Source organism: Ovis canadensis, chromosome 17 (genome assembly GCF_042477335.2).
Source record: "Ovis canadensis isolate MfBH-ARS-UI-01 breed Bighorn chromosome 17, ARS-UI_OviCan_v2, whole genome shotgun sequence".
NCBI lineage: Eukaryota > Metazoa > Chordata > Mammalia > Artiodactyla > Bovidae > Ovis > Ovis canadensis.
Genome location: NC_091261.1, coordinates 4,058,398 through 4,128,241, shown reverse-complemented (window position 1 = coordinate 4,128,241; position 69,844 = coordinate 4,058,398).

Sequence of the window (69,844 nt, the reverse complement as noted above, 5' to 3'; positions counted from 1 at the left end):
TTAGCCTCGAGAAGCCTCAGCCGAAATGGGCCTCATCTCGCCTCGAGGGCAAAACCTCCTGGATTTTCTCGAGTTGCGGCAGGTGCTCTCGACTTACGACGGAGACCTCAGGGACCTGCTCTGGTGGCCTCAGGAAAGGCCAGTCCCCATGCGAGTTCCTCGGGGGCCTCTCGGGATTCCTCTCCCGTCGATGCCGGGGCCTAAGACCTTGTGTGGAGTCGGGGCCGGAACCTGAGGATTCCTCTCCAGTGCTGACATCGATCTTGGGGTACTTCTGGAGTCTCCCCAGGGGAGTCAGTCCTCATCTCGAATGCGGGCATGCACTTGCGCTTTCCTCCAGAGCGGTAGCAGCAGTGTAACGCTTCTGCCGCGTGGATCAAAGGATCTATGGTTTTCCCTCGAGTCTTTCCCACGAGGCTTTCCCACGAGGCTTTCCCACAGGGCTGTCCCACGTGCACACGTGGTGGGAGTCGATCCTCGGCTTGAACGTCAAGGCAGTGCAGGGAAAACAGGTTCCTCTGGAATGGACTGACACATCTGGGGGACTCTTGGAATGGTGGCACGACCCTGGAGTTCCTCTCGCCTTTCCTGTGGAGAGCGCCTCCTCTTGAGATGCGACGGAAACGCCGGGAATTCTTTCCCTACGAAACAGGGAAAGGATCCCTCATCTCGAGCTAGGAGGCGGAAACGGGGCTCCCCTGGATGTGTGCGGGACCCACGTGCTTCCTCTCGAGTGGAGACGGGTATGTCGGGGAACTTCTTGAGTTGAAGCAAGGGTGTGAAGGACCCTTTGGAAGTTCCAATGGTTAGACGTGATTAGCCTCGAGAAGCCTCAGCGGAAATGGGCCTCATCTCGCCTGGAGGGCAAAACCTCCTGGATTTTCACGAGTTGCCGCAGGTGCTCTCGACTTACGACGGGGACCTCAGGGACCCGCTCTGGTGGCCTCAGGAAAGGCCAGTCCCCATGCGAGTTCCTCGGGGGCGTCTCGGGATTCCTCTCCCGTCGATGCCGGGACCTAAGACCTTGTGTGGAGTCGGGGCCGGAACCTGAGGATTCCTCTCCAGTGCTGACATGGATCTTGGGGTACTTCTGGAGTCTCCCCAGGGGAGTCAGTCCTCGTCTCGAATGCGGGCATGCACTTGCGCTTTCCTCCAGAGCGGTAGCAGCAGTGTCACGCAGTCCGCCGCGTGGATCAAAGGATCTATGGTTTTCCCTCGAGTCTTTCCCACGAGGCTTTCCCACGAGGCTTTCCCACAGGGCTGTCCCACGTGCACACGTGGTGGGAGTCGATCCTCGGCTTGAACGTCAAGGCAGTGCAGGGAAAACAGGTTCCTCTGGAATGGACTGACACATCTGGGGGACTCTTGGAATGGTGGCATGACCCTGGAGTTCCTCTCGCCTTTCCTGTGGAGAGCGCCTCCTCTTGAGATGCGACGGGAACACCGGGAATTCTTTCCCTACGAAACAGGGAAAGGATCCCTCATCTCGAGCTAGGAGGCGGAAACGGGGCTCCCCTGGATGTGTGCGGGACACCACGTGCTTCCTCTCGAGTGGAGACGGGTATGTCGGGGAACTTCTTGAGTAGCAGCAAGGGTGTGAAGGACCCTTTGGAAGTTCCAGTGGTTAGATGTGATTGGCCTCGAGAAGCCTCAGCGGAAATGGGCCTCATCTTGCCTGGAGGGCAAAACCTCCTGGATTTTCTCAAGTTGCGGCAGGTGCTCTCGACTTACGACGGGGACCTCAGGGTCCCGCTCTGGTGGCCTCAGGAAAGGCCAGTCCCCATGCGAGTTCCTCGGGGGCCTCTCGGGATTCCTCTCCCGTCGATGCCGGGGCCTAAGACCTTGTGTGGAGTCGGGGCCGGAACCTGAGGATTCCTCTCCAGTGCTGACATGGATCTTGGGGTACTTCTGGAGTCTCCCCAGGGGAGTCAGTCCTCGTCTCGAATGCGGGCATGCACTTGCGCTTTCCTCCAGAGCGGTAGCAGCAGTGTCACGCAGTCCGCCGCGTGGATCAAAGGATCTATGGTTTTCCCTCGAGTCTTTCCCACGAGGCTTTCCCACGAGGCTTTCCCACAGGGCTGTCCCACGTGCACACGTGGTGGGAGTGGATCCTCGGCTTGAACGTCAAGGCAGTGCAGGGAAAACAGGTTCCTCTGGAATGGACTGACACATCTGGGGGACTCTTGGAATGGTGTCACGACCCTGGAGTTCCTCTCGCCTTTCCTGTGGAGAGCGCCTCCTCTTGAGATGCGACGGGAACGCCGGGAATTCTTTCCCTACGAAACAGGGAAAGGATCCCTCATCTCGAGCTAGGAGGCGGAAACGGGGCTCCCCTGGATGTGTGCAGGACCCACGTGCTTCGTCTCGAGTGGAGTCGTGTATGTCGGGGAACTTCTTGAGTTGCAGCAAGGGTGTGAAGGACCCTTTGGAAGTTCCAGTGGTTAGACGTGATTAGCCTCGAGAAGCCTCAGCCGAAATGGGCCTCATCTCGCCTCGAGGGCAAAACCTCCTGGATTTTCTCGAGTTGCGGCAGGTGCTCTCGACTTACGACGGAGACCTCAGGGACCTGCTCTGGTGGCCTCAGGAAAGGCCAGTCCCCATGCGAGTTCCTCGGGGGCCTCTCGGGATTCCTCTCCCGTCGATGCCGGGGCCTAAGACCTTGTGTGGAGTCGGGGCCGGAACCTGAGGATTCCTCTCCAGTGCTGACATGGATCTTGGGGTACTTCTGGAGTCTCCCCAGGGGAGTCAGTCCTCATCTCGAATGCGGGCATGCACTTGCGCTTTCCTCCAGAGCGGTAGCAGCAGTGTAACGCTTCTGCCGCGTGGATCAAAGGATCTATGTTTTTCCCTCGAGTCTTTCCCACGAGGCTTTCCCACGAGGCTTTCCCACAGGGCTGTCCCACGTGCACACGTGGTGGGAGTCGATCCTCGGCTTGAACGTCAAGGCAGTGCAGGGAAAACAGGTTCCTCTGGAATGGACTGACACATCTGGGTGACTCTTGGAATGGTGGCACGACCCTGGAGTTCCTCTCGCCTTTCCTGTGGAGAGCGCCTCCTCTTGAGATGCGACGGAAACGCCGGGAATTCTTTCCCTACGAAACAGGGAAAGGATCCCTCATCTCGAGCTAGGAGGCGGAAACGGGGCTCCCCTGGATGTGTGCGGGACCCACGTGCTTCCTCTCGAGTGGAGACGGGTATGTCGGGGAACTTCTTGAGTTGAAGCAAGGGTGTGAAGGACCCTTTGGAAGTTCCAGTGGTTAGACGTGATTAGCCTCGAGAAGCCTCAGCGGAAATGGGCCTCATCTCGCCTGGAGGGCAAAACCTCCTGGATTTTCACGAGTTGCCGCAGGTGCTCTCGACTTACGACGGGGACCTCAGGGACCCGCTCTGGTGGCCTCAGGAAAGGCCAGTCCCCATGCGAGTTCCTCGGGGGTGTCTCGGGATTCCTCTCCCGTCGATGCCGGGACCTAAGACCTTGTGTGGAGTCGGGGCCGGAACTTGAGGATTCCTCTCCAGTGCTGACATGGATCTTGGGTTACTTCTGGAGTCTCCCCAGGGGAGTCAGTCCTCGTCTCGAATGCGGGCATGCACTTGCGCTTTCCTCCAGAGCGGTAGCAGCAGTGTCACGCAGTCCGCCTCGTGGATCAAAGGATCTATGGTTTTCCCTCGAGTCTTTCCCACGAGGCTTTCCCACGAGGCTTTCCCACAGGGCTGTCCCACGTGCACACGTGGTGGGAGTCGAACCTCGGCTTGAACGTCAAGGCAGTGCAGGGAAAACAGGTTCCTCTGGAATGGACTGACACATCTGGGGGACTCTTGGAATGGTGGCATGACCCTGGAGTTCCTCTCGCCTTTCCTGTGGAGAGCGCCTCCTCTTGAGATGCGACGGGAACGCCGGGAATTCTTTCCCTACGAAACAGGGAAAGGATCCCTCATCTCGAGCTAGGAGGCGGAAACGGGGCTCCCCTGGATGTGTGCGGGACACCACGTGCTTCCTCTCGAGTGGAGACGGGTATGTCGGGGAACTTCTTGAGTTGCAGCAAGGGTGTGTAGGACCCTTTGGAAGTTCCAGTGGTTAGATGTGATTGGCCTCGAGAAGCCTCAGCGGAAATGGGCCTCATCTCGCCTGGAGGGCAAAAACTCCTGGATTTTCTCAAGTTGCGGCAGGTGCTCTCGACTTACGACGGGGACCTCAGGGACCCGCTCTGGTGGCCTCAGGAAAGGCCAGTCCCCATGCGAGTTCCTCGGGGGCCTCTCGGGATTCCTCTCCCGTCGATGCCGGGGCCTAAGACCTTGTGTGGAGTCGGGGCCGGAACCTGAGGATTCCTCTCCAGTGCTGACATGGATCTTGGGGTACTTCTGGAGTCTCCCCAGGGGAGTCAGTCCTCGTCTCGAATGCGGGCATGCACTTGCGCTTTCCTCAAGAGCGGTAGCAGCAGTGTCACGCAGTCCGCCGCGTGGATCAAAGGATCTATGGTTTTCCCTCGAGTCTTTCCCACGAGGCTTTCCCACGAGGCTTTCCCACAGGGCTGTCCCACGTGCACACGTGGTGGCAGTCGATCCTCGGCTTGAACGTCAAGGCAGTGCAGGGAAAACAGGTTCCTCTGGAATGGACTGACACATCTGGGGGACTCTTGGAATGGTGGCACGACCCTGGAGTTCCTCTCGCCTTTCCTGTGGAGAGCGCCTCCTCTTGAGATGCGACGGGAACGCCGGGAATTCTTTCCCTACGAAACAGGGAAAGGATCCCTCATCTCGAGCTAGGAGGCGGAAACAGGGCTCCCCTGGATGTGTGCGGGACCCCACGTGCTTCCTCTCGAGTGGAGACGGGTATGTCGGGGAACTCCTTGAGTTGCAGCAAGGGTGTGAAGGACCCTTTGGAAGTTCCAGTGGTTAGACGTGATTGGCCTCGAGAAGCCTCAGCGGAAATGGGCCTCATCTCGCCTGGAGGGCAAAACCTCCTGGATTTTCTCGAGTTGCGGCAGGTGCTCTCGACTTACGACGGGGACCTCAGGGACCCGCTCTGGTGGCCTCAGGAAAGGCCAGTCCCCATGCGAGTTCCTCGGGGGCCTCTCGGGATTCCTCTCCCGTCGATGCCGGGGCCTAAGACCTTGTGTGGAGTCGGGGCCGGAAACTGAGGATTCCTCTCCAGTGCTGACATGGATCTTGGGGTACTTCTGGAGTCTCCCCAGGGGAGTCAGTCCTCGTCTCGAATGCGGGCATGCACTTGCGCTTTCCTCCAGAGCGGTAGCAGCAGTGTCACGCAGTCCGCCGCGTGGATCAAAGGATCTATGGTTTTCCCTCGAGTCTTTCCCACGAGGCTTTCCCACGAGGCTTTCCCACAGGGCTGTCCCACGTGCACACGTGGTGGGAGTGGATCCTCGGCTTGAACGTCAAGGCAGTGCAGGGAAAACTGGTTCCTCTGGAATGGACTGACACATCTGGGGGACTCTTGGAATGGTGTCACGACCCTGGAGTTCCTCTCGCCTTTCCTGTGGAGAGCGCCTCCTCTTGAGATGCGACGGGAACGCCGGGAATTCTTTCCCTACGAAACAGGGAAAGGATCCCTCATCTCGAGCTAGGAGGCGGAAACGGGGCTCCCCTGGATGTGTGTGGGACCCACGTGCTTCCTCTCGAGTGGAGACGGGTATGTCGGGGAACTTCTTGAGTTGCAGCAAGGGTGTGAAGGACCCTTTGGAAGTTCCTGTGGTTAGATGTGATTGGCCTCGAGAAGCCTCAGCGGAAATGGGCCTCATCTCGCCTGGAGGGCAAAACCTCCTGGATTTTCTCAAGTTGCGGCAGGTGCTCTCGACTTACGACGGGGACCTCAGGGACCCGCTCTGGTGGCCTCAGGAAAGGCCAGTCCCCATGCGAGTTCCTCGGGGGCCTCTCGGGATTCCTCTCCCGTCGATGCCGGGGCCTAAGACCTTGTGTGGAGTCGGGGCCGGAACCTGAGGATTCCTCTCCAGTGCTGACATGGATCTTGGGGTACTTCTGGAGTCTCCCCAGGGGAGTCAGTCCTCGTCTCCAATGCGGGCATGCACTTGCGCTTTCCTCCAGAGCGGTAGCAGCAGTGTCACGCAGTCCGCCGCGTGGATCAAAGGATCTATGGTTTTCCCTCGAGTCTTTCCCACGAGGCTTTCCCACGAGGCTTTCCCACAGGGCTGTCCCACGTGCACACGTGGTGGGAGTCGATCCTCGGCTTGAACGTCAAGGCAGTGCAGGGAAAACAGGTTCCTCTGGAATGGACTGACACATCTGGGGGACTCTTGGAATGGTGGCACGACCCTGGAGTTCCTCTCGCCTTTCCTGTGGAGAGCGCCTCCTCTTGAGATGCGACGGAAACGCCGGGAATTCTTTCCCTACGAAACAGGGAAAGGATCCCTCATCTCGAGCTAGGAGGCGGAAACGGGGCTCCCCTGGATGTGTGCGGGACCCCACGTGCTTCCTCTCGAGTGGAGACGGGTATGTCGGGGAACTTCTTGAGTTGCAGCAAGGGTGTGAAGGACCCTTTGGAAGTTCCAGTGGTTAGACGTGATTGGCCTCGAGAAGCCTCAGCGGAAATGGGCCTCATCTCGCCTGGAGGGCAAAACCTCCTGGATTTTCTCGAGTTGCGGCAGGTGCTCTCGACTTACGACGGGGACCTCAGGGAACCGCTCTGGTGGCCTCAGGAAAGGCCAGTCCCCATGCGAGTTCCTCGGGGGCCTCTCGGGATTCCTCTCCCGTCGATGCCGGGGCCTAAGACCTTGTGTGGAGTCGGGGCCGGAACCTGAGGATTCCTCTCCAGTGCTGACATGGATCTTGGGGTACTTCTGGAGTCTCCCCAGGGGAGTCAGTCCTCGTCTCGAATGCGGGCATGCACTTGCGCTTTCCTCCAGAGCGGTAGCAGCAGTGTCACGCAGTCCGCCGCGTGGATCAAAGGATCTATGGTTTTCCCTCGAGTCTTTCCCACGAGGCTTTCCCACGAGGCTTTCCCACAGGGCTGTCCCACGTGCACACGTGGTGGGAGTCGATCCTCGGCTTGAACGTCAAGGCAGTGCAGGGAAAACAGGTTCCTCTGGAATGGACTGACACATCTGGGGGACTCTTGGAATGGTGGCATGACCCTGGAGTTCCTCTCACCTTTCCTGTGGAGAGCGCCTCCTCTTGAGATGCGACGGAACGCCGGGAATTCTTTCTCTACGAAACAGGGAAAGGATCCCTCATCTCGAGCTAGGAGGCGGAAACGGGGCTCCCCTGGATGTGTGCGGGACCCCACGTGCTTCCTCTCGAGTGAAGACGGGTATGTCGGGGAACTTCTTGAGTTGCAGCAAGGGTGTGAAGGACCCTTTGGAAGTTCCAGTGGTTAGATGTGATTGTCCTCGAGAAGCCTCAGCGGAAATGGGCCTCATCTCGCCTGGAGGGCAAAACCTCCTGGATTTTCTCAAGTTGCGGCAGGTGCTCTCGACTTACGACGGGGACCTCAGGGACCCGATCTGGTGGCCTCAGGAAAGGCCAGTCCCCATGCGAGTTCCTCGGGGGCCTCTCGGGATTCCTCTCCCGTCGATGCCGGGGCCTAAGACCTTGTGTGGAGTCGGGGCCGGAACCTGAGGATTCCTCTCCAGTGCTGACATGGATCTTGGGGTACTTCTGGAGTCTCCCCAGGGGAGTCAGTCCTCGTCTCGAATGCGGGCATGCACTTGCGCTTTCCTCCAGAGCGGTAGCAGCAGTGTCACGCAGTCCGCCGCGTGGATCAAAGGATCTATGGTTTTCCCTCGAGTATTTCCCACGAGGCTTTCCCACGAGGCTTTCCCACAGGGCTGTCCCACGTGCACACGTGGTGGGAGTCGATCCTCGGCTTGAACGTCAAGGCAGTGCAGGGAAAACAGGTTCCTCTGGAATGGACTGACACATCTGGGGGACTCTTGGAATGGTGGCACGACCCTGGAGTTCCTCTCGCCTTTCCTGTGGAGAGCGCCTCCTCTTGAGATGCGACGGGAACGCCGGGAATTCTTTCCCTACGAAACAGGGAAAGGATCCCTCATCTCGAGCTAGGAGGCGGAAACGGGGCTCCCCTGGATGTGTGCGGGACCCCACGTGCTTCCTCTCGAGTGGAGACGGGTATGTCGGGGAACTTCTTGAGTTGCAGCAAGGGTGTGAAGGACCCTTTGGAAGTTCCAGTGGTTAGACGTGATTGGCCTCGAGAAGCCTCAGCGGAAATGGGCCTCATCTCGCCTGGAGGGCAAAACCTCCTGGATTTTCTCGAGTTGCGGCAGGTGCTCTCGACTTACGACGGGGACCTCAGGGAACCGCTCTGGTGGCCTCAGGAAAGGCCAGTCCCCATGCGAGTTCCTCGGGGGCCTCTCGGGATTCCTCTCCCGTCGATGCCGGGGCCTAAGACCTTGTGTGGAGTCGGGGCCGGAACCTGAGGATTCCTCTCCAGTGCTGACATGGATCTTGGGGTACTTCTGGAGTCTCCCCAGGGGAGTCAGTCCTCGTCTCGAATGCGGGCATGCACTTGCGCTTTCCTCCAGAGCGGTAGCAGCAGTGTCACGCAGTCCGCCGCGTGGATAAAAGGATCTATGGTTTTCCCTCGAGTCTTTCCCACGAGGCTTTCCCACGAGGCTTTCCCACAGGGCTGTCCCACGTGCACACGTGGTGGGAGTGGATCCTCGGCTTGAACGTCAAGGCAGTGCAGGGAAAACTGGTTCCTCTGGAATGGACTGACACATCTGGGGGACTCTTGGAATGGTGTCACGACCCTGGAGTTCCTCTCGCCTTTCCTGTGGAGAGCGCCTCCTCTTGAGATGCGACGGGAACGCCGGGAATTCTTTCCCTACGAAACAGGGAAAGGATCCCTCATCTCGAGCTAGGAGGCGGAAACGGGGCTCCCCTGGATGTGTGCGGGACCCACGTGCTTCCTCTCGAGTGGAGACGGGTATGTCGGGGAACTTCTTGAGTTGCAGCAAGGGTGTGAAGGACCCTTTGGAAGTTCCAGTGGTTAGATGTGATTGGCCTCGAGAAGCCTCAGCGGAAATGGGCCTCATCTCGCCTGGAGGGCAAAACCTCCTGGATTTTCTCAAGTTGCGGCAGGTGCTCTCGACTTACGACGGGGACCTCAGGGACCCGCTCTGGTGGCCTCAGGAAAGGCCAGTCCCCATGCGAGTTCCTCGGGGGCCTCTCGGGATTCCTCTCCCGTCGATGCCGGGGCCTAAGACCTTGTGTGGAGTCGGGGCCGGAACCTGAGGATTCCTCTCCAGTGCTGACATGGATCTTGGGGTACTTCTGGAGTCTCCCCAGGGGAGTCAGTCCTCGTCTCGAATGCGGGCATGCACTTGCTCTTTCCTCCAGAGCGGTAGCAGCAGTGTCACGCAGTCCGCCGCGTGGATCAAAGGATCTATGGTTTTCCCTCGAGTCTTTCCCACGAGGCTTTCCCACGAGGCTTTCCCACAGGGCTGTCCCACGTGCACACGTGGTGGGAGTCGATCCTCGGCTTGAACGTCAAGGCAGTGAAGGGAAAACAGGTTCCTCTGGAATGGACTGACACATCTGGGGGACTCTTGGAATGGTGGCACGACCCTGGAGTTCCTCTCGCCTTTCCTGTGGAGAGCGCCTCCTCTTGAGATGCGACGGGAACGCCGGGAATTCTTTCCCTACGAAACAGGGAAAGGATCCCTCATCTCGAGCTAGGAGGCGGAAACGGGGCTCCCCTGGATGTGTGCGGGACCCCACGTGCTTCCTCTCGAGTTGAGACGGGTATGTCGGGGAACTTCTTGAGTTGCAGCAAGGGTGTGAAGGACCCTTTGGAAGTTCCAGTGGTTAGACGTGATTGGCCTCGAGAAGCCTCAGCGGAAATGGGCCTCATCTCGCCTGGAGGGCAAAACCTCCTGGATTTTCTCGAGTTGCGGCAGGTGCTCTCGACTTACGACGGGGACCTCAGGGAACCGCTCTGGTGGCCTCAGGAAAGGCCAGTCCCCATGCGAGTTCCTCGGGGGCCTCTCGGGATTCCTCTCCCGTCGATGCCGGGGCCTAAGACCTTGTGTGGAGTCGGGGCCGGAACCTGAGGATTCCTCTCCAGTGCTGACATGGATCTTGGGGTACTTCTGGAGTCTCCCCAGGGGAGTCAGTCCTCGTCTCGAATGCGGGCATGCACTTGCGCTTTCCTCCAGAGCGGTAGCAGCAGTGTCACGCAGTCCGCCGCGTGGATCAAAGGATCTATGGTTTTCCCTCGAGTCTTTCCCACGAGGCTTTCCCACGAGGCTTTCCCACAGGGCTGTCCCACGTGCACACGTGGTGGGAGTCGATCCTCGGCTTGAACGTCAAGGCAGTGCAGGGAAAACAGGTTCCTCTGGAATGGACTGACACATCTGGGGGACTCTTGGAATGGTGGCACGACCCTGGAGTTCCTCTCACCTTTCCTGTGGAGAGCGCCTCCTCTTGAGATGCGACGGGAACGCCGGGAATTCTTTCTCTACGAAACAGGGAAAGGATCCCTCATCTCGAGCTAGGAGGCGGAAACGGGGCTCCCCTGGATGTGTGCGGGACCCCACGTGCTTCCTCTCGAGTGGAGACGGGTATGTCGGGGAACTTCTTGAGTTGCAGCAAGGGTGTGAAGGACCCTTTGGAAGTTCCAGTGGTTAGATGTGATTGGCCTCGAGAAGCCTCAGCGGAAATGGGCCTCATCTCGCCTGGAGGGCAAAACCTCCTGGATTTTCTCAAGTTGCGGCAGGTGCTCTCGACTTACGACGGGGACCTCAGGGACCCGCTCTGGTGGCCTCAGGAAAGGCCAGTCCCCATGCGAGTTCCTCGGGGGCCTCTCGGGATTCCTCTCCCGTCGATGCCGGGGCCTAAGACCTTGTGTGGAGTCGGGGCCGGAACCTGAGGATTCCTCTCCAGTGCTGACATGGATCTTGGGGTACTTCTGGAGTCTCCCCAGGGGAGTCAGTCCTCGTCTCGAATGCGGGCATGCACTTGCGCTTTCCTCCAGAGCGGTAGCAGCAGTGTCACGCAGTCCGCCGCGTGGATCAAAGGATCTATGGTTTTCCCTGGAGTCTTTCCCACGAGGCTTTCCCACGAGGCTTTCCCACAGGGCTGTCCCACGTGCACAGGTGGTGGGAGTCGATCCTCGGCTTGAACGTCAAGGCAGTGCAGGGAAAACAGGTTCCTCTGGAATGGACTGACACATCTGGGGGACTCTTGGAATGGTGGCACGACCCTGGAGTTCCTCTCGCCTTTCCTGTGGAGAGCGCCTCCTCTTGAGATGCGACGGGAACGCCGGGAATTCTTTCCCTACGAAACAGGGAAAGGATCCCTCATCTCGAGCTAGGAGGCGGAAACGGGGCTCCCCTGGATGTGTGCGGGACCCCACGTGCTTCCTCTCGAGTGGAGACGGGTATGTCGGGGAACTTCTTGAGTTGCAGCAAGGGTGTGAAGGACCCTTTGGAAGTTCCAGTGGTTAGACGTGATTGGCCTCGAGAACCCTCAGCGGAAATGGGCCTCATCTCGCCTGGAGGGCAAAACCCCCTGGATTTTCTCGAGTTGCGGCAGGTGCTCTCGACTTACGACGGGGACCTCAGGGACCCGCTCTGGTGGCCTCAGGAAAGGCCAGTCCCCATGCGAGTTCCTCGGGGGCCTCTCGGGATTCCTCTCCCGTCGATGCCGGGGCCTAAGACCTTGTGTGGAGTTGGGGCCGGAACCTGAGGATTCCTCTCCAGTGCTGACATGGATCTTGGGGTACTTCTGGAGTCTCCCCAGGGGAGTCAGTCCTCGTCTCGAATGCGGGCATGCACTTGCGCTTTCCTCCAGAGCGGTAGCAGCAGTGTCACGGAATCCGCCGCGTGGATCAAAGGATCTATGGTTTTCCCTCGAGTCTTTCCCACGAGGCTTTCCCACGAGGCTTTCCACAGGGCTGTCCCACGTGCACACGTGGTGGGAGTCAATCCTCGGCTTGAACGTCAAGGCAGTGCAGGGAAAACAGGTTCCTCTGGAATGGACTGACACATCTGGGGGACTCTTGGAATGGTGGCACGACCCTGGGGTTCCTCTCGCCTTTCCTGTGGAGAGCGCCTCCTCTTGAGATGCGACGGGAACGCCGGGAATTCTTTCCCTACGAAACAGGGAAAGGATCCCTCATCTCGAGCTAGGAGGCGGAAACGGGGCTCCCCTGGATGTGTGCGGGACCCCACGTGCTTCCTCTCGAGTGGAGACGGGTATGTCGGGGAACTTCTTGAGTTGCAGCAAGGGTGTGAAGGACCCTTTGGAAGTTCCAGTGGTTAGACGTGATTGGCCTCGAGAAGCCTCAGCGGAAATGGGCCTCATCTCGCCTGGAGGGCAAAACCTCCTGGATTTTCTCGAGTTGCGGCAGGTGCTCTCGACTTACGACGGGGACCTCAGGGACCCGCTCTGGTGGCCTCAGGAAAGGCCAGTCCCCATGCGAGTTCCTCGGGGGCCTCTCGGGATTCCTCTCCCGTCGATGCCGGGGCCTAAGACCTTGTGTGGAGTCGGGGCCGGAACCTGAGGATTCCTCTCCAGTGCTGACATGGATCTTGGGGTACTTCTGGAGTCTCCCCAGGGGAGTCAGTCCTCGTCTCGAATGCGGGCATGCACTTGCTCTTTCCTCCAGAGCGGTAGCAGCAGTGTCACGCAGTCCGCCGCGTGGATCAAAGGATCTATGGTTTTCCCTCGAGTCTTTCCCACGAGGCTTTCCCACGAGGCTTTCCCACAGGGCTGTCCCACGTGCACACGTGGTGGGAGTCGATCCTCGGCTTGAACGTCAAGGCAGTGCAGGGAAAACAGGTTCCTCTGGAATGGACTGACACATCTGGGGGACTCTTGGAATGGTGGCACGACCCTGGAGTTCCTCTCGCCTTTCCTGTGGAGAGCGCCTCCTCTTGAGATGCGACGGGAACGCCGGGAATTCTTTCCCTACGAAACAGGGAAAGGATCCCTCATCTCGAGCTAGGAGGCGGAAACGGGGCTCCCCTGGATGTGTGCGGGACCCCACGTGCTTCCTCTCGAGTGGAGACGGGTATGTCGGGGAACTTCTTGAGTTGCAGCAAGGGTGTGAAGGACCCTTTGGAAGTTCCAGTGGTTAGACGTGATTGGCCTCGAGAAGCCTCAGCGGAAATGGGCCTCATCTCGCCTGGAGGGCAAAACCTCCTGGATTTTCTCGAGTTGCGGCAGGTGCTCTCGACTTACGACGGGGACCTCAGGGAACCGCTCTGGTGGCCTCAGGAAAGGCCAGTCCCCATGCGAGTTCCTCGGGGGCCTCTCGGGATTCCTCTCCCGTCGATGCCGGGGCCTAAGACCTTGTGTGGAGTCGGGGCCGGAACCTGAGGATTCCTCTCCAGTGCTGACATGGATCTTGGGGTACTTCTGGAGTCTCCCCAGGGGAGTCAGTCCTCGTCTCGAATGCGGGCATGCACTTGCGCTTTCCTCCAGAGCGGTAGCAGCAGTGTCACGCAGTCCGCCGCGTGGATCAAAGGATCTATGGTTTTCCCTCGAGTCTTTCCCACGAGGCTTTCCCACGAGGCTTTCCCACAGGGCTGTCCCACGTGCACACGTGGTGGGAGTCGATCCTCGGCTTGAACGTCAAGGCAGTGCAGGGAAAACAGGTTCCTCTGGAATGGACTGACACATCTGGGGGACTCTTGGAATGGTGGCACGACCCTGGAGTTCCTCTCGACTTTCCTGTGGAGAGCGCCTCCTCTTGAGATGCGACGGGAACGCCGGGAATTCTTTCTCTACGAAACAGGGAAAGGATCCCTCATCTCGAGCTAGGAGGCGGAAACGGGGCTCCCCTGGATGTGTGCGGGACCCCACGTGCTTCCTCTCGAGTGGAGACGGGTATGTCGGGGAACTTCTTGAGTTGCAGCAAGGGTGTGAAGGACCCTTTGGAAGTTCCAGTGGTTAGATGTGATTGGCCTCGAGAAGCCTCAGCGGAAATGGGCCTCATCTCGCCTGGAGGGCAAAACCTCCTGGATTTTCTCAAGTTGCGGCAGGTGCTCTCGACTTACGACGGGGACCTCAGGGACCCGCTCTGGTGGCCTCAGGAAAGGCCAGTCCCCATGCGAGTTCCTCGGGGGCCTCTCGGGATTCCTCTCCCGTCGATGCCGGGGCCTAAGACCTTGTGTGGAGTCGGGGCCGGAACCTGAGGATTCCTCTCCAGTGCTGACATGGATCTTGGGGTACTTCTGGAGTCTCCCCAGGGGAGTCAGTCCTCGTCTCGAATGCGGGCATGCACTTGCGCTTTCCTCCAGAGCGGTAGCAGCAGTGTCACGCAGTCCGCCGCGTGGATCAAAGGATCTATGGTTTTCCCTCGAGTCTTTCCCACGAGGCTTTCCCACGAGGCTTTCCCACAGGGCTGTCCCACGTGCACACGTGGTGGGAGTCGATCCTCGGCTTGAACGTCAAGGCAGTGCAGGGAAAACAGGTTCCTCTGGAATGGACTGACACATCTGGGGGACTCTTGGAATGGTGGCACGACCCTGGAGTTCCTCTCGCCTTTCCTGTGGAGAGCGCCTCCTCTTGAGATGCGACGGGAACGCCGGGAATTCTTTCCCTACGAAACAGGGAAAGGATCCCTCATCTCGAGCTAGGAGGCGGAAACGGGGCTCCCCTGGATGTGTGCGGGACCCCACGTGCTTCCTCTCGAGTGGAGACGGGTATGTCGGGGAACTTCTTGAGTTGCAGCAAGGGTGTGAAGGACCCTTTGGAAGTTCCAGTGGTTAGACGTGATTGGCCTCGAGAAGCCTCAGCGGAAATGGGCCTCATCTCGCCTGGAGGGCAAAACCTCCTGGATTTTCTCGAGTTGCGGCAGGTGCTCTCGACTTACGACGGGGACCTCAGGGAACCGCTCTGGTGGCCTCAGGAAAGGCCAGTCCCCATGCGAGTTCCTCGGGGGCCTCTCGGGATTCCTCTCCCGTCGATGCCGGGGCCTAAGACCTTGTGTGGAGTCGGGGCCGGAAACTGAGGATTCCTCTCCAGTGCTGACATGGATCTTGGGGTACTTCTGGAGTCTCCCCAGGGGAGTCAGTCCTCGTCTCGAATGCGGGCATGCACTTGCGCTTTCCTCCAGAGCGGTAGCAGCAGTGTCACGCAGTCCGCCGCGTGGATCAAAGGATCTATGGTTTTCCCTCGAGTCTTTCCCACGAGGCTTTCCCACGAGGCTTTCCCACAGGGCTGTCCCACGTGCACACGTGGTGGGAGTGGATCCTCGGCTTGAACGTCAAGGCAGTGCAGGGAAAACTGGTTCCTCTGGAATGGACTGACACATCTGGGGGACTCTTGGAATGGTGTCACGACCCTGGAGTTCCTCTCCCCTTTCCTGTGGAGAGCGCCTCCTCTTGAGATGCGACGGGAACGCCGGGAATTCTTTCCCTACGAAACAGGGAAAGGATCCCTCATCTCGAGCTAGGAGGCGGAAACGGGGCTCCCCTGGATGTGTGCGGGACCCACGTGCTTCCTCTCGAGTGGAGACGGGTATGTCGGGGAACTTCTTGAGTTGCAGCAAGGGTGTGAAGGACCCTTTGGAAGTTCCAGTGGTTAGATGTGATTGGCCTCGAGAAGCCTCAGCGGAAATGGGCCTCATCTCGCCTGGAGGGCAAAACCTCCTGGATTTTCTCAAGTTGCGGCAGGTGCTCTCGACTTACGACGGGGACCTCAGGGACCCGCTCTGGTGGCCTCAGGAAAGGCCAGTCCCCATGCGAGTTCCTCGGGGGCCTCTCGGGATTCCTCTCCCGTCGATGCCGGGGCCTAAGACCTTGTGTGGAGTCGGGGCCGGAACCTGAGGATTCCTCTCCAGTGCTGACATGGATCTTGGGGTACTTCTGGAGTCTCCCCAGGGGAGTCAGTCCTCGTCTCGAATGCGGGCATGCACTTGCGCTTTCCTCCAGAGCGGTAGCAGCAGTGTCACGCAGTCCGCCGCGTGGATCAAAGGATCTATGGTTTTCCCTCGAGTCTTTCCCACGAGGCTTTCCCACGAGGCTTTCCCACAGGGCTGTCCCACGTGCACACGTGGTGGGAGTCGATCCTCGGCTTGAACGTCAAGGCAGTGCAGGGAAAACAGGTTCCTCTGGAATGGACTGACACATCTGGGGGACTCTTGGAATGGTGGCATGACCCTGGAGTTCCTCTCATCTTTCCTGTGGAGAGCGCCTCCTCTTGAGATGCGACGGGAACGCCGGGAATTCTTTCTCTACGAAACAGGGAAAGGATCCCTCATCTCGAGCTAGGAGGCGGAAACGGGGCTCCCCTGGATGTGTGCGGGACCCCACGTGCTTCCTCTCGAGTGGAGACGGGTATGTCGGGGAACTTCTTGAGTTGCAGCAAGGGTGTGAAGGACCCTTTGGAAGTTCCAGTGGTTAGATGTGATTGGCCTCGAGAAGCCTCAGCGGAAATGGGCCTCATCTCGCCTGGAGGGCAAAACCTCCTGGATTTTCTCGAGTTGCGGCAGGTGTTCTCGACTTACGACGGGGACCTCAGGGACCCGCTCTGGTGGCCTCAGGAAAGGCCAGTCCCCATGCGAGTTCCTCGGGGGCCTCTCGGGATTCCTCTCCCGTCGATGCCGGGGCCTAAGACCTTGTGTGGAGTCGGGGCCGGAACCTGAGGATTCCTCTCCAGTGCTGACATGGATCTTGGGGTACTTCTGGAGTCTCCCCAGGGGAGTCAGTCCTCTTCTCGAATGCGGGCATGCACTTGCGCTTTCCTCCAGAGCGGTAGCAGCAGTGTCACGCAGTCCGCCGCGTGGATCAAAGGATCTATGGTTTTCCCTCGAGTCTTTCCCACGAGGCTTTCCCACGAGGCTTTCCCACAGGGCTGTCCCACGTGCACACGTGGTGGGAGTCGATCCTCGGCTTGAACGTCAAGGCAGTGCAGGGAAAACAGGTTCCTCTGGAATGGACTGACACATCTGGGGGACTCTTGGAATGGTGGCACGACCCTGGAGTTCCTCTCGCCTTTCCTGTGGAGAGCGCCTCCTCTTGAGATGCGACGGGAACGCCGGGAATTCTTTCCCTACGAAACAGGGAAAGGATCCCTCATCTCGAGCTAGGAGGCGGAAACGGGGCTCCCCTGGATGTGTGCGGGACCCCACGTGCTTCCTCTCGAGTGGAGACGGGTATGTCGGGGAACTTCTTGAGTTGCAGCAAGGGTGTGAAGGACCCTTTGGAAGTTCCAGTGGTTAGACGTGATTGGCCTCGAGAACCCTCAGCGGAAATGGGCCTCATCTCGCCTGGAGGGCAAAACCTCCTGGATTTTCTCGAGTTGCGGCAGGTGCTCTCGACTTACGACGGGGACCTCAGGGACCCGCTCTGGTGGCCTCAGGAAAGGCCAGTCCCCATGCGAGTTCCTCGGGGGCCTCTCGGGATTCCTCTCCCGTCGATGCCGGGGCCTAAGACCTTGTGTGGAGTTGGGGCCGGAACCTGAGGATTCCTCTCCAGTGCTGACATGGATCTTGGGGTACTTCTGGAGTCTCCCCAGGGGAGTCAGTCCTCGTCTCGAATGCGGGCATGCACTTGCGCTTTCCTCCAGAGCGGTAGCAGCAGTGTCACGGAGTCCGCCGCGTGGATCAAAGGATCTATGGTTTTCCCTCGAGTCTTTCCCACGAGGCTTTCCCACGAGGCTTTCCACAGGGCTGTCCCACGTGCACACGTGGTGGGAGTCAATCCTCGGCTTGAACGTCAAGGCAGTGCAGGGAAAACAGGTTCCTCTGGAATGGACTGACACATCTGGGGGACTCTTGGAATGGTGGCACGACCCTGGGGTTCCTCTCGCCTTTCCTGTGGAGAGCGCCTCCTCTTGAGATGCGACGGGAACGCCGGGAATTCTTTCCCTACGAAACAGGGAAAGGATCCCTCATCTCGAGCTAGGAGGCGGAAACGGGGCTCCCCTGGATGTGTGCGGGACCCCACGTGCTTCCTCTCGAGTGGAGACGGGTATGTCGGGGAACTTCTTGAGTTGCAGCAAGGGTGTGAAGGACCCTTTGGAAGTTCCAGTGGTTAGACGTGATTGGCCTCGAGAAGCCTCAGCGGAAATGGGCCTCATCTCGCCTGGAGGGCAAAACCTCCTGGATTTTCTCGAGTTGCGGCAGGTGCTCTCGACTTACGACGGGGACCTCAGGGACCCGCTCTGGTGGCCTCAGGAAAGGCCAGTCCCCATGCGAGTTCCTCGGGGGCCTCTCGGGATTCCTCTCCCGTCGATGCCGGGGCCTAAGACCTTGTGTGGAGTCGGGGCCGGAACCTGAGGATTCCTCTCCAGTGCTGACATGGATCTTGGGGTACTTCTGGAGTCTCCCCAGGGGAGTCAGTCCTCTTCTCGAATGCGGGCATGCACTTGCGCTTTCCTCCAGAGCGGTAGCAGCAGTGTCACGCAGTCCGCCGCGTGGATCAAAGGATCTATGGTTTTCCCTCGAGTCTTTCCCACGAGGCTTTCCCACGAGGCTTTCCCACAGGGCTGTCCCACGTGCACACGTGGTGGGAGTCGATCCTCGGCTTGAACGTCAAGGCAGTGCAGGGAAAACAGGTTCCTCTGGAATGGACTGACACATCTGGGGGACTCTTGGAATGGTGGCACGACCCTGGAGTTCCTCTCGCCTTTCCTGTTGAGAGCGCCTCCTCTTGAGATGCGACGGGAACGCCGGGAATTCTTTCCCTACGAAACAGGGAAAGGATCCCTCATCTCGAGCTAGGAGGCGGAAACGGGGCTCCCCTGGATGTGTGCGGGACCCCACGTGCTTCCTCTCGAGTGGAGACGGGTATGTCGGGGAACTTCTTGAGTTGCAGCAAGGGTGTGAAGGACCCTTTGGAAGTTCCAGTGGTTAGACGTGATTGGCCTCGAGAACCCTCAGCGGAAATGGGCCTCATCTCGCCTGGAGGGCAAAACCTCCTGGATTTTCTCGAGTTGCGGCAGGTGCTCTCGACTTACGATGGGGACCTCAGGGACCCGCTCTGGTGGCCACAGGAAAGGCCAGTCCCCATGCGAGTTCCTCGGGGGCCTCTCGGGATTCCTCTCCCGTCGATGCCGGGGCCTAAGACCTTGTGTGGAGTCGGGGCCGGAACCTGAGGATTCCTCTCCAGTGCTGACATGGATCTTGGGGTACTTCTGGAGTCTCCCCAGGGGAGTCAGTCCTCTTCTCGAATGCGGGCATGCACTTGCGCTTTCCTCCAGAGCGGTAGCAGCAGTGTCACGCAGTCCGCCGCGTGGATCAAAGGATCTATGGTTTTCCCTCGAGTCTTTCCCACGAGGCTTTCCCACGAGGCTTTCCCACAGGGCTGTCCCACGTGCACACGTGGTGGGAGTCGATCCTCGGCTTGAACGTCAAGGCAGTGCAGGGAAAACAGGTTCCTCTGGAATGGACTGACACATCTGGGGGACTCTTGGAATGGTGGCACGACCCTGGAGTTCCTCTCGCCTTTCCTGTGGAGAGCGCCTCCTCTTGAGATGCGACGGGAACGCCGGGAATTCTTTCCCTACGAAACAGGGAAAGGATCCCTCATCTCGAGCTAGGAGGCGGAAACGGGGCTCCCCTGGATGTGTGCGGGACCCCACGTGCTTCCTCTCGAGTGGAGACGGGTATGTCGGGGAACTTCTTGAGTTGCAGCAAGGGTGTGAAGGACCCTTTGGAAGTTCCAGTGGTTAGACGTGATTGGCCTCGAGAAGCCTCAGCGGAAATGGGCCTCATCTCGCCTGGAGGGCAAAACCTCCTGGATTTTCTCGAGTTGCGGCAGGTGCTCTCGACTTACGACGGGGACCTCAGGGACCCGCTCTGGTGGCCTCAGGAAAGGCCAGTCCCCATGCGAGTTCCTCGGGGGCCTCTCGGGATTCCTCTCCCGTCGATGCCGGGGCCTAAGACCTTGTGTGGAGTCGGGGCCGGAACCTGAGGATTCCTCTCCAGTGCTGACATGGATCTTGGGGTACTTCTGGAGTCTCCCCAGGGGAGTCAGTCCTCGTCTCGAATGCGGGCATGCACTTGCGCTTTCCTCCAGAGCGGTAGCAGCAGTGTCACGCAGTCCTCCTCGTGGATCAAAGGATCTATGGTTTTCCCTCGAGTCTTTCCCACGAGGCTTTCCCACGAGGCTTTCCCAGAGGGCTGTCCCACGTGCACACGTGGTGGGAGTCGATCCTCGGCTTGAACGTCAAGGCAGTGCAGGGAAAACAGGTTCCTCTGGAATGGACTGACACATCTGGGGGACTCTTGGAATGGTGTCACGACCCTGGAGTTCCTCTCGCCTTTCCTGTGGAGAGCGCCTCCTCTTGACATTCGACGGGAACGCCGGGAATTCTTTCCCTACGAAACAGGGAAAGGATCCCTCACCTCGAGCTAGGGGGCGGAAACGGAGCTCCCCTGGATGTGTGCGGGACCCCACGTGCTTCCTCTCGAGTGGAGACGGTATGTCGGGGAAATTCTTGAGTTGCAGCAATGGTGTGAAGGACCCTTTCGAAGTTCCAGTGGTTAGATGTGATTGGCCTCGAGAAGCCTCAGCGGAGATGGGCCTCCTCTCGCCTGGAGGTCAAAACCTCCTGGATTCTCTCGAGTTGCGGCAGGTGCTCTCGACTTACGACGGGGACCTCAGGTAACCGCTCTGGTGGCCTCAGGAAAGGCCAGTCCCCATGCGAGTTCCACGGGGGCCTCTCGGGATTCCTCTCCCTTCGATGCCGGGGCCTAAGACCTTGAGTGGAGTCGGGGCCGGAACCTGAGGATTCCTCTCCAGTGCTGACATGGATCTTGGGATACTTCTGGAGTCTCCCCAGGGGAGTCAGTCCTCGTCTCGAATGCAGGCATGCACTTGCGCTTTCCTCCACAGCGGAAGCAGCAGTGTCACGCAGTCCGCCGCGTGGATCAAAGGATCTATGGTTTTCCCTCGAGTCTTTCCCACGAGGCTTTCCCACGAGGCTTTCCCACAGGGCTGTCCCACGTGCACACGTGGTGGGAGTCGATCCTCGGCTTGAACGTCAAGGCAGTGCAGGGAAAACAGGTTCCTCTGGAATGGACTGACACATCTGGGGGACTCTTGGAATGGTGGCACGACCCTGGAGTTCCTCTTGCCTTTCCTGTGGAGAGCGCCTCCTCTTGAGATGCGACGGGAACGCCGGGAATTCTTTCCCTACGAAACAGGGAAAGGATCCCTCATCTCGAGCTAGGAGGCGGAAACGGGGCTCCCCTGGATGTGTGCGGGACCCCACGTGCTTCCTCTCGAGTGGAGACGGGTATGTCGGGGAACTTCTTGAGTTGCAGCAAGGGTGTGAAGGACCCTTTGGAAGTTCCAGTGGTTAGACGTGATTGGCCTCGAGAAGCCTCAGCGGAAATGGGCCTCATCTCGCCTGGAGGGCAAAACCTCCTGGATTTTCTCGAGTTGCGGCAGGTGCTCTCGACTTACGACGGGGACCTCAGGGACCCGCTCTGGTGGCCTCAGGAAAGGCCAGTCCCCATGCGAGTTCCTCGGGGGCCTCTCGGGATTCCTCTCCCGTCGATGCCGGGGCCTAAGACCTTGTGTGGAGTCGGGGCCGGAACCTGAGGATTCCTCTCCAGTGCTGACATGGATCTTGGGGTACTTCTGGAGTCTCCCCAGGGGAGTCAGTCCTCGTCTCGAATGCGGGCATGCCCTTGCGCTTTCCTCCAGAGCGGTAGCAGCAGTGTCACGCAGTCCGCCGCGTGGATCAAAGGATCTATGGTTTTCCCTCGAGTCTTTCCCACGAGGCTTTCCCACAGGGCTGTCCCACGTGCACACGTGGTGGGAGTCGATCCTCGGCTTGAACGTCAAGGCAGTGCAGGGAAAACAGGTTCCTCTGGAATGGACTGACACATCTGGGGGACTCTTGGAATGGTGGCACGACCCTGGAGTTCCTCTCGCCTTTCCTGTGGAGAGCGCCTCCTCTTGAGATGCGACGGGAACGCCGGGAATTCTTTCCCTACGAAACAGGGAAAGGATCCCTCATCTCGAGCTAGGAGGCGGAAACGGGGCTCCCCTGGATGTGTGCGGGACCCCACGTGCTTCCTCTCGAGTGGAGACGGGTATGTCGGGGAACTTCTTGAGTTGCAGCAATGGTGTGAAGGACCCTTTGGAAGTTCCAGTGGTTAGATGTGATTGGCCTCGAGAAGCCTCAGCGGAAATGGGCCTCATCTCGCCTGGAGGGCAAAACCTCCTGGATTTTCTCGAGTTGCGGCAGGTGCTCTCGACTTACGACGGGGACCTCAGGGACCCGCTCTGGTGGCCTCAGGAAAGGCCAGTCCCCATGCGAGTTCCTCGGGGGCGTCTCGGGATTCCTCTCCCGTCGATGCCGGGGCCTAAGACCTTGTGTGGAGTCGGGGCCGGAACCTGAGGATTCCTCTACAGTGCTGACATGGATCTTGGGGTACTTCTGGAGTCTCCCCAGGGGAGTCAGTCCTCGTCTCGAATGCGGGCATGCACTTGCGCTTTCCTCCAGAGCGGTAGCAGCAGTGTCACGCAGTCCGCCCCGTGGATCAAAGGATCTATGGTTTTCCCTCGAGTCTTTCCCACGAGGCTTTCCCACGAGGCTTTCCCACAGGGCTGTCCCACGTGCACACGTGGTGGGAGTCGATCCTCGGCTTGAACGTCAAGGCAGTGCAGGGAAAACAGGTTCCTCTGGAATGGACTGACACATCTGGGGGACTCTGGGAATGGTGTCACGACCCTGGAGTTCCTCTCGCCTTTCCTGTGGAGAGCGCCTCCTCTTGAGATGCGACGGGAACGCCGGGAATTCTTTCCCTACGAAACAGGGAAAGGATCCCTCATCTCGAGCTAGGAGGCGGAAACGGGGCTCCCCTGGATGTGTGCGGGACCCCACGTGCTTCCTCTCGAGTGGAGACGGGTATGTCGGGGAACTTCTTGAGTTGCAGCAAGGGTGTGAAGGACCCTTTGGAAGTTCCAGTGGTTAGACGTGATTGGGCTCGAGAAGCCTCAGCGGAAATGGGCCTCATCTCGCCTGGAGGGCAAAACCTCCTGGATTTTCTCGAGTTGCGGCAGGTGCTCTCGACTTACGACGGGGACCTCAGGGACCCGCTCTGGTGGCCTCAGGAAAGGCCAGTCCCCATGCGAGTTCCTCGGGGGCCTCTCGGGGTTCCTCTCCCGTCGATGCCGGGGCCTAAGACCTTGTGTGGAGTCGGGGCCGGAACCTGAGGATTCCTCTCCAGTGCTGACATGGATCTTGGGGTACTTCTGGAGTCTCCCCAGGGGAGTCAGTCCTCGTCTCGAATGCGGGCATGCACTTGCGCTTTCCTCCAGAGCGGTAGCAGCAGTGTCACGCAGTCCGCCGCGTGGATCAAAGGATCTATGGTTTTCCCTCGAGTCTTTCCCACGAGGCTTTCCCACGAGGCTTTCCCACAGGGCTGTCCCACGTGCACACGTGGTGGGAGTGGATCCTCGGCTTGAACGTCAAGGCAGTTCAGGGAAAACTGGTTCCTCTGGAATGGACTGACACATCTGGGGGACTCTTGGAATGGTGTCACGACCCTGGAGTTCCTCTCGCCTTTCCTGTGTAGAGCGCCTCCTCTTGAGATGCGACGGGAACGCCGGGAATTCTTTCCCTACGAAACAGGGAAAGAATCCCTCATCTCGAGCTAGGAGGCGGAAACGGGGCTCCCCTGGATGTGTGCGGGACCCCACGTGCTTCCTCTCGAGTGGAGACGGGTATGTCGGGGAACTTCTTGAGTTGCAGCAAGGGTGTGAAGGACCCTTTGGAAGTTCCAGTGGTTAGACGTGATTGGCCTCGAGAAGCCTCAGCGGAAATGGGCCTCATCTCGCCTGGAGGGCAAAACCTCCTGGATTTTCTCGAGTTGCGGCAGGTGCTCTCGACTTACGACGGGGACCTCAGGGAACCGCTCTGGTGGCCTCAGGAAAGGCCAGTCCCCATGCGAGTTCCTCGGGGGCCTCTCGGGATTCCTCTCCCGTCGATGCCGGGGCCTAAGACCTTGTGTGGAGTCGGGGCCGGAACCTGAGGATTCCTCTCCAGTGCTGACATGGATCTTGGGGTACTTCTGGAGTCTCCCCAGGGGAGTCAGTCCTCGTCTCGAATGCGGGCATGCACTTGAGCTTTCCTCCAGAGCGGTAGCAGCAGTGTCACGCAGTCCGCCACGTGGATCAAAGGATCTATGGTTTTCCCTCGAGTCTTTCCCACGAGGCTTTCCCACGATGCTTTCCCACAGGGCTGTCCCACGTGCACACGTGGTGGGAGTGGATCCTCGGCTTGAACGTCAAGGCAGTGCAGGGAAAACAGGTTCCTCTGGAATGGACTGACACATCTGGGGGACTCTTGGAATGGTGGCATGACCCTGGAGTTCCTCTCATCTTTCCTGTGGAGAGCGCCTCCTCTTGAGATGCGACGGGAACGCTGGGAATTCTTTCCCTACGAAACAGGGAAAGGATCCCTCATCTCGAGCTAGGAGGCGGAAACGGGGCTCCCCTGGATGTGTGCGGGACCCCACGTGCTTCCTCTCGAGTGGAGACGGGTATGTCGGGGAACTTCTTGAGTTGCAGCAAGGGTGTGAAGGACCCTTTGGAAGTTCCAGTGGTTAGATGTGATTGGCCTCGAGAAGCCTCAGCGGAAATGGGCCTCATCTCGCCTGGAGGGCAAAACCTCCTGGATTTTCTCGAGTTGCGGCAGGTGCTCTCGACTTACGACGGGGACCTCAGGGAACCGCTCTGGTGGCCTCAGGAAAGGCCAGTCCCCATGCGAGTTCCTCGGGGGCCTCTCGGGATTCCTCTCCCGTCGATGCCGGGGCCTAAGACCTTGTGTGGAGTCGGGGCCGGAACCTGAGGATTCCTCTCCAGTGCTGACATTTATCTTGGGGTACTTCTGGAGTCTCCCCAGGGGAGTCAGTCCTCGTCTCGAATGCGGGCATGCACTTGCGCTTTCCTCCAGAGCGGTAGCAGCAGTGTCACGCAGTCCGCCGCGTGGATCAAAGGATCTATGGTTTTCCCTCGAGTCTTTCCCACGAGGCTTTCCCACGAGGCTTTCCCACAGGGCTGTCCCACGTGCACACGTGGTGGGAGTCGATCCTCGGCTTGAACGTCAAGGCAGTACAGGGAAAACAGGTTCCTCTGGAATGGACTGACACATCTGGGGGACTCTTGGAATGGTGGCACGACCCTGGAGTTCCTCTCGCCTTTCCTGTGGAGAGCGCCTCCTCTTGAGATGCGACGGGAACGCTGGGAATTCTTTCCCTACGAAACAGGGAAAGGATCCCTCATCTCGGGCTAGGAGGCGGAAACGGGGCTCCCCTGGATGTGTGCGGGACCCCACGTGCTTCCTCTCGAGTGGAGACGGGTATGTCGGGGAACTTCTTGAGTTGCAGCAAGGGTGTGAAGGACCCTTTGGAAGTTCCAGTGTTTAGACGTGATTGGCCTCGAGAACCCTCAGCGGAAATGGGCCTCATCTCGCCTGGAGGGCAAAACCTCCTGGATTTTCTCGAGTTGCGGCAGGTGCTCTCGACTTACGACGGGGACCTCAGGGACCCGCTCTGGTGGCCTCAGGAAAGGCCAGTCCCCATGCGAGTTCCTCGGGGGCCTCTCGGGATTCCTCTCCCGTCGATGCCGGGGCCTAAGACCTTGTGTGGAGTTGGGGCCGGAACCTGAGGATTCCTCTCCAGTGCTGACTTGGATCTTGGGGTATTTCTGGAGTCTCCCCAGGGGAGTCAGTCCTCGTCTCGAATGCGGGCATGCACTTGCGCTTTCCTCCAGAGCGGTAGCAGCAGTGTCACGCAGTCCGCCGCGTGGATCAAAGGATCTATGGTTTTCCCTCGAGTCTTTCCCACGGGGCTTTCCCACGAGGCTTTCCACAGGGCTGTCCCACGTGCACACGTGGTGGGAGTCGATCCTCGGCTTGAACGTCAAGGCAGTGCAGGGAAAACAGGTTCCTCTGGAATGGACTGACACATCTGGGGGACTCTTGGAATGGTGTCACGACCCTGGAGTTCCTCTCGCCTTTCCTGTGGAGAGCGCCTCCTCTTGAGATGCGACGGGAACGCCGGGAATTCTTTCCCTACGAAACAGGGAAAGGATCCCTCATCTCGAGCTAGGAGGCGGAAACGGGGCTCCCCTGGATGTGTGCGGGACCCCACGTGCTTCCTCTCGAGTGGAGACGGGTATGTCGGGGAACTTCTTGAGTTGCAGCAAGGGTGTGAAGGACCCTTTGGAAGTTCCAGTGGTTAGACGTGATTGGCCTCGAGAACCCTCAGCGGAAATGGGCCTCATCTCGCCTGGAGGGCAAAACCTCCTGGATTTTCTCGAGTTGCGGCAGGTGCTCTCGACTTACGACGGGGACCTCAGGGACCCGCTCTGGTGGCCTCAGGAAAGGCCAGTCCCCATGCGAGTTCCTCGGGGGCCTCTCGGGATTCCTCTCCCGTCGATGCCGGGGCCTAAGACCTTGTGTGGAGTTGGGGCCGGAACCTGAGGATTCCTCTCCAGTGCTGACATGGATCTTGGGGTACTTCTGGAGTCTCCCCAGGGGAGTCAGTCCTCGTCTCGAATGCGGGCATGCACTTGCGCTTTCCTCCAGAGCGGTAGCAGCAGTGTCACGCAGTCCGCCGCGTGGATCAAAGGATCTATGGTTTTCCCTCGAGTCTTTCCCACGAGGCTTTCCCACGAGGCTTTCCACAGGGCTGTCCCACGTGCACACGTGGTGGGAGTCGATCCTCGGCTTGAACGTCAAGGCAGTGCAGGGAAAACAGGTTCCTCTGGAATGGACTGACACATCTGGGGGACTCTTGGAATGGTGGCACGACCCTGGAGTTCCTCTCGCCTTTCCTGTGGAGAGCGCCTCCTCTTGAGATGCGACGGGAACGCCGGGAATTCTTTCCCTACGAAACAGGGAAAGGATCCCTCATCTCGAGCTAGGAGGCGGAAAAGGGGCTCCCCTGGATGTGTGCGGGACCCCACGTGCTTCCTCTCGAGTGGAGACGGTATGTCGGGGAAATTCTTGAGTTGCAGCAATGGTGTGAAGGACCCTTTCGAAGTTCCAGTGGTTAGATGTGATTGGCCTCGAGAAGCCTCAGCGGAGATGGGCCTCCTCTCGCCTGGAGGTCAAAACCTCCTGGATTCTCTCGAGTTGCGGCAGGTGCTCTCGACTTACGACGGGGACCTCAGGTAACCGCTCTGGTGGCCTCAGGAAAGGCCAGTCCCCATGCGAGTTCCACGGGGGCCTCTCGGGATTCCTCTCCCTTCGATGCCGGGGCCTAAGACCTTGAGTGGAGTCGGGGCCGGAACCTGAGGATTCCTCTCCAGTGCTGACATGGATCTTGGGATACTTCTGGAGTCTCCCCAGGGGAGTCAGTCCTCGTCTCGAATGCAGGCATGCACTTGCGCTTTCCTCCACAGCGGAAGCAGCAGTGTCACGCAGTCCGCCGCGTGGATCAAAGGATCTATGGTTTTCCCTCGAGTCTTTCCCACGAGGCTTTCCCACGAGGCTTTCCCACAGGGCTGTCCCACGTGCACACGTGGTGGGAGTCGATCCTCGGCTTGAACGTCAAGGCAGTGCAGGGAAAACAGGTTCCTCTGGAATGGACTGACACATCTGGGGGACTCTTGGAATGGTGGCACGACCCTGGAGTTCCTCTTGCCTTTCCTGTGGAGAGCGCCTCCTCTTGAGATGCGACGGGAACGCCGGGAATTCTTTCCCTACGAAACAGGGAAAGGATCCCTCATCTCGAGCTAGGAGGCGGAAACGGGGCTCCCCTGGATGTGTGCGGGACCCCACGTGCTTCCTCTCGAGTGGAGACGGGTATGTCGGGGAACTTCTTGAGTTGCAGCAAGGGTGTGAAGGACCCTTTGGAAGTTCCAGTGGTTAGACGTGATTGGCCTCGAGAAGCCTCAGCGGAAATGGGCCTCATCTCGCCTGGAGGGCAAAACCTCCTGGATTTTCTCGAGTTGCGGCAGGTGCTCTCGACTTACGACGGGGACCTCAGGGACCCGCTCTGGTGGCCTCAGGAAAGGCCAGTCCCCATGCGAGTTCCTCGGGGGCCTCTCGGGATTCCTCTCCCGTCGATGCCGGGGCCTAAGACCTTGTGTGGAGTCGGGGCCGGAACCTGAGGATTCCTCTCCAGTGCTGACATGGATCTTGGGGTACTTCTGGAGTCTCCCCAGGGGAGTCAGTCCTCGTCTCGAATGCGGGCATGCCCTTGCGCTTTCCTCCAGAGCGGTAGCAGCAGTGTCACGCAGTCCGCCGCGTGGATCAAAGGATCTATGGTTTTCCCTCGAGTCTTTCCCACGAGGCTTTCCCACAGGGCTGTCCCACGTGCACACGTGGTGGGAGTCGATCCTCGGCTTGAACGTCAAGGCAGTGCAGGGAAAACAGGTTCCTCTGGAATGGACTGACACATCTGGGGGACTCTTGGAATGGTGGCACGACCCTGGAGTTCCTCTCGCCTTTCCTGTGGAGAGCGCCTCCTCTTGAGATGCGACGGGAACGCCGGGAATTCTTTCCCTACGAAACAGGGAAAGGATCCCTCATCTCGAGCTAGGAGGCGGAAACGGGGCTCCCCTGGATGTGTGCGGGACCCCACGTGCTTCCTCTCGAGTGGAGACGGGTATGTCGGGGAACTTCTTGAGTTGCAGCAATGGTGTGAAGGACCCTTTGGAAGTTCCAGTGGTTAGATGTGATTGGCCTCGAGAAGCCTCAGCGGAAATGGGCCTCATCTCGCCTGGAGGGCAAAACCTCCTGGATTTTCTCGAGTTGCGGCAGGTGCTCTCGACTTACGACGGGGACCTCAGGGACCCGCTCTGGTGGCCTCAGGAAAGGCCAGTCCCCATGCGAGTTCCTCGGGGGCGTCTCGGGATTCCTCTCCCGTCGATGCCGGGGCCTAAGACCTTGTGTGGAGTCGGGGCCGGAACCTGAGGATTCCTCTACAGTGCTGACATGGATCTTGGGGTACTTCTGGAGTCTCCCCAGGGGAGTCAGTCCTCGTCTCGAATGCGGGCATGCACTTGCGCTTTCCTCCAGAGCGGTAGCAGCAGTGTCACGCAGTCCGCCCCGTGGATCAAAGGATCTATGGTTTTCCCTCGAGTCTTTCCCACGAGGCTTTCCCACGAGGCTTTCCCACAGGGCTGTCCCACGTGCACACGTGGTGGGAGTCGATCCTCGGCTTGAACGTCAAGGCAGTGCAGGGAAAACAGGTTCCTCTGGAATGGACTGACACATCTGGGGGACTCTGGGAATGGTGTCACGACCCTGGAGTTCCTCTCGCCTTTCCTGTGGAGAGCGCCTCCTCTTGAGATGCGACGGGAACGCCGGGAATTCTTTCCCTACGAAACAGGGAAAGGATCCCTCATCTCGAGCTAGGAGGCGGAAACGGGGCTCCCCTGGATGTGTGCGGGACCCCACGTGCTTCCTCTCGAGTGGAGACGGGTATGTCGGGGAACTTCTTGAGTTGCAGCAAGGGTGTGAAGGACCCTTTGGAAGTTCCAGTGGTTAGACGTGATTGGGCTCGAGAAGCCTCAGCGGAAATGGGCCTCATCTCGCCTGGAGGGCAAAACCTCCTGGATTTTCTCGAGTTGCGGCAGGTGCTCTCGACTTACGACGGGGACCTCAGGGACCCGCTCTGGTGGCCTCAGGAAAGGCCAGTCCCCATGCGAGTTCCTCGGGGGCCTCTCGGGGTTCCTCTCCCGTCGATGCCGGGGCCTAAGACCTTGTGTGGAGTCGGGGCCGGAACCTGAGGATTCCTCTCCAGTGCTGACATGGATCTTGGGGTACTTCTGGAGTCTCCCCAGGGGAGTCAGTCCTCGTCTCGAATGCGGGCATGCACTTGCGCTTTCCTCCAGAGCGGTAGCAGCAGTGTCACGCAGTCCGCCGCGTGGATCAAAGGATCTATGGTTTTCCCTCGAGTCTTTCCCACGAGGCTTTCCCACGAGGCTTTCCCACAGGGCTGTCCCACGTGCACACGTGGTGGGAGTGGATCCTCGGCTTGAACGTCAAGGCAGTTCAGGGAAAACTGGTTCCTCTGGAATGGACTGACACATCTGGGGGACTCTTGGAATGGTGTCACGACCCTGGAGTTCCTCTCGCCTTTCCTGTGTAGAGCGCCTCCTCTTGAGATGCGACGGGAACGCCGGGAATTCTTTCCCTACGAAACAGGGAAAGAATCCCTCATCTCGAGCTAGGAGGCGGAAACGGGGCTCCCCTGGATGTGTGCGGGACCCCACGTGCTTCCTCTCGAGTGGAGACGGGTATGTCGGGGAACTTCTTGAGTTGCAGCAAGGGTGTGAAGGACCCTTTGGAAGTTCCAGTGGTTAGACGTGATTGGCCTCGAGAAGCCTCAGCGGAAATGGGCCTCATCTCGCCTGGAGGGCAAAACCTCCTGGATTTTCTCGAGTTGCGGCAGGTGCTCTCGACTTACGACGGGGACCTCAGGGAACCGCTCTGGTGGCCTCAGGAAAGGCCAGTCCCCATGCGAGTTCCTCGGGGGCCTCTCGGGATTCCTCTCCCGTCGATGCCGGGGCCTAAGACCTTGTGTGGAGTCGGGGCCGGAACCTGAGGATTCCTCTCCAGTGCTGACATGGATCTTGGGGTACTTCTGGAGTCTCCCCAGGGGAGTCAGTCCTCGTCTCGAATGCGGGCATGCACTTGAGCTTTCCTCCAGAGCGGTAGCAGCAGTGTCACGCAGTCCGCCACGTGGATCAAAGGATCTATGGTTTTCCCTCGAGTCTTTCCCACGAGGCTTTCCCACGATGCTTTCCCACAGGGCTGTCCCACGTGCACACGTGGTGGGAGTGGATCCTCGGCTTGAACGTCAAGGCAGTGCAGGGAAAACAGGTTCCTCTGGAATGGACTGACACATCTGGGGGACTCTTGGAATGGTGGCATGACCCTGGAGTTCCTCTCATCTTTCCTGTGGAGAGCGCCTCCTCTTGAGATGCGACGGGAACGCTGGGAATTCTTTCCCTACGAAACAGGGAAAGGATCCCTCATCTCGAGCTAGGAGGCGGAAACGGGGCTCCCCTGGATGTGTGCGGGACCCCACGTGCTTCCTCTCGAGTGGAGACGGGTATGTCGGGGAACTTCTTGAGTTGCAGCAAGGGTGTGAAGGACCCTTTGGAAGTTCCAGTGGTTAGATGTGATTGGCCTCGAGAAGCCTCAGCGGAAATGGGCCTCATCTCGCCTGGAGGGCAAAACCTCCTGGATTTTCTCGAGTTGCGGCAGGTGCTCTCGACTTACGACGGGGACCTCAGGGACCCGCTCTGGTGGCCTCAGGAAAGGCCAGTCCCCATGCGAGTTCCTCGGGGGCCTCTCGGGATTCCTCTCCCGTCGATGCCGGGGCCTAAGACCTTGTGTGGAGTCGGGGCCGGAACCTGAGGATTCCTCTCCAGTGCTGACATTTATCTTGGGGTACTTCTGGAGTCTCCCCAGGGGAGTCAGTCCTCGTCTCGAATGCGGGCATGCACTTGCGCTTTCCTCCAGAGCGGTAGCAGCAGTGTCACGCAGTCCGCCGCGTGGATCAAAGGATCTATGGTTTTCCCTCGAGTCTTTCCCACGAGGCTTTCCCACGAGGCTTTCCCACAGGGCTGTCCCACGTGCACACGTGGTGGGAGTCGATCCTCGGCTTGAACGTCAAGGCAGTACAGGGAAAACAGGTTCCTCTGGAATGGACTGACACATCTGGGGGACTCTTGGAATGGTGGCACGACCCTGGAGTTCCTCTCGCCTTTCCTGTGGAGAGCGCCTCCTCTTGAGATGCGACGGGAACGCTGGGAATTCTTTCCCTACGAAACAGGGAAAGGATCCCTCATCTCGGGCTAGGAGGCGGAAACGGGGCTCCCCTGGATGTGTGCGGGACCCCACGTGCTTCCTCTCGAGTGGAGACGGGTATGTCGGGGAACTTCTTGAGTTGCAGCAAGGGTGTGAAGGACCCTTTGGAAGTTCCAGTGTTTAGACGTGATTGGCCTCGAGAACCCTCAGCGGAAATGGGCCTCATCTCGCCTGGAGGGCAAAACCTCCTGGATTTTCTCGAGTTGCGGCAGGTGCTCTCGACTTACGACGGGGACCTCAGGGACCCGCTCTGGTGGCCTCAGGAAAGGCCAGTCCCCATGCGAGTTCCTCGGGGGCCTCTCGGGATTCCTCTCCCGTCGATGCCGGGGCCTAAGACCTTGTGTGGAGTTGGGGCCGGAACCTGAGGATTCCTCTCCAGTGCTGACTTGGATCTTGGGGTATTTCTGGAGTCTCCCCAGGGGAGTCAGTCCTCGTCTCGAATGCGGGCATGCACTTGCGCTTTCCTCCAGAGCGGTAGCAGCAGTGTCACGCAGTCCGCCGCGTGGATCAAAGGATCTATGGTTTTCCCTCGAGTCTTTCCCACGGGGCTTTCCCACGAGGCTTTCCACAGGGCTGTCCCACGTGCACACGTGGTGGGAGTCGATCCTCGGCTTGAACGTCAAGGCAGTGCAGGGAAAACAGGTTCCTCTGGAATGGACTGACACATCTGGGGGACTCTTGGAATGGTGTCACGACCCTGGAGTTCCTCTCGCCTTTCCTGTGGAGAGCGCCTCCTCTTGAGATGCGACGGGAACGCCGGGAATTCTTTCCCTACGAAACAGGGAAAGGATCCCTCATCTCGAGCTAGGAGGCGGAAACGGGGCTCCCCTGGATGTGTGCGGGACCCCACGTGCTTCCTCTCGAGTGGAGACGGGTATGTCGGGGAACTTCTTGAGTTGCAGCAAGGGTGTGAAGGACCCTTTGGAAGTTCCAGTGGTTAGACGTGATTGGCCTCGAGAACCCTCAGCGGAAATGGGCCTCATCTCGCCTGGAGGGCAAAACCTCCTGGATTTTCTCGAGTTGCGGCAGGTGCTCTCGACTTACGACGGGGACCTCAGGGACCCGCTCTGGTGGCCTCAGGAAAGGCCAGTCCCCATGCGAGTTCCTCGGGGGCCTCTCGGGATTCCTCTCCCGTCGATGCCGGGGCCTAAGACCTTGTGTGGAGTTGGGGCCGGAACCTGAGGATTCCTCTCCAGTGCTGACATGGATCTTGGGGTACTTCTGGAGTCTCCCCAGGGGAGTCAGTCCTCGTCTCGAATGCGGGCATGCACTTGCGCTTTCCTCCAGAGCGGTAGCAGCAGTGTCACGCAGTCCGCCGCGTGGATCAAAGGATCTATGGTTTTCCCTCGAGTCTTTCCCACGAGGCTTTCCCACGAGGCTTTCCACAGGGCTGTCCCACGTGCACACGTGGTGGGAGTCGATCCTCGGCTTGAACGTCAAGGCAGTGCAGGGAAAACAGGTTCCTCTGGAATGGACTGACACATCTGGGGGACTCTTGGAATGGTGGCACGACCCTGGAGTTCCTCTCGCCTTTCCTGTGGAGAGCGCCTCCTCTTGAGATGCGACGGGAACGCCGGGAATTCTTTCCCTACGAAACAGGGAAAGGATCCCTCATCTCGAGCTAGGAGGCGGAAAAGGGGCTCCCCTGGATGTGTGCGGGACCCCACGTGCTTCCTCTCGAGTGGAGACGGGTGTGTCGTGGAACTTCTTGAGTTGCAGCAAGGGTGTGAAGGACCCGTTGGAAGTTCCAGTGGTTAGATGTGATTGGCCTCGAGAAGCCTCAGCGGAAATGGGCCTCATCTCGCCTGGAGGGCAAAACCTCCTGGATTTTTTCGAGTTGCGGCAGGTGCTCTCGACTTACGACGGGGACCTCAGGGAACCGCTCTGGTGGCCTCAGGAAAGGCCAGTCCCCATGCGAGTTCCTCGGGGGCCTCTCGGGATTCCTCTCCCGTCGATGCCGGGGCCTAAGACCTTGTGTGGAGTCGGGGCCGGAACCTGAGGATTCCTCTCCAGTGCTGACATGGATCTTGGGGTACTTCTGGAGTCTCCCCAGGGGAGTCAGTCCTCGTCTCGAATGCGGGCATGCACTTGCGCTTTCCTCCATAGCGGTAGCAGCAGTGTCACGCAGTCCGCCGCGTGGATCAAAGGATCTATGGTTTTCCCTCGAGTCTTTCCCACGAGGCTTTCCCACGAGGCTTTCCCACAGGGCTGTCCCACGTGCACACGTGGTGGGAGTGGATCCTCGGCTTGAACGTCAAGGCAGTGAAGGGAAAACAGGTTCCTCTGGAATGGACTGACACATCTGGGGGACTCTTGGAATGGTGTCACGACCCTGGAGTTCCTCTCGCCTTTCCTGTGGAGAGCGCCTCCTCTTGAGATGCGACGGGAACGCCGGGAATTCTTTCCCTACGAAACAGGGAAAGGATCCCTCATCTCGAGCTAGGAGGCGGAAACGGGGCTCCCCTGGATGTGTGCGGGACCCACGTGCTTCGTCTTGAGTGGAGACGTGTATGTCGGGGAACATCTTGAGTTGCAGCAAGGGTGTGAAGGACCCTTTGGAAGTTCCAGTGGTTAGACGTGATTAGCCTCGAAAAGCCTCAGCCGAAATGGGCCTCATCTCACCTCGAGGGCAAAACCTCCTGGATTTTCTCGAGTTGCGGCAGGTGCTCTCGACTTACGACGGAGACCTCAGGGACCTGCTCTGGTGGCCTCAGGAAAGGCCAGTCCCCATGCGAGTTCCTCGGGGGCCTCTCGGGATTCCTCTCCCGTCGATGCCGGGGCCTAAGACCTTGTGTGGAGTCGGGGCCGGAACCTGAGGATTCCTCTCCAGTGCTGACATGGATCTTGGGGTACTTCTGGAGTCTCCCCAGGGGAGTCAGTCCTCATCTCGAATGCGGGCATGCACTTGCGCTTTCCTCCAGAGCGGTAGCAGCAGTGTAACGCTTCTGCCGCGTGGATCAAAGGATCTATGGTTTTCCCTCGAGTCTTTCCCACGAGGCTTTCCCACGAGGCTTTCCCACAGGGCTGTCCCACGTGCACACGTGGTGGGAGTCGATCCTCGGCTTGAACGTCAAGGCAGTGCAGGGAAAACAGGTTCCTCTGGAATGGACTGACACATCTGGGGGACTCTTGGAATTGTGGCATGACCCTGGAGTTCCTCTCGCCTTTCTGTGGAGAGCGCCTCCTCTTGAGATGCGACGGGAACGCCGGGAATTCTTTCCCTACGAAACAGGGAAAGGATCCCTCATCTCGAGCTAGGAGGTGGAAACGGGGCTCCCCTGGATGTGTGCGGGACACCACGTGCTTCCTCTCGAGTGGAGACGGGTATGTCGGGGAACTTCTTGAGTTGCAGCAAGGGTGTGAAGGACCCTTTGGAAGTTCCAGTGGTTAGATGTGATTGGCCTCGAGAAGCCTCAGCGGAAATGGGCCTCATCTCGCCTGGAGGGCAAAACCTCCTGGATTTTCTCAAGTTGCGGCAGGTGCTCTCGACTTACGACGGGGACCTCAGGGACCCGCTCTGGTGGCCTCAGGAAAGGCCAGTCCCCATGCGAGTTCCTCGGGGGCCTCTCGGGATTCCTCTCCCGTCGATGCCGGGGCCTAAGACCTTGTGTGGAGTCGGGGCCGGAACCTGAGGATTCCTCTCCAGTGCTGACATGGATCTTGGGGTACTTCTGGAGTCTCCCCAGGGGAGTCAGTCCTCGTCTCGAATGCGGGCATGCACTTGCGCTTTCCTCCAGAGCGGTAGCAGCAGTGTCACGCAGTCCGCCGCGTGGATCAAAGGATCTATGGTTTTCCCTCGAGTCTTTCCCACGAGGCTTTCCCACGAGGCTTTCCCACAGGGCTGTCCCACGTGCACAGGTGGTGGGAGTCGATCCTCGGCTTGAACGTCAAGGCAGTGCAGGGAAAACTGGTTCCTCTGGAATGGACTGACACATCTGCGGGACTCTTGGAATGGTGTCACGACCCTGGAGTTCCTCTCGCCTTTCCTGTGGAGAGCGCCTCCTCTTGAGATGCGACGGAAACGCCGGGAATTCTTTCCCTACGAAACAGGGAAAGGATCCCTCATCTCGAGCTAGGAGGCGGAAACGGGGCTCCCCTGGATCTGTGCGGGACCCACGTGCTTCCTCTCAAGTGGAGACGGGTATGTCGGGGAACTTCTTGAGTTGCAGCAAGGGTGTGAAGGACCCTTTGGAAGTTCCAGTGGTTAGACGTGATTAGCCTCGAGAAGCCTCAGCCGAAATGGGCATCATCTCGCCTGGAGGGCAAAACCTCCTGGATTTTCTCGAGTTGCGGCAGGTGCTCTCGACTTACGACGGAGACCTCAGGGACCTGCTCTGGTGGCCTCAGGAAAGGCCAGTCCCCATGCGAGTTCCTCGGGGGCCTCTCGGGATTCCTCTCCCGTCGATGCCGGGGCCTAAGACCTTGTGTGGAGTCGGGGCCGGAACCTGAGGATTCCTCTCCAGTGCTGACATGGATCTTGGGGTACTTCTGGAGTCTCCCCAGGGGAGTCAGTCCTCGTCTCGAATGCGGGCATGCATTTGCGCTTTCCTCCAGAGCGGTAGCAGCAGTGTAACGCTTCTGCCGCGTGGATCAACGGATCTATGGTTTTCCCTCGAGTCTTTCCCACGAGGCTTTCCCACGAGGCTTTCCCACAGGGTTGTCCCACGTGCTCACGTGGTGGGAGTCGATCCTCGGCTTGAACGTCAAGGCAGTGCAGGGAAAACAGGTTCCTCTGGAATGGACTGACAAATCTGGAGGACTCTTGGAATGGTGGCACGACCCTGGAGTTCCTCTCGCCTTTCCTGTGGAGAGCGCCTCCTCTTGAGATGCGACGGGAACGCCGGGAATTCTTTCCCTTCGAAACAGGGAAAGGATCCCTCATCTCGAGCTAGGAGGCGGAAACGGGGCTCCCCTGGATGTGTGTGGGACACCACGTGCTTCCTCTCGAGTGGAGACGGGTATGTCGGGGAACTTCTTGAGTTGCAGCAAGGGTGTGAAGGACCCTTTGGAAGTTCCAGTGGTTAGATGTGATTGGCCTCGAGAAGCCTCAGCGGAAATGGGCCTCATCTCGCCTGGAGGGCAAAACCTCCTGGATTTTCTCGAGTTGCGGCAGGTGCTCTCGACTTACGACGGGGACTTCAGGGACCCGCTCTGGTGGCCTCAGGAAAGGCCAGTCCCCATGCGAGTTCCTCGGGGGCCTCTCGGGATTCCTCTCCCGTCGATGCCGGGGCCTAAGACCTTGTGTGGAGTCGGGGCCGGAACCTGAGGATTCCTCTCCAGTGCTGACATGGATCTTGGGGTACTTCTGGAGTCTCCCCAGGGGAGTCAGTCCTCGTCTCGAATGCGGGCATGCACTTGCGCTTTCCTCCAGAGCGGTAGCAGCAGTGTCACGCAGTCCGCCTCGTGGATCAAAGGATCTATGGTTTTCCCTCGAGTCTTTCCCACGAGGGTTTCCCACGAGGCTTTCCCACAGGGCTGTCCCACGTGCACACGTGGTGGGAGTCGATCCTCGGCTTGAACGTCAAGGCAGTGCAGGGAAAACAGGTTCCTCTGGAATGGACTGACACATCTGGGGGACTCTTGGAATGGTGGCACGACCCTGGAGTTCCTCTCGCCTTTCCTGTGGAGAGCGCCTCCTCTTGAGATGCGACGGGAACGCCGGGAATTCTTTCCCTATGAAACAGGGAAAGGATCCCTCATCTCGAGCTAGGAGGCGGAAACGGGGCTCCCCTGGATGTGTGCGGGACCCCACGTGCTTCCTCTCGAGTGGAGACGGGTATGTCGGGGAACTTCTTGAGTTGCAGCAAGGGTGTGAAGGACCCTTTGGAAGTTCCAGTGGTTAGATGTGATTGGCCTCGAGAAGCGTCAGCGGAAATGGGCCTCATCTCGCCTGGAGGGCAAAACCTCCGAGATTTTCTCGAGTTGCGGCAGGTGCTCTCGACTTACGACGAGGACCTCAGGGACCCGCTTTGGTGGCCTCAGGAAAGGCCAGTCCCCATGCGAGTTCCTCTGGGGATTCCTCTCCCGTCGATGCCGGGGCCTAAGACCTTGTGTGGAGTCGGGGCCGGAACCTGAGGATTCCTCTCCAGTGCTGACATGGATCTTGGGGTACTTCTGGAGTCTCCCCAGGGGAGTCAGTCCTCGTCTCGAATGCGGGCATGCACTTGCGCTTTCCTCCAGAGCGGTAGCAGCAGTGTCACGCAGTCCGCCGCGTGGATCAAAGGATCTATGGTTTTCCCTCGAGTCTTTCCCACGAGGCTTTCCCACGAGGCTTTCCCACAGGGCTGTCCCACGTGCATACGTGGTGGGAGTCGATCCTCGGCTTGAACGTCAAGGCAGTGTAGGGAAAACAGGTTCCTCTGGAATGGACTGACACATCTGGGGGACTCTTGGAATGGTGGCACGACCCTGGAGTTCCGCTCGCCTTTCCTGTGGAGAGTGCCTCCTCTTGAGATGCGACGGGAAAGCCGGGAATTCTTTCCCTACGAAACAGGGAAAGGATCCCTCATCTCGAGCTAGGAGGCGGAAACGGGGCTCCCCTGGATGTGTGCGGGACACCACGTGCTTCCTCTCGAGTGGAGACGGGTATGTCGGGGAACTTCTTGAGTTGCAGCAAGGGTGTGAAGGACCCTTTGGAACATCCAATGGTTAGATGTGATTGGCCTCGAGAAACCTCAGCGGAAATGGGCCTCATCTCGCCTGGAGGGCAAAACCTCCTGGATTTTCTCGAGTTGCGGCAGGTGCTCTCGACTTACGACGGGGACCTCAGGGACCCGCTCTGGTGGCCTCAGGAAAGGCCAGTCCCCATGCGAGTTCCTCCGGGGCCTGTCGGGTTTCCTCTCCCGTCGATGCCGGGGCCTAAGACCTTGTGTGGAGTCGGGGCCGGAACCTGAGGATTCCTCTCCAGTGCTGACATGGATCTTGGGGTACTTCTGGAGTCTCCCCAGGGGAGTCAGTCCTCGTCTCGAATGCGGGCATGCACTTGCGCTTTCCTCCAGAGCGGTAGCAGCAGTGTCACGCAGTCCGCCGCGTGGATCAAAGGATCTATGGTTTTCCCTCGAGTCTTTCCCACGAGGCTTTCCCACGAGGCTTTCCCACAGGGCTGTCCCACGTGCATACGTGGTGGGAGTCGATCCTCGGCTTGAACGTCAAGGCAGTGTAGGGAAAACAGGTTCCTCTGGAATGGACTGACACATCTGGGGGACTCTTGGAATGGTGGCACGACCCTGGAGTTCCGCTCGCCTTTCCTGTGGAGAGTGCCTCCTCTTGAGATGCGACGGGAAAGCCGGGAATTCTTTCCCTACGAAACAGGGAAAGGATCCCTCATCTCGAGCTAGGAGGCGGAAACGGGGCTCCCCTGGATGTGTGCGGGACACCACGTGCTTCCTCTCGAGTGGAGACGGGTATGTCGGGGAACTTCTTGAGTTGCAGCAAGGGTGTGAAGGACCCTTTGGAACATCCAATGGTTAGATGTGATTGGCCTCGAGAAACCTCAGCGGAAATGGGCCTCATCTCGCCTGGAGGGCAAAACCTCCTGGATTTTCTCGAGTTGCGGCAGGTGCTCTCGACTTACGACGGGGACCTCAGGGACCCGCTCTGGTGGCCTCAGGAAAGGCCAGTCCCCATGCGAGTTCCTCCGGGGCCTGTCGGGTTTCCTCTCCCGTCGATGCCGGGGCCTAAGACCGTGTGTGGAGTCGGGGCCGGAACCTGAGGATTCCTCTCCAGTGCTGACATGGATCTTGGGGTACTTCTGGAGTCTCCCCAGGGGAGTCAGTCCTCGTCTCGAATGCGGGCATGCACTTGCGCTTTCCTCCAGAGCGGTAGCAGCAGTGTCACGCAGTCCGCCGCGTGGATCAAAGGATCTATGGTTTTCCCTCGAGTCTTTCCCACGAGGCTTTCCCACGAGGCTTTCCCACAGGGCTGTCCCACGTGCACACGTGGTGGGAGTCGATCCTCGGCTTGAACGTCAAGGCAGTGCAGGGAAAACAGGTTCCTCTGGAATGGACTGACACATCTGGGGGACTATTGGAATGGTGTCACGACCCTGGAGTTCCTCTCGCCTTTCCTGTGGAGAGCGCCTCCTCTTGAGATGCGACGGGAACGCCGGGAATTCTTTCCCTACGAAACAGGGAAAGGATCCCTCATCTCGAGCTAGGAGGCGGAAACGGGGCTCCCCTGGATGTGTGCGGGACCCACGTGCTTCGTCTCGAGTGGAGACGGTATGTCGGGGAACTTCTTGAGTTGCAGCAAGGGTGTGAAGGACCCTTTCGAAGTTCAGTGGTTAGACGTGATTAGCCTCGAGAAGCCTCAGCGGAAATGGGCCTCATCTCACCTGGAGGGCAAAACATCCTGGATTTTCTCGAGTTGCGGCAGGTGCTCTCGACTTACGACGGGGACCTCAGGGACCCGCTCTGGTGGCCTCAGGAAAGGCCAGTCCCCAAGCGAGTTCTTCGGGAGCCTCTCGGGATTCCTCTCCCGTCGATGCCGGGGCCTAAGACCTTGTGTGGAGTCGGGGCCGGAACCTGAGGATTCCTCTCCAGTGCTGACATGGATCTTGGGGTACTTCTGAAGTCTCCCCAGGGGAGTCAGTCCTCGTCTCGAATGCGGGCATGCACTTGCGCTTTCCTCCAGAGCGGTAGCAGCAGTGTCACGCAGTCCGCCGCGTGGATCAAAGGATCTATGGTTTTCCCTCGAGTCTTTCCCACGAGGCTTTCCCACGAGGCTTTCCCACAGGGCTGTCCCACGTGCACACGTGGTGGGAGTCGATCCTCGGCTTGAACGTCAAGGCAGTGCAGGGAAAACAGGTTCCTCTGGAATGGACTGACACATCTGGGGGACTCTTGGAATGGTGGCATGACCCTGGAGTTCCTCTCGCCTTACCTGTGGAGAGCCCCTCCTCTTGAGATGCGACGGGAACGCCGGGAATTCTTTCCCTACGAAACAGGGAAAGGATCCCTCATCTCGAGCTAGGAGGCGGAAACGGGGCTACCCTGGATGTGTGCGGGACACCACGTGCTTCCTCTCGAGTGCAGACGGGTATGTCGGGGAACTTCTTGAGTTGCAGCAAGGGTGTGAAGGACCCTTTGGAAGTTCCAGTGGTTAGATGTGATTGGCCTCGAGAAGCCTCAGCGGAAATGGGCCTCATCTCGCCTGGAGGGCAAAACCTCCTGGATTTTCTCGAGTTGCGGCAGGTGCTCTCGACTTACGACGGGGACCTCAGGGACCCGCTCTGGTGGCCTCAGGAAAGGCCAGTCCCCATGCGAGTTCCTCGGGGGCCTCTCGGGATTCCTCTCCCGTCGATGCCGGGGCCTAAGACCTTGTGTGGAGTCGGGGCCGGAACTTGAGGATTCCTCTCCAGTGCTGACATGGATCTTGGGGTACTTCTGGAGTCTCCCCAGGGGAGTCAGTCCTCGTCTCGAATGCGGGCATGCACTTGCGCTTTCCTCCAGAGCGGTAGCAGCAGTGTCACGCAGTCCGCCGCGTGGATCAAAGGATCTATGGTTTTCCCTCGAGTCTTTCCCACGAGGCTTTCCCACGAGGCTTTCCCACAGGGCTGTCCCACGTGCACACGTGGTGGGAGTCGATCCTCGGCTTGAACGTCAAGGCAGTGCAGGGAAAACAGATTCCTCTGGAATGGACTGACACATCTGGGGGACTCTTGGAATGGTGGCACGACCCTGGAGTTCCTCTCGCCTTTCCTGTGGAGAGCGCCTCCTCTTGAGATGCGACGGGAACGCCGGGAATTCTTTCCCTACGAAACAGGGAAAGGATCCCTCATCTCGAGCTAGGAGGCGGAAACGGGGCTCCCCTGGATGTGTGCGGGACACCACGTGCTTCCTCTCGAGTGGAGACGGGTATGTCGGGGAACTTCTTGAGTTGCAGCAAGGGTGTGAAGGACCCTTTGGAAGTTCCAGTGGTTAGATGTGATTGGCCTCGAGAAGCCTCAGCGGAAATGGGCCTCATCTCGCCTGGAGGGCAAAACCTCCTGGATTTTCTCGAGTTGCGGCAGGTGCTCTCGACTTACGACGGGACCTCAGGGACCCGCTCTGGTGGCCTCAGGAAAGGCCAGTCCCCATGCGAGTTCCTCGGGGGCGTCTCGGGATTCCTCTCCCGTCCATGCCGGGGCCTAAGACCTTGTGTGGAGTCGGGGCTGGAACCTGAGGATTCCTCTCCAGTGCTGACATGGATCTTGGGGTACTTCTGGAGTCTCCCCAGGGGAGTCAGTCCTCGTCTCGAATGCGGGCATGCACTTGCGCTTTCCTCCAGAGCGGTAGCAGCAGTGTCACGCAGTCCTCCGGGTGGATCAAAGGATCTATGGTTTTCCCTCGAGTCTTTCCCACGAGGCTTTCCCACGAGGCTTTCCCACAGGGCTGTCCCACGTGCACAGGTGGTGGGAGTCGATCCTCGGCTTGAACGTCAAGGCAGTGCAGGGAAAACTGGTTCCTCTGGAATGGACTGACACATCTGCGGGACTCTTGGAATGGTGTCACGACCCTGGAGTTCCTCTCGCCTTTCCTGTGGAGAGCGCCTCCTCTTGAGATGCGACGGGAACGCCGGGAATTCTTTCCCTACGAAACAGGGAAAGGATCCCTCATCTCGAGCTAGGAGGCGGAAACGGGGCTCCCCTGGATCTGTGCGGGACCCACGTGCTTCCTCTCAAGTGGAGACGGGTATGTCGGGGAACTTCTTGAGTTGCAGCAAGGGTGTGAAGGACCCTTTGGAAGTTCCAGTGGTTAGACGTGATTAGCCTCGAGAAGCCTCAGCCGAAATGGGCATCATCTCGCCTGGAGGGCAAAACCTCCTGGATTTTCTCGAGTTGCGGCAGGTGCTCTCGACTTACGACGGAGACCTCAGGGACCTGCTCTGGTGGCCTCAGGAAAGGCCAGTCCCCATGCGAGTTCCTCGGGGGCCTCTCGGGATTCCTCTCCCGTCGATGCCGGGGCCTAAGACCTTGTGTGGAGTCGGGGCCGGAACCTGAGGATTCCTCTCCAGTGCTGACATGGATCTTGGGGTACTTCTGGAGTCTCCCCAGGGGAGTCAGTCCTCGTCTCGAATGCGGGCATGCACTTGCGCTTTCCTCCAGAGCGGTAGCAGCAGTGTAACGCTTCTGCCGCGTGGATCAACGGATCTATGGTTTTCCCTCGAGTCTTTCCCACGAGGCTTTCCCACGAGGCTTTCCCACAGGGCTGTCCCACGTGCTCACGTGGTGGGAGTCGATCCTCGGCTTGAACGTCAAGGCAGTGCAGGGAAAACAGGTTCCTCTGGAATGGACTGACAAATCTGGAGGACTCTTGGAATGGTGTCACGACCCTGGAGTTCCTCTCGCCTTTCCTGTGGAGAGCGCCTCCTCTTGAGATGCGACGGGAACGCCGGGAATTCTTTCCCTTCGAAACAGGGAAAGGATCCCTCATCTCGAGCTAGAAGGCGGAAACGGGGCTCCCCTGGATGTGTGTGGGACACCACGTGCTTCCTCTCGAGTGGAGACGGGTATGTCGGGGAACTTCTTGAGTTGCAGCAAGGGTGTGAAGGACCCTTTGGAAGTTCCAGTGGTTAGATGTGATTGGCCTCGAGAAGCCTCAGCGGAAATGGGCCTCATCTCGCCTGGAGGGCAAAACCTCCTGGATTTTCTCGAGTTGCGGCAGGTGCTCTCGACTTACGACGGGGACTTCAGGGACCCGCTCTGGTGGCCTCAGGAAAGGCCAGTCCCCATGCGAGTTCCTCGGGGGCCTCTCGGGATTCCTCTCCCGTCGATGCCGGGGCCTAAGACCTTGTGTGGAGTCGGGGCCGGAACCTGAGGATTCCTCTCCAGTGCTGACATGGATCTTGGGGTACTTCTGGAGTCTCCCCAGGGGAGTCAGTCCTCGTCTCGAATGCGGGCATGCACTTGCGCTTTCCTCCAGAGCGGTAGCAGCAGTGTCACGCAGTCCGCCGCGTGGATCAAAGGATCTATGGTTTTCCCTCGAGTCTTTCCCACGAGGGTTTCCCACGAGGCTTTCCCACAGGGCTGTCCCACGTGCACACGTGGTGGGAGTCGATCCTCGGCTTGAACGTCAAGGCAGTGCAGGGAAAACAGGTTCCTCTGGAATGGACTGACACATCTGGGGGACTCTTGGAATGGTGGCACGACCCTGGAGTTCCTCTCGCCTTTCCTGTGGAGAGCGCCTCCTCTTGAGATGCGACGGGAACGCCGGGAATTCTTTCCCTATGAAACAGGGAAAGGATCCCTCATCTCGAGCTAGGAGGCGGAAACGGGGCTCCCCTGGATGTGTGCGGGACCCCACGTGCTTCCTCTCGAGTGGAGACGGGTATGTCGGGGAACTTCTTGAGTTGCAGCAAGGGTGTGAAGGACCCTTTGGAAGTTCCAGTGGTTAGATGTCATTGGCCTCGAGAAGCGTCAGCGGAAATGGGCCTCATCTCGCCTGGAGGGCAAAACCTCCGAGATTTTCTCGAGTTGCGGCAGGTGCTCTCGACTTACGACGAGGACCTCAGGGACCCGCTTTGGTGGCCTCAGGAAAGGCCAGTCCCCATGCGAGTTCCTCTGGGGATTCCTCTCCCGTCGATGCCGGGGCCTAAGACCTTGTGTGGAGTCGGGGCCGGAACCTGAGGATTCCTCTCCAGTGCTGACATGGATCTTGGGGTACTTCTGGAGTCTCCCCAGGGGAGTCAGTCCTCGTCTCGAATGCGGGCATGCACTTGCGCTTTCCTCCAGAGCGGTAGCAGCAGTGTCACGCAGTCCGCCGCGTGGATCAAAGGATCTATGGTTTTCCCTCGAGTCTTTCCCACGAGGCTTTCCCACGAGGCTTTCCCACAGGGCTGTCCCACGCGCATACGTGGTGGGAGTCGATCCTCGGCTTGAACGTCAAGGCAGTGTAGGGAAAACAGGTTCCTCTGGAATGGACTGACACATCTGGGGGACTCTTGGAATGGTGGCACGACCCTGGAGTTCCGCTCGCCTTTCCTGTGGAGAGTGCCTCCTCTTGAGATGCGACGGGAAAGCCGGGAATTCTTTCCCTACGAAACAGGGAAAGGATCCCTCATCTCGAGCTAGGAGGCGGAAACGGGGCTCCCCTGGATGTGTGCGGGACACCACGTGCTTCCTCTCGAGTGGAGACGGGTATGTCGGGGAACTTCTTGAGTTGCAGCAATGGTGTGAAGGACCCTTTGGAAGTTCCAGTGGTTAGATGTGATTGGCCTCGAGAAGCCTCAGCGGAAATGGGCCTCATCTCGCCTGGAGGGCAAAACCTCCTGGATTTTCTCGAGTTGCGGCAGGTGCTCTCGACTTACGACGGGGACCTCAGGGAACCGCTCTGGTGGCCTCAGGAAAGGCCAGTCCCCATGCGAGTTCCACGGGGGCCTCTCGGGATTCCTCTCCCGTCGATGCCGGGGCCTAAGACCTTGTGTGGAGTCGGGGCCGGAACCTGAGGATTCCTCTCCAGTGCTGACATGGATCTTGGGGTACTTCTGGAGTCTCCCCAGGGGAGTCAGTCCTCGTCTCGAATGCGGGCATGCACTTGCGCTTTCCTCCAGAGCGGTAGCAGCAGTGTCACGCAGTCCGCCGCGTGGATCAAAGGATCTATGGTTTTCCCTCGAGTCTTTCCCACGAGGCTTTCCCACGAGGCTTTCCCACAGGGCTGTCCCACGTGCACACGTGGTGGGAGTCGATCCTCGGCTTGAACGTCAAGGCAGTGCAGGGAAAACAGGTTCCTCTGGAATGGACTGACACATCTGGGGGACTCTTGGAATGGTGGCATGACCCTGGAGTTCCTCTCGCCTTACCTGTGGAGAGCCCCTCCTCTTGAGATGCGACGGGAACGCCGGGAATTCTTTCCCTACGAAACAGGGAAAGGATCCCTCATCTCGAGCTAGGAGGCGGAAACGGGGCTACCCTGGATGTGTGCGGGACACCACGTGCTTCCTCTCGAGTGGAGACGGGTATGTCGGGGAACTACTTGAGTTGCAGCAAGGGTGTGAAGGACCCTTTGGAAGTTCCAGTGGTTAGATGTGATTGGCCTCGAGAAGCCTCAGCGGAAATGGGCCTCATCTCGCCTGGAGGTGAAAACCTCCTGGATTTTCTCGAGTTGCGGCAGGTGCTCTCGACTTACGACGGGGACCTCAGGGACCCGCTCTGGTGGCCTCAGGAAAGGCCAGTCCCCATGCGAGTTCCTCGGGGGCCTCTCGGGATTCCTCTCCCGTCGATGCCGGGGCCTAAGACCTTGTGTGGAGTCGGGGCCGGAACTTGAGGATTCCTCTCCAGTGCTGACATGGATCTTGGGGTACTTCTGGAGTCTCCCCAGGGGAGTCAGTCCTCGTCTCGAATGCGGGCATGCACTTGTGCTTTCCTCCAGAGCGGTAGCAGCAGTGTCACGCAGTCCGCCGCGTGGATCAAAGGATCTATGGTTTTCCCTCGAGTCTTTCCCACGAGGCTTTCCCACGAGGCTTTCCCACAGGGCTGTCCCACGTGCACACGTGGTGGGAGTCGATCCTCGGCTTGAACGTCAAGGCAGTGCAGGGAAAACAGGTTCCTCTGGAATGGACTGACACATCTGGGGGACTCTTGGAATCGTGGCACGACCCTGGAGTTCCTCTCGCCTTTCCTGTGGAGAGCGCCTCCTCTTGAAATGCGACGGGAACGCCGGGAATTCTTTCCCTACGAAACAGGGAAAGGATCCCTCATCTCGAGCTAGGAGGCGGAAACAGGGCTCCCCTGGATGTGTGCGGGACACCACGTGCTTCCTCTCGAGTGGAGACGGGTATGTCGGGGAACTTCTTGAGTTGCAGCAAGGGTGTGAAGGACCCTTTGGAAGTTCCAGTGGTTAGATGTGATTGGCCTCGAGAAGCCTCAGCGGAAATGGGCCTCATCTCGCCTGGAGGGCAAAACCTCCTGGATTTTCTCGAGTTGCGGCAGGTGCTCTCGACTTACGATGGGGACCTCAGGGACCCGCTCTGGTGGCCTCAGGAAAGGCCAGTCCCCATGCGAGTTCCTCGGGGGCCTCTCGGGATTCCTCTCCCGTCCATGCCGGGGCCTAAGACCTTGTGTGGAGTCGGGGCTGGAACCTGAGGATTCCTCTCCAGTGCTGACATGGATCTTGGGGTACTTCTGGAGTCTCCCCAGGGGAGTCAGTCCTCGTCTCGAATGCGGGCATGCACTTGCGCTTTCCTCCAGAGCGGTAGCAGCAGTGTCACGCAGTCCGCCGCGTGGATCAAAGGATCTATGGTTTTCCCTCGAGTCTTTCCCACGAGGCTTTCCCACGAGGCTTTCCCACAGGGCTGTCCCACGTGCACACGTGGTGGGAGTCGATCCTCGGCTTGAACGTCAACGCAGTGCAGGGAAAACAGATTCCTCTGGAATGGACTGACACATCTGGGGGACTCTTGGAATGGTGGCACGACCCTGGAGTTCCTCTCGCCTTTCCTGTGGAGAGCGCCTCCTCTTGAGATGCGACGGGAACGCCGGGAATTCTTTCCCTACGAAACAGGGAAAGGATCCCTCATCTCGAGCTAGGAGGCGGGAACGGGGCTCCCCTGGATGTGTGCGGGACCCCACGTGCTTCCTCTCGAGTGGAGACGTGTATGTCGGGGAACTTCTTGAGTTGCAGCAAGGGTGTGAATGACCCTTTGGAAGTTCCAGTGGTTAGACGTGATTAGCCTCGAGAAGCCTCAGCGGAAATGGGCCTCATCTCGTCTGGAGGGCAAAACCTCCTGGATTTTCTCGAGTTGCGGCAGGTGCTCTCGACTTACGACGGGGACCTCAGGGACCCGCTCTGGTGGCCTCAGGAAAGGCCAGTCCCCATGCGAGTTCCTCGGGGGCCTCTCGGGATTCCTCTCCCGTCGATGCCGGGGCCTAAGACCTTGTGTGGAGTCGGGGCCGGAACCTGAGGATTCCTCTCCAGTGCTGACATGGATCTTGGGGTACTTCTGGAGTCTCTCCAGGGGAGTCAGTCCTCGTCTCGAATGCGGGCATGCACTTGCGCTTTCCTCCAGAGCGGTAGCAGCAGTGTCACGCAGTCCGCCGCGTGAATCAAAGGATCTGTGGTTTTCCCTCGAGTCTTTCCCACGAGGCTTTCCCACGAGGCTTTCCCACAGGGCTGTCCCACGTGCACACGTGGTGGGAGTCGATCCTCGGCTTGAACGTCAAGGCAGTGAAGGGAAAACAGGTTCCTCTGGAATGGACTGACACATCTGGGGGACTCTCGGAATGGTGGCACGACCCTGGAGTTCCTCTCGCCTTTCCTGTGTAGAGCGCCTCCTCTTGAGATGCGACGGGAACGCCGGGAATTCTTTCCCTACGAAACAGGGAAAGGATCCCTCATCTCGAGCTAGGAGGCGGAAACGGGGCTCCCCTGGATGTGTGCGGGACCCCACGTGCTTCCTCTCGAGTGGAGACGGGTATGTCGGGGACCTTCTTGAGTTGCAGCAAGGGTGTGAAGGACCCTTTGGAAGTTCCAGTGGTTAGATGTGATTGGCCTCGAGAAGCGTCAGCGGAAATGGGCCTCATCTCGCCTGGAGGGCAAAACCTCCGAGATTTTCTCGAGTTGCGGCATGTGCTCTCGACTTACGACGAGGACCTCAGGGACCCGCTTTGGTGGCCTCAGGAAAGGCCAGTCCCCATGCGAGTTCCTCTGGGGATTCCTCTCCCGTCGATGCCGGGGCCTAAGACCTTGTGTGGAGTCGGGGCCGGAACCTGAGGATTCCTCTCCAGTGCTGACATGGATCTTGGGGTACTTCTGGAGTCTCCCCAGGGGAGTCAGTCCTCGTCTCGAATGCGGGCATGCACTTGCGCTTTCCTCCAGAGCGGTAGCAGCAGTGTCACGCAGTCCGCCGCGTGGATCAAAGGATCTATGGTTTTCCCTCGAGTCTTTCCCACGAGGCTTTCCCACGAGGCTTTCCCACAGGGCTGTCCCACGTGCACACGTGGTGGGAGTCGATCCTCGGCTTGAACGTCAAGGCAGTGCAGGGAAAACAGGTTCCTCTGGAATGGACTGACACATCTGGGGGACTCTTGGAATGGTGGCACGACCCTGGAGTTCCTCTCGCCTTTCCTGTGGAGAGCGCCTCCTCTTGAGATGCGATGGGAACGCCGGGAATTCTTTCCCTACGAAACAGGGAAAGGATCCCTCATCTCGAGCTTGGAGGCGGAAACGGGGCTCCCCTGGATGTGTGCGGGACACCACGTGCTTCCTCTCGAGTGGAGACGGGTATGTCGGGGAACTTCTTGAGTTGCAGCAAGGGTGTGAAGGACCCTTTGGAAGTTCCAGTGGTTAGATGTGATTGGCCTCGAGAAGCCTCAGCGGAAATGGGCCTCATCTCGCCTGGAGGGCAAAACCTCCTGGATTTTCTCGAGTTGCGGCAGGTGCTCTCGACTTACGATGGGGACCTCAGGGACCCGCTCTGGTGGCCTCAGGAAAGGCCAGTCCCCATGCGAGTTCCTCGGGGGCCTCTCGGGATTCCTCTCCCGTCCATGCCGGGGCCTAAGACCTTGTGTGGAGTCGGGGCTGGAACCTGAGGATTCCTCTCCAGTGCTGACATGGATCTTGGGGTACTTCTGGAGTCTCCCCAGGGAAGTCAGTCCTCGTCTCGAATGCGGGCATGCACTTGCGCTTTCCTCCAGAGCGGTAGCAGCAGTGTCACGCAGTCCTCCCCGTGGATCAAAGGATCTATGGTTTTCCCTCGAGTCTTTCCCACGAGGCTTTCCCACGAGGCTTTCCCACAGGGCTGTCCCACGTGCACACGTGGTGGGAGTCGATCCTCGGCTTGAACGTCAAGGCAGTGCAGGGAAAACAGGTTCCTCTGGAATGGACTGACACATCTGGGGGACTCTTGGAATGGTGGCACGACCCTGGAGTTCCTCTCGCCTTTCCTGTGGAGAGCGTCTCCTCTTGAGATGCGACGGGAACGCCGGGAATTCTTTCCCTACGAAACAGGGAAAGGATCCATCACTCGAGCCAGGGGGCGGAAACGGAGCTCCCCTGGATGTGTGCGGGACCCCACGTGCTTCCTCTCGAGTGGAGACGGTATGTCGGGGAACTTCTTGAGTTGCAGCAAGGGTGTGAAGGACCCTTTGGAAGTTCCAGTGGTTAGATGTGATTGGCCTCGAGAAGCCTCAGCGGAAATGGGCCTCATCTCGCCTGGAGGGCAAAACCTCCTGGATTTTCTCGAGTTGCGGCAGGTGCTCTCGACTTACGATGGGGACCTCAGGGACCCGCTCTGGTGGCCTCAGGAAAGGCCAGTCCCCATGCGAGTTCCTCGGGGGCCTCTCGGGATTCCTCTCCCGTCCATGCCGGGGCCTAAGACCTTGTGTGGAGTCGGGGCTGGAACCTGAGGATTCCTCTCCAGTGCTGACATGGATCTTGGGGTACTTCTGGAGTCTCCCCAGGGAAGTCAGTCCTCGTCTCGAATGCGGGCATGCACTTGCGCTTTCCTCCAGAGCGGTAGCAGCAGTGTCACGCAGTCCTCCCCGTGGATCAAAGGATCTATGGTTTTCCCTCGAGTCTTTCCCACGAGGCTTTCCCACGAGGCTTTCCCACAGGGCTGTCCCACGTGCACACGTGGTGGGAGTCGATCCTCGGCTTGAACGTCAAGGCAGTGCAGGGAAAACAGGTTCCTCTGGAATGGACTGACACATCTGGGGGACTCTTGGAATGGTGGCACGACCCTGGAGTTCCTCTCGCCTTTCCTGTGGAGAGCGTCTCCTCTTGAGATGCGACGGGAACGCCGGGAATTCTTTCCCTACGAAACAGGGAAAGGATCCATCACTCGAGCCAGGGGGCGGAAACGGAGCTCCCCTGGATGTGTGCGGGACCCCACGTGCTTCCTCTCGAGTGGAGACGGTATGTCGGGGAACTTCTTGAGTTGCAGCAAGGGTGTGAAGGACCCTTTGGAAGTTCCAGTGGTTAGATGTGATTGGCCTCGAGAAGCCTCAGCGGAAATGGGCCTCATCTCGCCTGGAGGGCAAAACCTCCTGGATTTTCTCGAGTTGCGGCAGGTGCTCTCGACTTACGATGGGGACCTCAGGGACCCGCTCTGGTGGCCTCAGGAAAGGCCAGTCCCCATGCGAGTTCCTCGGGGGCCTCTCGGGATTCCTCTCCCGTCCATGCCGGGGCCTAAGACCTTGTGTGGAGTCGGGGCTGGAACCTGAGGATTCCTCTCCAGTGCTGACATGGATCTTGGGGTACTTCTGGAGTCTCCCCAGGGAAGTCAGTCCTCGTCTCGAATGCGGGCATGCACTTGCGCTTTCCTCCAGAGCGGTAGCAGCAGTGTCACGCAGTCCTCCCCGTGGATCAAAGGATCTATGGTTTTCCCTCGAGTCTTTCCCACGAGGCTTTCCCACGAGGCTTTCCCACAGGGCTGTCCCACGTGCACACGTGGTGGGAGTCGATCCTCGGCTTGAACGTCAAGGCAGTGCAGGGAAAACAGGTTCCTCTGGAATGGACTGACACATCTGGGGGACTCTTGGAATGGTGGCACGACCCTGGAGTTCCTCTCGCCTTTCCTGTGGAGAGCGTCTCCTCTTGAGATGCGACGGGAACGCCGGGAATTCTTTCCCTACGAAACAGGGAAAGGAGCCCTCACTCGAGCCAGGGGGCGGAAACGGAGCTCCCCTGGATGTGTGCGGGACCCCACGTGCTTCCTCTCGAGTGGAGACGGTATGTCGGGGAACTTCTTGAGTTGCAGCAAGGGTGTGAAGGACCCTTTGGAAGTTCCAGTGGTTAGATGTGATTGGTCTCGAGAAGCCTCAGCGGAAATGGGCCTCATCTCGCCTGGAGGGCAAAACCTCCTGGATTTTCTCGAGTTGCGGCAGGTGCTCTCGACTTACGACGGGGACCTCAGGGACCCGCTCTGGTGGCGTCAGGAAAGGCCAGTCCCCATGCGAGTTCCTCGGGGGCCTCTCAGGATTCCACTCCCGTCGATGCCGGGGCCTAAGACCTTGTGTGGAGTCGGGGCCGGAACCTGAGGAATCCTCTCCAGTGCTGACATGGATCTTGGGGTACTTCTGGAGTCTCCCCAGGGGAGTCAGTCCTCGTCTCGAATGCGGGCATGCACTTGCGCTTTCCTCCAGAGCGGTAGCAGCAGTGTCACGCAGTCCGCCGCGTGGATCAAAGGATCTATGGTTTTCCCTCGAGTCTTTCCCACGAGGCTTTCCCACGAGGCTTTCCCACAGGGCTGTCCCACGTGCACACGTGGTGGGAGTCGATCCTCGGCTTGAACGTCTAGGCAGTGCAGGGAAAACAGGTTCCTCTGGAATGGACTGACACATCTGGGGGACTCTTGGAATGGTGGCACGACCCTGGAGTTCCTCTCGCCTTTCCTGTGGAGAGTGCCTCCTCTTGAGATGTGACGGGAACGCCGGGAATTCTTTCCCTACGAAACAGGGAAAGGATCCCTCATCTCGAGCTAGGAGGCGGAAACGGGTCTCCCCTGGATGTGTGCGGGACACCACGTGCTTCCTCTCGAGTGGAGACGGGTATGTCGGGGAACTTCTTGAGTTGCAGCAAGGGTGTGAAGGACCCTTTGGAAGTTCCAATGGTTAGATGTGATTAGCCTCGAGAAGCCTCAGCGGAAATGGTCCTCATCTCGCCTGGAGGGCAAAACCTCCTGGATTTTCTCGAGTTGCGGCAGGTGCTCTCGACTTACGACGGGGACCTCAGGGACCCGCTCTGGTGGCCTCAGGAAAGGCCAGTCCCCATGCTAGTTCCTCCGGGGCCTGTCGGCATTCCTCTCCCGTCGATGCCGGGGCCTAAGACCATGTGTGGAGTCGGGGCCGGAACCTGAGGATTCCTCTCCAGTGCTGACATGGATCTTGGGGTACTTCTGGAATCTCCCCAGGGGAGTCAGTCCTCGTCTCGAATGCGGGCATGCACTTGTGCTTTCCTCCAGAGCGGTAGCAGCAGTGTCACGCAGTCCGCCGCGTGGATCAAAGGATCTATGGTTTTCCCTCGAGTCTTTCCCACGAGGCTTTCCCACGAGGCTTTCCCACAGGGCTGTCCCACGTGCACACGTGGTGGGAGTCGATCCTCGGCTTGAACGTCAAGGCAGTGCAGGGAAAACAGGTTCCTCTGGAATGGACTGACACATCTGGGGGACTCTTGGAATGGTGGCACGACCCTGGAGTTCCTCTCGACTTTCCTGTGGAGAGCGCCTCCTCTTGAGATGCGACGGGAACGCCGGGAATTCTTTCCCTACGAAACAGGGAAAGGATCACTCATCTCGAGCTAGGAGGCGGAAACGGGGCTCCCCTGGATGTGTGCGGGACCCACGTGCTTCGTCTCGAGTGGAGACGGTATGTCGGGGAACTTCTTGAGTTGCAGCAAGGGTGTGAATGACCCTTTGGAAGTTCAGTGGTTAGACGTGATTAGCCTCGAGAAGCCTCAGCCGAAATGGGCCTCATCTCACCTGGAGGGCAAAACATCCTGGATTTTCTCGAGTTGCGGCAGGTGCTCTCGACTTACGACGGGGACCTCAGGGACCCGCTCTGGTGGCCTCAGGAAAGGCCAGTCCCCAAGCGAGTTCTTCGGGAGCCTCTCGGGATTCCTCTCCCGTCGATGCCGGGGCCTAAGACCTTGTGTGGAGTCGGGGCCGGAACCTGAGGATTCCTCTCCAGTGCTGACATGGATCTTGGGGTACTTCTGGAGTCTCCCCAGGGGAGTCAGTCCTCGTCTCGAATGCGGGCATGCACTTGCGCTTTCCTCCAGAGCGGTAGCAGCAGTGTCACGCAGTCCGCCGCGTGGATCAAAGGATCTATGGTTTTCCCTCGATTCTTTCCCACGAGGCTTTCCCACGAGGCTTTCCCACAGGGCTGTCCCACGTGCACACGTGGTGGGAGTCGATCCTCGGCTTGAACGTCAAGGCAGTGCAGGGAAAACAGGTTCCTCTGGAATGGACTGACACATCTGGGGGACTCTTGGAATGGTGGCATGACCCTGGAGTTCCTCTCGCCTTTCCTGTGGAGAGCCCCTCCTCTTGAGATGCGACGGGAACGCCGGGAATTCTTTCCCTACGAAACAGGGAAAGGATCCCTCATCTCGAGCTAGGAGGCGGAAACGGGGCTCCCCTGGATGTGTGCGGGACCCCACGTGCTTCCTCTCGAGTGCAGACGGGTATGTCGGGGAACTTCTTGAGTTGCAGCAAGGGTGTGAAGGACCCTTTGGAAGTTCCAGTGGTTAGATGTGATTGGCCTCGAGAAGCCTCAGCGGAAATGGGCCTCATCTCGCCTGGAGGGCAAAAGCTCCTGGATTTTCTCGAGTTGCGGCAGGTGCTCTCGACTTACGACGGGGACCTCAGGGACCCGCTCTGGTGGCCTCAGGAAAGGCCAGTCCCCATGCGAGTTCCACGGGGGCCTCTCGGCATTCCTCTCCCGTCGAGGCCGGGGCCTAAGACCTTGTGTGGAGTCGGGGCCGGAACCTGAGGATTCCTCTCCAGTTCTGACATGGATCTTGGGGTACTTCTGGAGTCTCCCCAGGGGAGTCAGTCCTCGTCTCGAATGCGGGCATGCACTTGCGCTTTCCTCCAGAGCCGTAGCAGCAGTGTCACGGAGCCCGCCGCGTGGATCAAAGGATCTATGGTTTTCCCTCGAGTCTTTCCCACGAGGCTTTCCCACGAGGCTTTCCCACAGGGCTGTCCCACGTGCACACGTGGTGGGAGTGGATCCTCGGCTTGAACGTCAAGGCAGTGCAGGGAAAACAGGTTCCTCTGGAATGGACTGACACATCTGGGGGACTCTTGGAATGGTGGCACGACCCTGGAGTTCCTCTCGCCTTTCCTGTGGAGAGCGCCTCCTCTTGAGATGCGACGGGAACGCCGGGAATTCTTTCCCTACGAAACAGGGAAAGGATCCCTCATCTCGAGCTAGGAGGCGGAAACGGGGCTCCCCTGGATATGTGCGGGACCCCACGTGCTTCCTCTCGAGTGGAGACAGGTATGTCGGGGAACTTCTTGAGTTGAAGCAAGGGTGTGAAGGACCCTTTGGAAGTTCCAGTGGTTAGATGTGATTGGCCTAGAGAAGCCTCAGCGGAAATGGGCCTCATCTCGCCTGGAGGGCAAAACCTCCTGGATTTTCTCGAGTTGCGGCAGGTGCTCTCGACTTACGACGGGGACCTCAGGGAACCGCTCTGGTGGCCTCAGGAAAGGCCAGTCCCCATGCGAGTTCCACGGGGGCCTCTCGGGATTCCGCTCCCTTCGATGCCGGGGCCTAAGACCTTGTGTGGAGTCGGGGCCGGAACCTGAGGATTCCTCTCCAGTGTTGACATGGATCTTGGGGTACTTCTGGAGTCTCCCCAGGGGAGTCAGTCCTCGTCTCGAATGCGGGCATGCACTTGCGCTTTCCTCCAGAGCGGTAGCAGCAGTGTCACGCAGTCCGCCACGTGGATCAAAGGATCTATGTTTTTCCCTCGAGTCTTTCCCACGAGGCTTTCCACGAGGCTTTCCCACAGGGCTGTCCCACGTGCACACGTGGTGGGAGTCGATCCTCGGCTTCAACGTCAAGGCAGTGCAGGGAAAACAGGTTCCTCTGGAATGGACTGACACATCTGGGGGACTCTTGGAATGGTGGCACGACCCTGGAGTTCCTCTCGCCATTCCTGTGGAGAGCGCCTCCTCTTGAGATGCGACGGGATCGCCGGGAATTCTTTCCCTACGAAACAGGGAAAGGATCCCTCATCTCGAGCTAGGAGGCGGAAACGGGGCTCCCCTGGATGTGTGCGGGACCCACGTGTTTCCTCTCCAGTGGAGACGGGTATGTCGGGGAACTTCTTGAGTTGCAGCAAGGGTGTGAATGACCCTTTGGAAGTTCCAGTGGTTAGACGTGATTAGCCTCTAGAAGCCTCAGCGGAAATGGGCCTCATCTCGCCTGGAGGGCAAAACCTCCTGGATTTTCTCGAGTTGCGGCAGGTGCTCTCGACTTACGACGGGGACCTCAGGGACCCGCTCTGGTGGCCTCAGGAAAGGCCAGTCCCCATGCGAGTTCCTCGGGGGCCTCTCGGGATTCCTCTCCCGTCGATGCCGGGGCCTAAGACCTTGTGTGGAGTCGGGGCTGGAACCTGAGGATTCCTCTCCAGTGCTGACATGGATCTTGGGGTACTTCTGGAGTCTCCCAAGGGGAGTCGTCCTCGTCTCGAATGCGGGCATGCACTTGCGCTTTCCTCCAGAGCGGTAGCAGCAGTGTCACGCAGTCCGCCGCGTGGATCAAAGGATCTATGGTTTTCCCTCGAGTCTTTCCCACGAGGCTTTCACACGAAGCTTTCCCACAGGGCTGTCCCACGAGCACACGTGGTGGGAGTCGATCTTCGGCTTGAACGTCAAGGCAGTGCAGGGAAAACAGGTTCCTCTGGAATGGACTGACACATCTGGGGGACTCTTGGAATGGTGGCATGACCCTGGAGTTCCTCTCGCCTTTCCTGTGGAGAGCGCCTCCTCTTGAGATGCGACGGGAACGCCGGGAATTCTTTCCCTACGAAACAGGGAAAGGATCCCTCATCTCGAGCTAGGAGGCGGAAACGGGGCTCCCCTGGATGTGTGCGGGACCCCACGTGCTTCCTCTCGAGTGGAGACGGGTATGTCGGGGAACTTCTTGAGTTGCAGCAAGGGTGTGAAGGACCGTTTGGAAGTTCCAGTGGTTAGATGTGATTGGCCTCGAGAAGCCTCAGCGGAAATGGGCCTCATCTCGCCTGGAGGGCAAAACCTCCTGGATTTTCTCGAGTTGCGGCAGGTGCTCTCGACTTACGATGGGGACCTCAGGGACCCGCTCTGGTGGCCTCAGGAAAGGCCAGTCCCCATGCGAGTTCCTCGGGGGCCTCTCGGGATTCCTCTCCCGTCCATGCCGGGGCCTAAGACCTTGTGTGGAGTCGGGGCTGGAACCTGAGGATTCCTCTCCAGTGCTGACATGGATCTTGGGGTACTTCTGGAGTCTCCCCAGGGAAGTCAGTCCTCGTCTCGAATGCGGGCATGCACTTGCGCTTTCCTCCAGAGCGGTAGCAGCAGTGTCACGCAGTCCTCCCCGAGGATCAAAGGATCTATGGTTTTCCCTCGAGTCTTTCCCACGAGGCTTTCCCACGAGGCTTTCCCACAGGGCTGTCCCACGTGCACACGTGGTGGGAGTCGATCCTCGGCTTGAACGTCAAGGCAGTGCAGGGAAAACAGGTTCCTCTGGAATGGACTGACACATCTGGGGGACTCTTGGAATGGTGGCACGACCCTGGAGTTCCTCTCGCCTTTCCTGTGGAGAGCGTCTCCTCTTGAGATGCGACGGGAACGCCGGGAATTCTTTCCCTACGAAACAGGGAAAGGAGCCCTCACTCGAGCCAGGGGGCGGAAACGGGGCTCCCCTGGATGTGTGCGGGACCCCACGTGCTTCCTCTCGAGTGGAGACGGTATGTCGGGGAACTTCTTGAGTTGCAGCAAGGGTGTGAAGGACCCTTTGGAAGTTCCAGTGGTTAGATGTGATTGGTCTCGAGAAGCCTCAGCGGAAATGGGCCTCATCTCGCCTGGAGGGCAAAACCTCCTGGATTTTCTCGAGTTGCGGCAGGTGCTCTCGACTTACGACGGGGACCTCAGAGACCCGCTCTGGTGGCGTCAGGAAAGGCCAGTCCCCATGCGAGTTCCTCGGGGGCCTCTCAGGATTCCACTCCCGTCGATGCCGGGGCCTAAGACCTTGTGTGGAGTCGGGGCCGGAACCTGAGGAATCCTCTCCAGTGCTGACATGGATCTTGGGGTACTTCTGGAGTCTCCCAAGGGGAGTCGTCCTCGTCTCGAATGCGGGCATGCACTTGCGCTTTCCTCCAGAGCGGTAGCAGCAGTGTCACGCAGTCCGCCGCGTGGATCAAAGGATCTATGGTTTTCCCTCGAGTCTTTCCCACGAGGCTTTCACACGAAGCTTTCCCACAGGGCTGTCCCACGAGCACACGTGGTGGGAGTCGATCTTCGGCTTGAACGTCAAGGCAGTGCAGGGAAAACAGGTTCCTCTGGAATGGACTGACACATCTGGGGGACTCTTGGAATGGTGGCATGACCCTGGAGTTCCTCTCGCCTTTCCTGTGGAGAGCGCCTCCTCTTGAGATGCGACGGGAACGCCGGGAATTCTTTCCCTACGAAACAGGGAAAGGATCCCTCATCTCGAGCTAGGAGGCGGAAACGGGGCTCCCCTGGATGTGTGCGGGACCCCACGTGCTTCCTCTCGAGTGGAGACGGGTATGTCGGGGAACTTCTTGAGTTGCAGCAAGGGTGTGAAGGACCGTTTGGAAGTTCCAGTGGTTAGATGTGATTGGCCCCGAGAAGCCTCATCGGAAATGGGCCTCATCTCGCCTGGAGGGCGAAACCTCCTGGATTTTCTCGAGTTGTGGCAGGTGCTCTCGACTTACAACGGGGACCTCAGGGACCCGCTCTGGTGGCCTCAGAAAAGGCCAGTCCCCGTGCGAGTTCCTCGGGGGCCTCTCAGGATTCCTCTCCCGTCAATTCAAGGGCCAAAGACCTTGTGTGGAGTCGGGGCCGGAACCTGAGGATTCCTCTCCAGGGCTGACATGGATCTTGGGGTACTTCTGGAGTCTCCCCAGGGGAGTCAGTCCTCGTCTCGAATGCGGGCATGCACTTGCGCTTTCCTCCAGAGCGGTAGCAGCAGTGTCACGCAGTCCGCCACGTGGATCAAAGAATCTATGGTTTTCCCTCGAGTCTTTCCCACGAGGCTTTCCCACGAGGCTTTCCCACAGGGCTGTCCCACGTGCACACGTGGTGGGAGTCGATCCTCGGCTTGAACGTCAAGGCAGTGAAGGGAAAACAGGTTCCTCTTGAATGGACTGACACATCTGGGGTACTCTTGGAATGGTGGCACGACCCTGGAGTTCCTCTCGTCTTTCCTGTGGAGAGCGCCTCCTCTTGAAATGCGACGGGAACGCCGGGAATTCTTTCCCTACGAAACAGGGAAAGGATCACTCATCTCGAGCTAGGAGGCGGAAATGGGTCTCCCCTGTATGTGTGCGGGACCCACGTGCTTCCTCTCGAGTGGAGACGGGTATGTCGGGGAACTTCTTGAGTTGCAGCAAGGGTGTGAAGCACCCTTTGGCAGTTCCAGTGGTTAGACGTGATTAGCCTCGAGAAGCCTCAGCGGAAATGGGCCTCCTCTCGCCTGGAGGGCAAATCCTCCTGGATTTTCTCGAGTTGCGGCAGGTGCTCTCGACTTACGACGGGGACCTCAGGGACCCGCTTTGCTGGCCTCAGGAAAGGCCAGTCCCCATGCGAGTTCCACGGGGGCCTCTCGGGATTCCTCTCCCGTCGATGCCGGGGCCTAAGACCTTGTGTGGAGTCGGGGCCGGAACCTGAGGATTCCTCCCCAATGCTGACATGGATCTTGGGGTACTTCTGGAGTCTCCCAAGGGGAGTCAGTCCTCGTCTCGATTGCGGGCATGCACTTGCGCTTTCCTCCAGAGCGGTAGCAGCAGTGTCACGCAGTCCGCCGCGTGGATCAAAGGATCTATGGTTTTCCCTCGAGTCTTTCCCACGAGGCTTTCCCACGAGGCTTTCCCACAGGGCTGTCCCACGTGCACACGTGGTGGGAGTCGATCCTCGGCTTGAACGTCAAGGCAGTGCAGGGAAAACAGGTTCCTCTGGAATGGACTGACACATCTGGGGGACTCTTGGAATAGTGGCACGACCCTGGAGTTCCTCTCGCCTTTCCTGTGGAGAGCGCCTCCTCTTGAGATGCGACGGGAACGCCGGGAATTCCTTCCCTACGAAACAGGGAAAGGATCCCTCATGTCGAGCTAGGAGGCGGAAACGGGGCTCCCCTGGATGTGTGCGGGACCCACGTGCTTCCTCTCCAGTGGAGAAGGGTATGTCGGGGAACTTCTTGAGTTGCAGCAACGGTGTGAAGGGCCCTTTGGAAGTTCCAGTGGTTAGATGTGATTAGCCTCGAGAAGCGTCTTTGGAAATGGGCCTCATCTCGCCTGGAGGGCAAAACCTCCTGGATTTTCTCGAGTTGCGGCAGGTGCTCTCGACTTACGACGGGGACCTCAGGGACCCGCTCTGGTGGCCTCAGGAAAGGCCAGTCCCCATGAGAGTTCCTCGGGGGCCTCTCGGGATTCCTCTCCCGTCGATGCCGGGGCCTAAGACCTTGTGTGGAGTCGGGGCCGGAACCTGAGGATTCCTCTCCAGTGCTGACATGGATCTTGGGGTACTTCTGGAGTCTCCCCAGGGGAGTCAGTCCTCGTCTCGAATGCGGGCATGCACTTGCGCTTTCCTCCAGAGCGGTAGCAGCAGTGTCACGCAGTCCGCCGCATGGATCAAAGGATCTATGCTTTTCCCTCGAGTCTTTCCCACGAGGCTTTCCCACGAGGCTTTCACACAGGGCTGTCCCACGAGCACACGTGGTGGGAGTCGATCCTCGGCTTGAACGTCAAGGCAGTGCAGGGAAAACAGGTTCCTCTGGAATGGACTGACACATCTAGGGGACTCTTGGAATGGTGGCACGACCCTGGAGTTCCTCTCGCCTTTCCTGTGGAGAGCGCCTCCTCTTGAGATGCAACGGGAAGGCCGGGAATTCTTTCCCTACGAAACAGGGAAAGGATCCCTCATCTCGAGCTAGGAGGCGGAAACGGGGCTCCCCTGGATGTGTGCGGGACACCACGAGCTTCCTCTCGAGTGGAGACGGGTATGTCGCGGAACTGCTTGAGTTGCAGCAAGGGTGTGAAGGACCCTTTGGAAGTTCCAGTGGTTAGATGTGATCAGCCTCGAGAAGCCTCAGCAGAAATGGGCCTCAACTCGCCTGGAGGGCAAAACCTCCTAGATTTTCTCGAGTTGTGGCAGGTGCTCTCCACTTACGACGGGGACCTCAGGGACCCGCTCTGGTGGCCTCAGGAAAGGCCAGTCCCCATGCGAGTTCCTCGGGGGCCTCTAGGGATTCCTCTCCCGTCGATGCCGGGGCCTAAGACCTTGTGTGGAGTCGGGGCTGGAACCTGAGGATTCCTCTCCAGTGCTGACATGGATCTTGGGGTACTTCTGGAGTCTCCCAAGGGGAGTCGTCCTCGTCTCGAATGCGGGCATGGACTTGCGCTTTCCTCCAGAGCGGTAGCAGCAGTGTCACGCAGTCCGCCGCGTGGATCAAAGGATCTATGATTTTCCCTCGAGTCTTTCCCACGAGGCTTTCCCACGAAGCTTTCCCACAGGGCTGTCCCACGAGCACACGTGGTGGGAGTCGATCCTCGGCTTGAACGTCAAGGCAGTGCAGGGAAAACAGGTTCCTCTGGAATGGACTGACACATCTAGGGGACTCTTGGAATGGTGGCATGACCCTGGAGTTCCTCTCGCCTTTCCTGTGGAGAGCGCCTCCTCTTGAGATGCGACGGGAACGCCGGGAATTCTTTCCCTACGAAACAGGGAAAGGATCCCTCATCTCGAGCTAGGAGGCGGAAACGGGGCTCCCCTGGATGTGTGCGGGACCCCACGTGCTTCCTCTCGAGTGGAGACAGGTATGTCGGGGAACTTCTTGAGTTGCAGCAAGGGTGTGAAGGACCGTTTGGAAATTCCAGTGGTTAGATGTGATTGGCCTCGAGAAGCCTCATCGGAAATGGGCCTCATCTCGCCTGGAGCGCGAAACCTCCTGGATTTTCTCGAGTTGCGGCAGGTGCTCTCGACTTACGACGGGGACCTCAGGGACCCGCTCTGGTGGCCTCAGGAAAGGCCAGTCCCCATGCGAGTTCCTCGGGGGCCTCTCGGGATTCCTCTCCCGACGATGCCGGGGCCTAAGACCTTGTGTGGAGTGGGGGCCGGAACCTGAGGATTCCTCTCCAGGGCTGACATGGATCTTGGGGTACTTCTGGAGTCTCCCCAGGGGAGTCAGTCCTCGTCTGGAATGCGGGCATGCACTTGCGCTATCCTCCAGAGCGGTAGCAGCAGTGTCACGCACTCCGCCGCGTGCATCAAAGTATCTATGGTTTTCCCTCTAGTCTTTCCCACGAGGCTTTCCCACGAGGCCTTCCCAAGGGCTGTCCCACGTGCACACGTGGTGGGAGTCGATCCTCGGCTTGAACGTGAAGGCAGTGCAGGGAAAACAGGTTCCTCTGGAATGGACTGACATATCTGGGGGACACTTTGGATGGTGGCACGACGCTGGAGTCCTCTCGCCTTTCCTGTGGAGAGCGCCTCCTCTTGAGATGCGACGGGAACACCGGGAATTCTTTCCCTAAGAAACAGGGAAAGGATCCCTCATCTCGAGCTTGGAGGCGGAAACGGGGCTCCCCTGGATGTGTGCGGGACCCTCGTGCTTCCTCTCGAGTGGAGACGGGTATGTCGGGGAACTTCTTGAGTTGCAGCAAGGGTGTCAAGGACCCTTTGGAAGTTCCAGTGGTTAGACGTGATTAGCCTCTAGAAGCCTCAGCGGAAATGGGCCTCATCTCGCCTGGAGGGCAAAACCTCCTGGATTTTCTCGAGTTGCGGCAGGTGCTCTCGACTTACGACCGGGACCTCAGGGACCCGCTCTGGTGGCCTCAGGAAAGGCCAGTCCCCATGCGAGTTCCTCGGGGGCCTCTCGGGATTCCTCATCCGTCGATGCCGGGGCATAAGACCTTGTGTGGAGTCGGGGCCGGAACCTGAGGATTCCTCTCCAGTGCTGACATGGATCTTGGGGTACTTCTGGAGTCTCCCCAGGGGAGTCAGTCTTCGTCTCGAATGCGAGCATGCACTTGCGCTTTCCTCCAGAGCGGTAGCAGCAGTGTCACGCAGTCCGCCGCGTGGATCAAAGGATCTATGGTTTTCCCTCGAGTCTTTCCCACGAGGCTTTCCCACGAGGCTTTCCACAGGGCTGTCCCACGTGCACACGTGGTGTGACTCGATTCTCGGCTTGAACGTCAAGGCAGTGCAGGGAAAACAGGTTCCTCTGGAATGGACTGACTTATCTGGGGGACACTTTGGATGGTGGCACGACGCTGGAGTCCTCTCGCCTTTCCTGTGGAGAGGGCCTCCTCTTGAGATGCGACGGGAACACCGGGAATTCTTTCCCTACGAAACAGGGAAAGGATCCCTCATCTCGAGCTAGGAGGCGGAAACGGGGCTCCCCTGGTTATGTGCGGGACCCTCGTGCTTCCTCTCGAGTGGAGACGGGTATGTCGGGGAACTTCTTGAGTTGCAGCAAGGGTGTGAAGGACCCTTTGGAAGTTCCAGTGGTTAGACGTGATTAGCCTCGAGAAGCCTCAGCGGAAATGGGCCTCATCTCGCCTGGAGGGCAAAACCTCTTGGATTTTCTCGAGTTGCGGCAGGTGCTCTCGACTTACGACCGGGACCTCAGGGACCCGCTCTGGTGGCCTCAGGAAAGGGCAGTCCCCATGCGACTTCCTCGGGGGCCTCTCGGGATTCCTCTCCCGTCGATGCCGGGGCCTAAGACCTTGTGTGGAGTCGGGGCCGGAACCTGAGGATTCCTCTCCAGTGCTGACATGGATCTTGGGGTACTTCTGGAGTCTCCCCAGGGGAGTCAGTCTTCGTCTCGAATGCGAGCATGCACTTGCGCTTTCCTCCAGAGCGGTAGCAGCAGTGTCACGCAGTCCGCCGCGTGGATCAAAGGATCTATGGTTTTCCCTCGAGTCTTTCCCACGAGGCTTTCCCACGAGGCTTTCCACAGGGCTGTCCCACGTGCACACGTGGTGTGACTCGATCCTAGGCTTGAACGTCAAGGCAGTGCAGGGAAAACAGGTTCCTCTGGAATGGACTGACACATCTGGGGGACTCTTGGAATGGTGGCACGACCCTGGAGTTCCTCTCGCCTTTCCTGTGGAGAGCGCCTCCTCTTGAGATGCAACGGGAATGCCGGGAATTCTTTCCCTACGAAACAGGGAAAGGATCCCTCATCTCGAGCTAGGAGGCGGAAATGGGGCTCCCCTGGATGTTTGCGGGACCCCACGTGCTTCCTCTCGAGTGGAGACGGGTATGTCGGGGAACTTCTTGAGTTGCAGCAAGGGTGTGAAGGACCCTTTGGAAGTTCCAGTGGTTAGATGTGATTGGCCTCGAGAAGCCTCAGCGGAAATGGGCCTCATCTCGCCTGGAGGGCAAAACCTCCTGGATTTTCTCGAGTTGCGGCAGGTGCTCTCGACTTACGACCGGGACCTCAGGGACCCGCTCTGGTGGCCTCAGGAAAGGGCAGTCCCCATGCGACTTCCTCGGGGGCCTCTCGGGATTCCTCTCCCGTCGATGCCGGGGCCTAAGACCTTGTGTGGAGTCGGGGCCGGAACCAGAAGATTCCTCTCCAGTGCTGACATGGATCTTGGGGTACTTCTGGAGTCTCCCCAGGGGAGTCAGTCCTCGTTTCGAATGCGGGCATGCACTTGCGCTTTCCTCCAGAGCGGTAGCAGCAGTGTCACGCAGTCCGTCGCGTGGATCAAAGGGTCTATGGTTTTCCCTCGAGTCTTTCCCACGAGGCTTTCCCACGAGGCTTTCCCACAGGGCTGTCCCACGTGCACACGTGGTGGGAGTCGATCCTCGGCTTGAACGTCAAGGCAGTGCAGGGAAAACAGGTTCCTCTGGAATGGACTGACACATATGGGGTCTCTTGGAATGGTGGCACGACCCTGGAGTTCCTCTCGCCTTTCCTGTGGGAGTGCCTCCTCTTGAGATGCGACGGGAACGCCGGGAATTCTTTCCCTACGAAACAGGGAAAGGATCCCTCATCTCGAGCTAGGAGGTGGAAACGGGGCTACCCTGGATGTGTGCGGGACCCCACGTGCTTCCTCTCGAGTGGAGACGGGTATGTCGGGGAACTTCTAGAGTTGCAGCAAGGGTGTGAAGGACCCTTTGGAAGTTCCAGTGGTTAGATGTGATTGGCCTCGAGAAGCCTCAGCGGAAATGGGCCTCATCTCGCCTGGAGGGCAAAACCTCCTGGATTTTCTCGAGTTGCGGCAGGTGCTCTCGACTTACGACGGGGACCTCGGGGACCCGCTCTGGTGGCCTCAGGAAAGGCCAGTCCCCATGCGAGTTCCTCGGGGGCCTCTCGGGATTCCTCTCCCGTCGATGCCGGGGCCTAAGACCTTGTGTGGAGTCGGGGCCGGAACCTGAGGATTCCTCTCCAGTGCTGACATGGATCTTGGGGTACTTCTGGAGTCTCCCCAGGGGAGTCAGTCCTCGTCTCGAATGCGGGCATGCACTTGCGCTTTCCTCCAGAGCGGTAGCAGCAGTGTCACGCAGTCCGCCGCGTGGATCAAAGGATCTATGGTTTTCCCTCGAGTCTTTCCCACGAGGCTTTCCCACGAGGCTTTCCACAGGGCTGTCCCACGTGCACACGTGGTGGGAGTCGATCCTCGGCTTCAACGTCAAGGCAGTAAAGGGAAAACAGGTTCCTCTGGAATGGACTGACACATCTGGGGGACTCTTGGAATGGTGGCACAACCCTGGAGTTCCTCTCGCCTTTCCTGTTGAGAGCGCCTCCTCTTGAGATGCGACGGGAACGCCGGGAATTCTTTCCCTACGAAACAGGGAAAGGATCCCTCATCTCGAGCTAGGAGGTGGAAACGGGGCTACCCTGGATGTGTGCGGGACCCCACGTGCTTCCTCTCGAGTGGAGACGGGTATGTCGGGGAACTTCTAGATTTGCAGCAAGGGTGTGAAGGACCCTTTGGAAGTTCCAGTGGTTAGATGTGATTGGCCTCGAGAAGCCTCAGCGGAAATGGGCCTCATCTCGCCTGGAGGGCAAAACCTCCTGAATTTTCTCGAGTTGCGGCATGTGCTCTCGACTTACGACGGGGACCTTAGGGACCCGCTCTGGTGGCCTCAGGAAAGGGCAGTACCCATGCGACTTCCTCGGGGGCCTCTCGGGATTCCTCTCCCGTCGACGCCGGGGCCGAAGTCCTTGTGTGGAGTCGGGGCCGGAACCAGAAGATTCCTCTCCAGTGCTGACATGGATCTTGGGGTATTTCTGGAGTCTCCCCAGGGGAGTCAGTCCTCGTTTCGAATGCGGGCATGCACTTGCGCTTTCCTCTAGAGCGGTAGCAGCAGTGTCACGCAGTCCGCCGCGTAGATCAAAGGATCTATGGTTTTCCCTCGTGTCTTTCCCACGAGGCTTTCCCACGAGGCTTTCCACAGGGCTGTCCCACCTGCACACGTGGTGGGAGTCGATCCTCGGCTTGAACGTCAAGGCAGTGCAGGGAAAACAGGTTCCTCTGGAATGGACTGACACATCTGGGGGACTCTTGGAATGGTGGCACGACCCTGGAGTTCCTCTCGCCTTTCCTGTGGAGAGCGGCTCCTCTTGAGATGCGACTGGAACGCCGGGAATTCTTTCCCTACGAAACAGGGAAAGGATCCCTCATTTTGAGCTAGGAGGCGGAAATGGGGCTCCCCTGGATTTTTGCGGGACCCCACGTGCTTCCTCTCGAGTGGAGACGGGTATGTCGGGGAACTTCTTGAGTTACAGCAAGGGTGTGAAGGACCCTTTGGAAGTTCCAGTGGTTAGACGTGATTAGCCTCGAGAAGCCTCAGCGGAAATGGGCCTCATCTCGCCTGGAGGGCAAAACCTCCTGGATTTTCTCGAGTTGCGGCAGGTGCTCTCGACTTACGACGGGGACCTCAGGGACCCGCTCTGGTGGCCTCAGGAAAGGCCAGTCCCCATGCGAGTTCCTCGGGGGCCTCTCGGGATTCCTCTCCCGTCGATGCCGGGGCCTAAGACCTTGTGTGGAGTCGGGGCCGGAACCTGAGGATTCTTCTCCAGTGCTGACATGGATCTTGGGGTACTTCTGGAGTCTCCCCAGGGGAGTCAGTCCTCATCTCGAATGCGGGCATGCACTTGCGCTTTCCTCCATAGCGGTAGCAGCAGTGTCACGCAGTCCGCCGCGTGGATCAAAGGATCTATGGTTTTCCCTTGAGTCTTTCTCACGAGGCTTTCCCACGAGGCTTTCCCACAGGGCTGTCCCACGTGCACAGGTGGTGGGAGTCGATCCTCGGCTTGAACGTCAAGGCAGTGCAGGAAAAACAGGTTCCTCTGGAATGGACTGACACATCTGGGGGACTCTTGGAATGGTGGCACGACCCTGGAGTTCCTCTCGCCTTTCCTGTGGAGAGCGCCTCCTCTTGAGATGCGACGGGAACGCCGGGAATTCTTTCCCTACGAAACAGGGAAAGGATCCCTCATTTTGATCTAGGAGGTGGAAATGGGGCTCCCCTGGATTTTTGCGGGACCCCACGTGCTTCCTCTCGAGTGGAGACGGGTATGTCTGGGAACTTCTTGAGTTGCAGCAAGGGTGTGAAGGACCCTTTGGAAGTTCCAGTGGTTAGACGTGATTAGCCTCGAGAAGCCTCAGCGGAAATGGGCCTCATCTCGCCTGGAGGGCAAAACCTCCTGGATTTTCTCGAGTTGCGGCAGGTGCTCTCGACTTACGACGGGGACCTCAGGGACCCGCTCTGGTGGCCTCAGGAAAGGGCAGTCCCCATGCGACTTCCTCGGGGGCCTCTCGGGATTCCTCTCCCGTCGATGCCGGTGCCGAAGACCTTGTGTGGAGTCGGGGCCGGAACCTGAGGATTCCTCTCCAGTGCTGACATGGATCTTGGGGTACTTCTGGAGTCTCCCCAGGGGAGTCAGTCTTCGTCTCGAATGCGAGCATGAACTTGCGCTTTCCTCCAGAGCGGTAGCAGCAGTGTCACGCAGTCCGCCTCGTGGATCAAAGGATCTATGGTTTTCCCTCGAGTCTTTCCCACGAGGCTTTCCCACGAGGCTTTCCACAGGGCTGTCCCACGTGCACACGTGGTGTGACTCGATCCTAGGCTTGAACGTCAAGGCAGTGCAGGGAAAACAGGTTCCTCTGGAATGGACTGACACATCTGGGGGACTCTTGGAATGGTGGCACGACCCTGGAGTTCCTCTCGCCTTTCCTGTGGAGAGCGCCTCCTCTTGAGATGCAACGGGAATGCCGGGAATTCTTTCCCTACGAAACAGGGAAAGGATCCCTCATCTCGAGCTAGGAGGCGGAAATGGGGCTCCCCTGGATGTTTGCGGGACCCCACGTGCTTCCTCTCGAGTCGAGACGGGTATGTCGGGGAACTTCTTGAGTTGCAGCAAGGGTGTGAAGGACCCTTTGGAAGTTCCAGTGGTTAGATGTGATTGGCCTCGAGAAGCCTCAGCGGAAATGGGCCTCATCTCGCCTGGAGGGCAAAACCTCCTGGATTTTCTCGAGTTGCGGCAGGTGCTCTCGACTTACGACGGGGACCTCAGGGACCCGCTCTGGTGGCCTCAGGAAAGGGCAGTCCCCATGCGACTTCCTCGGGGGCCTCTCGGGATTCCTCTCCCGTCGATGCCGGGGCCTAAGACCTTGTGTGGAGTCGGGGCCGGAACCAGAAGATTCGTCTCCAGTGCTGACATGGATGTTGGGGTACTTCTGGAGTCTCCCCAGGGGAGTCAGTCCTCGTTTCGAATGCGGGCATGCACTTGCGCTTTCCTCCAGAGCGGTAGCAGCAGTGTCACGCAGTCCGCCGCGTGGATCAAAGGATCTATGGTTTTCCCTCGAGTCTTTCCCACGAGGCTTTCCCACGAGGCTTTCCCACAGGGCTGTCCCACGTGCACACGTGGTGGGAGTCGATCCTCGGCTTGAACGTCAAGGCAGTGCAGGGAAAACAGGTTCCTCTGGAATGGACTGACACATATGGGGTCTCTTGGAATGGTGGCACGACCCTGGAGTTCCTCTCGCCTTTCCTGTGGGAGTGCCTCCTCTTGAGATGTGACGGGAACGCCGGGAATTCTTTTCCTACGAAACAGGGAAAGGATCCCTCATCTCGAGCTAGGAGGTGGAAACGGGGCTACCCTGGATGTGTGCGGGACCCCACGTGCTTCCTCTCGAGTGGAGACGGGTATGTCGGGGAACTTCTAGAGTTGCAGCAAGGGTGTGAAGGACCCTTTGGAAGTTCCGGTGGTTAGATGTGATTGGCCTCGAGAAGCCTCAGCGGAAATGGGCCTCATCTCGCCTGGAGGGCAAAACCTCCTGGATTTTCTCGAGTTGCGTCATGTGCTCTCGACTTACGACGGGGACCTCGGGGACCCGCTCTGGTGGCCTCAGGAAAGGCCAGTCCCCATGCGAGTTCCTCGGGGGCCTCTCGGGATTCCTCTCCCGTCGATGCCGGGGCCTAAGACCTTGTGTGGAGTCGGGGCCGGAACCTGAGGATTCCTCTCCAGTGCTGACATGGATCTTGGGGTACTTCTGGAGTCTCCCCAGGGGAGTCACTCCTCGTCTCGAATGCGGTCATGCACTTGCGCTTTCCTCCAGAGCGGTAGCAGCAGTGTCACGCAGTCCGCCGCGTGGATCAAAGGATCTATGGTTTTCCCTCGAGTCTTTCCCACGAGGCTTTCCCACGAGGCTTTCCACAGGGCTGTCCCACGTGCACACGTGGTGGGAGTCGATCCTCGGCTTGAACGTCAAGGCAGTGCAGGGAAAACAGGTTCCTCTGGAATGGACTGACACATCTGGGGGACTCTTGGAATGGTGGCACGACCCTGGAGTTCCTCTCGCCTTTCCTGTGGAGAGCGCCTCCTCTTGAGATGCGACGGGAACGCCGGGAATTCTTTCCCTACGAAACAGGGAAAGGATCCCTCATCTCGAGCTAGGAGGCGGAAACGGGGCTCCCCTGGATGTGTGCGGGACCCCACGTGCTTCCTCTCGAGTGGAGACAGGTATGTCGGGGAACTTCTTGAGTTGCAGCAAGGGTGTGAAGGACCCTTTGGAAGTTCCAGTGGTTAGACGTGATTAGCCTCGAGAAGCCTCAGCGGAAATGGGCCTCATCTCGCCTGGAGGGCAAAACCTCCTGGATTTTCTCGAGTTGCGGCAGGTGCTCTCGACTTACGACGGGGACCTCAGGGACCCGCTCTGGTGGCCTCAGGAAAGGCCAGTCCCCATGCGAGTTCCTCGGGGGTCTCTCGGGATTCCTCTCCCGTCGATGCCGGGGCCTAAGACCTTGTGTGGAGTCGGGGCCGGAACCTGAGGATTCCTCTCCAGTGCTGACATGGATCGTGGGGTACTTCTGGAGTCTCCCCAGGGGAGTCAGTCCTCGTCTCGAATGCGGGCATGCACTTGCGCTTTCCTCCAGAGCGGTAGCAGCAGTGTCACGCAGTCCGCCGCGTGGATCAAGGGATCTATGGTTTTCCCTTGAGTCTTTTTCACGAGGCTTTCCCACG